The sequence below is a fragment of the Tamandua tetradactyla genome, chromosome 2 (assembly GCF_023851605.1).
Source record: "Tamandua tetradactyla isolate mTamTet1 chromosome 2, mTamTet1.pri, whole genome shotgun sequence".
NCBI lineage: Eukaryota > Metazoa > Chordata > Mammalia > Pilosa > Myrmecophagidae > Tamandua > Tamandua tetradactyla.
This window is the reverse complement of record NC_135328.1, coordinates 104,298,007-104,370,095: the sequence shown is the minus strand read 5'-3', so window position 1 is coordinate 104,370,095 and position 72,089 is coordinate 104,298,007.

Below are 72,089 nucleotides of genomic sequence, written 5' to 3'. Positions count from 1 at the left end.
GTTTTATCCTGAAGACACAGACACTTAATGTAGATAAACAATAAGTTCCAAAATCTCAAAGGCTATGTAGAACATAAAATATGACTATTGTATTTTGGATTTTATCTATCTAAACTAATATGCAGCCTCAACTAAAATTATGCATATAATAACCTAAAATCACTTTTGATCTCTTGAAGTTTGGAAGGAAATTTTGTTCAAAGCGCATAGAGTAAAATGGAGAATTTTTTCCCCTATTAATGTATTTTCTCTAGCAACTAATCACTCAAATATATTTTTCTGATACAAGAAATGCATGAAGTATCGTGGAGGTGCTCCCTCTTGATGGTGTTTTCTCTGTAGAAAATTATAAAAGCAAAATCATTGAGTAATATGTTTCCTCTTCATCCTCTCTGACTCACAGGTGCAATGTCTTAAAATCAGAACAAATAAGCACATCAGGAAGTAATATATGTTATTAATGCACTCTCCCAATAGTCTCTGCTTCAAACTTACTTAACACTTGAAATTATCAGAACGTCTTATATTTCTCTGGAAAGCCGTAAAAATATAGGACCAACAGTGTGGACATTTAAAATGAATTTTAAATTCAAAATCAGAATTTTTCTCACAAAGCACCAAAGCATTTTTGTAAACAGGTAAGGTCTAAGGTTATTCTTTGCCCATAGAGTTCATTTAATCGTAAGTTACTGATGAGTTAGGACACTAAATAAAGCATGCCTAGGGAAGTGAAAAAGTACAGTTCAGGGCAGTTAAAGGAGATGACCAGTGTAAAGGGAAAATATCTTCCAGTTTTGTACAGTTGTTTCTTGCTGAATTAGCAGACTCATGAGTGACTATTATCTCCTGTGACTTCTTGATTGGTCTCTCGGTATGTCAACTCTTGGAAAGGCTGTTGGTCTTGCCATCTTAGAGCTAAAGTGGGTCTTGTACGTAACTGAAACATTTAAGGATGTCTTAAATGGCTGTCTTTGAGCCTATAGGCAAAGTATCCCAAATAAAGGGATGATGTGGGATAGCCCCGGTGCTCTGGTTAATAAAACAAAGGCCATTGCAGAAAGTTGGTTATCAGAGAACTCAAAAGTTTTGTACAACATCGTGTTACATACAACAGCCATTTTAGGTTTAAAATCGCAGGATTAAGCAACCCTGCAAGGTTTAAGAAATTGAAAAAAAAGCCGCAAGATAACAAGCAGAAATTCACAAGGGCCTCTTTGGGTGCCCTGTTGATTCTGCTAATTCAACAAGGGATAATGACAGAAAGTTACTGAAGACATTTGAAATTCCTTAAAGCACCAGGTTTCTATCAAATGCTGGCCTGCGGGCAAACAGTCTACAAAAGGCTGTTTAAGCTTGCCCGACAAAATGGATATATGGATTTTAACCCTCAAAGTGCTGATATGCAGCACATTTGATTCCTTGAAGGGGAAAAAAAATTGTACTTCTAAAAGAAGTAGGGTTTGGTCATAACTAATCTACAAATTAGCGATCGTTTTGACTGTTCCAATTCAAAAGAGACAATTCTGCCACTCAGTGATTCTTTGAAACAGAAGCAACTATAATTTTATCAATAAAAATCAAATTGAGGTGTTCTCTTTTTTAAAAATTATAGGGCCAGCAGTTAGGACATAGCTCTACTTATATAAAAATACATTTTTTTCCTCTTTTCTGAATTAGTAAGTACTTTTTGTCAATGGTGATTATTAAAAATATTTCTTCTTATTGATTGTTAGGAATTGGTGAGGTGCTAATCTTTATTTCCACTCCTGTCCTATGAATTTGTGTGGAGTACTGTTCATTTTGAGAAGAATTATACCTATTCAGCCACAGGAGAAACAGTGGTCTTTCATATACTCGGTAACACAGAAAGCCAGGGCAGAGAGAGATTTGGCCTTATTCTAATGAATGTGAGTATCATGCATTAGAGAAAAAACACATCATTGATGAAGTTAGAAGATAGGTTTAGATAGAGACAGAGAGATGAGAGAGGGGAATGATAGAGAAAGAGAGAGACAGAGACAGAGAGACAGAGAGGGCAAACTGGAACCTGGAATGTGGGTCACATAATATGAAAATTTGCCCAAGTCTACAATTAGAATAATCACTCTTCTTCCTATGAAGAGGAGAGAGTGAGGAGAATGGAAAAAATGGGGGAAACTTCCTTTCCAGTACTTCCCTGACAGGATGGAAATGTTGGCAACAGTTTTTATTTTACAGATAAAGGAAGGAAAGTGGGAAAAGAAAAAGGTTCACCCAGTTCCTGAAGTCTAGTTTTTCCTACAATGAATAAGCTACTTGAAATCATGCAGGGCTGAAGAACATACATTTGGTTTAACATGAAATTTGCATCCAGTGCCCAACTCACATATACTTTAAATAATACAATAATTAAAAAGGAAAATTTGGGAAAAATAAGTCCTAAACTTTGCATACATGCCAGTTTAAAGTATGGGGTACTGTTGACCATTATTGCCATAAGAAAAATTTTTGTTCCATTTTGGCATAATACATCACTCAAGAAAATTTTTATGGGAGGAAGCAGCTTAACCATAGGTATGACTTTTTTTTTTAACAGTTTTTATTGTGAAATATAACATATACGAAAAGCAAAAAATAGTTTTAAAAAAGCAACAATATTCAGAGTACATTTTAATAAATACATTTTAATAAGTACTTACATAATAGGTTTCAAAGTTGGGTATGGATTACCATGCCACAATTTCAGGTTTTGCCATCTAGCTGCTCCAAAACACTGGAGGCCAAAAAAAAAAAAAATCTATATTCAGCAGTCCTACTCATTTGCTAAATCTTATCTTCTCTATTACAACTTGTCCTTCTCCTTTGATCGTACTCCTAATTGATAGGGGTCTTTGGGCTACGCTCTTTCTAACTTTTTTATGTTGAAGAGGGGTATCAGCAATATAGGATAGGGATGGAATTAGTTGGTATTCTTGGAGATGCTGGCCCCTCTGTGTTTCAAACTTATCTGTCCTAGGAACTCTCTGAAGAGTTTATAAGTTATAAGTTTCAGGAAAATAAATGTAGTGCATGAAATTTATGTAGCATTTCCATTAGAGCCCTAGGTGCTCTTTAGGATTAACAGGGGTGAGGTTGGTTGTGGTTTGGCAAACAACCCGCCCCCATGGCAATTAACAATATCTAGTGACGTTTGCATAAGAGTAGCCTTCAGTATAGCCTCTCAGATACCTTTGAACTCTCTTAGCCACTAATATCTTCTTTTGTTAGATTTCTTTTCTCACTTTTGGTCCAGAAGGCATTGTTGATCCCACAGTGCCAGAACCAGGCTCATCTCTGGGAATCATGCCCCACACTTTCACGGAGGCTTTCACCTCTGGCTGTCCTTTCCCATGTAGGGCGGAGGCTAACAATTTTGCTTGCAGAGTTGGCCTTAGAGAGAGAGAAGCCGCAGCTGAGCAATGAAAGATGTTTCCTGGAAGCAACTCTTAGGCATAATTGTAAGTAGTCTTAGCTTCTCTGCTACAGAAATCAAGGGCTTCACCTATTTTCTTGAGAGTCCCTAATGTTTGAAAGAGTACCAGTGGTTTCCCAGGTGGGGAAATTTAATAGTTCTATATTTTTTCTCCAGTACCACAAGAGACTCTACCAATGCTTTTTAATCATCAGCCCACCAAAGTCTGGGATGTATCTGAGAATGACATTAAGCCATTCCAAATTATAAGGCTTCATTCCCGTTCTAGGTTCCATGCGTTTAGGTTGTTAAAATTGAGCTGTCCAGACAGGTTGATGTAGATTGTGTGTTACATTAAATTAGATTCTAGACACAATAAACCCCTCTGCCTTTTGTCTCATACAATAGGAGACACTCTAGAATACATACACTAACATCCTTTGCCCTATATTCTGATTTACCTTAGGCCCTACCAGATTTTTCTCTAACTGAACCCTGATTTCTTTTTCAGTTACATTAATAGTTCCTGTATGTAGTGATGCTGACTTTCAGAGCTGCAGAATTCCAGCTCTGAGTATTAGGCGTCACAGAGTTATCTGACATTCCAGGGAAAGGCCAGCTTATACACATATAGCACAGCATCTCAGAATCAAGAAATACACTTACAACTCCAGACTAAGTGTGACTACTATAAGATCTTACAATCTAGGCTCAATTTTCTTATGTATCTTCGAAAAGACACAATACTATATTTGTTGATTAGTTTCTGACTTGTTTTGCACAGCACAATGTCCTTAAGGCTCATTAACTTCGTTGCATACCTCACAACATCATTCCTTCTTGTAGTCACACAATATTCAATCATATGTATGCATCACAGTTCGCCATTCTGCTTCTCAGTCATTGTGTCCTTCGGCCCCCATCATCTATTGGGCATCATGGATAAAGTCCAAAATAAACCCTTGAATTGCAGTATCCTTATTCAGTTGTAAATCACCAACAATCTCAATTCTAGACAGTTTTCATTGGGCCAAAGAGACAAAGAACTGATAAACATGGTCTCATCAATATATCAGATACAAACCTTACCCTATCTCTTGTCCTTCCTCTCCAATTATTAACCCCCGATATTGCTGTGGTACTGTTGATATCTTCCTGTTAACTATAGTCCATAGCATGTAATATTAGTTTTCCCCCATACCCCTTTATTATTGTCTCTTTGTACAAGATCAAACCTTTGAAGTGGTTCACGTAAGAACTTATTTAACATTGTAGAGTTAATTGATGGGATACATGACTCTATACAACCCCTTTCAATAATAGTCACCTTCAATATGGCAATGTTACTTATTACCCCATTAATGAAATGTCTTCTCTTCTATCAGTTCCACTATATTTAAGTTCAACCTCATTGGGTAATTTTTCTCCCATCTCTAGCTTCTGTGCATCTCTAAGTCTCCTATAATATACTTGGTAAGCCTGGGAGTTTACTTATATAGAAATCATAACAGCAAGAACATGCATTTAGCTATTTCACTCAGCATTTCATCCTCAAGTTCATCCACGTTGTCTTATGTTTCAGGACCTCATTTTGTCTTACTGCTGCATAATATTCCATCATAGGTATATACCACATTTTGTTTATTCACTTGTCTGTTGATGGACACTTGGATTGTTTTCATCTTTTAGCAATTGTAAATAGTGCCACTGTGAACACTGGTATGCAAATGTCTGTTTGTGTTACTGCTTTCAGCCTTTCTTGGCATATACCAAATATTGGAATTGCCAGGTCATAAGGCAACTTGATATTTAGTTTTCTGAGTAATCGTCAAATTGTCTTCCAAGGCAACTATACCATTATGCATTCCCATCAACAGTTGATGAGTGTTCCAATTTCTCCACATTCTCTCCAACATTTTTAGTTTTCTGCTTATTTAATAGCAGCCATTCTTATAGGTGTGAGGTGACAACTCATTGTCATCTTGATTTGCATTCCCCTTATAGCTAATGAAGATGAGCTTCATGTGCTTTTTAGCTGTTTGTATTTGCTCTTCAGAAAAATGTCTATTCATGACCTTCATGTAAACAGGATATCAAATGTTCATCTAATATGTGGTTCCCAAATATTTCCCCCCATTGAGTTGGGTGCCTCTTCACCTTTTGACAAAGTCCTTTGAAATGCAGAAGTTTTAATTTTGAAGAATTCCCATTTTTCTATTTTTCTTTCATTGCTTGTCCTTTGTGTTTAAGTTTAAGAAGGTACTTCCTATTACTAGATCTTGGAGATGTTCCCTTGTATTTTCTTCCAGAAGTTTTATGGCATTGACTTCTAAATTTATGCTCTTATATTATAATCCACTTTGCATTATTTTGGTATAGGGTATAAGGTAGGGGTCCTCTTTTATTCTTTTGGCTCTTGATGTTCAGCTCTCTCATGCCCATTTATTGAAAAGACTTATTTTATCCAGCTCAATGGATTTGGGGGTTTTGTCAAAGATTAATTGCCCATAGATTTGGTGGTCTATCTCTGTAGTCTCGATTTGAATCCATTGAGCAATTCTTTTATCTTTGTGCCAATGCCATGCTGTTTTTGGTGGTCTATCTCTGTATTCTCGATTTGAATCCATTGAGCAATTTTTTTTTTATCTTTGTGCCAATGCCATGCTGTTTTGACCACTTCCTTCATGCTAAGTTTTAAAATCAAGAAGTGTTAATCTTCCCACTTTCCTCTTCTTCTTTTTTTTTTTTTTTAGTATATTATTAGCTATTCGAGGCCTCTTTCTCTTACCAATAAATTTGATAACCAGCTTTTCCAAGTTTACAAAGTAGGTTGTTGGAGTTTTGAGTGGTATTGCATTGAATCTGTAGATCAATTTGGGTAGAATTTACAACTTAATGACATTCAACCTTCCTGTCCATGAACACAGAATGTCTTTCATCTATTTAAATCTACTTTGATTTCTTTTTTCAATGTTTTGTAGTTTTAAGCGTATAAGTCCCTAGCATCTCTGGTTAAGCTTATCCTAGATATTTGATTCTTTTAATTGTTATTTTGAATGGAATTATTTTCTTAATTGTCTCCTCACTAAGGTCATTACTTGTGTATAGAAGCATTACTAATTTTTGTACATTATTCTTGTATCCCCCGTATTAGCTAGGGTTCTCCATTGGTCAATACTTCTTTCTTTGTGCCAATACCATGCTGTTCTGACCACTGTGGCTTTATAAGTTTTATAGTCAGGAAGTGTTAACTCTCCCACTTCATTCTTCTTTTTTAGGATGTTTTTAGCTATTTGGGGTTTCTTTCCCGTCCAGATGAATTTGGCAACTAGCTTTTCCAGGCCTTTAAAATAGATTGTTGGAATTTTGATTGGTACTGTGTTGAATCTGTAGGTCAATTTGGGTAGAATTGACATCTTAACTATATTTAACCTTCCTATCCATGAGCAGGAAATTTTTTTCCACCTATTTAGATCTTCTTTGATTTCTTTTAGCAATGTTATAGAGTATTCTGTGTACAAGTCATTTACATCCCTTGTTAAGTTCATTCCTTGTTATTTGATTCTTTCAGTTGCTATTTTGAAGGGAATTCTTTCATAAATTTATTCCTCAGTTAGGTCATTGCTTGTGTATAGAAATGCTACTGATTTTTGCAGATTAATTTTATATTTTGCCACCTTGCTGAATTTATTTATTAGCTCAAGAAACTTTGTTGTAGATTTCTAAGGATTTTCCAAGTGTAGTATCATGCGATCTGCAAATAATGAAAATTTAACTTCTTTCTTTCCAATTTGGATGCCTTTTATTCCTTTTTCCTGCTTGATCAATCTGGCTAAAATCTAGCTAAAACTTCTAGTACAATGTTAAAAAATAGTGATGGCAATGGGCATCCTTGTCTCATTCCCGATTGAATGCTTTCAATCTCTCACCAATGAGTAAGATGCTGGCTATGGGTATTTTATGTATGCCCTTTATAATATTGAGGAGGTTCCAATGATTCCTACCTTTTGAAGTGTATTTTTTTTTAAACATGGGCAGGCACCAGGAACTGAACTTGGGTCTCCAGCATGTCAGGAGAGAACTCTGCCACAGCATCACCATACCTGCCCTAAAGTGCTTTTAAAAGAAAAGAATGATGAATTTTTCAAATGCTTTTTCAGCATCAATTGACATGATCATGTGATTTTTCCCTTTTGATTTGTTGATGTGTGTATTACATTGATTGATTTTTTTTATGTTGAGCCATCCTTGCATTCCTGGTATAAATCCCTCATAGTCATGATGCATAGTTCTTTTAATGTGTCATTATATTAGATTTGCTAGTATTTTCCTAATAATTTTTGAATCTATGCTCATTAAGGATGTTGGTCTGCAGTTTTCTTTTCTTGTAGCATTTCAATCCGGTTTGATATTAGAGTGATGTTAGCTTCATAAAATGAGTTATGTAGTGCTCCTTTTTAACTCAAGTTTTGGATTGTTTGACAAATTCCTCCTTTGATTTTCCTGGGATTTTCTCTGTAGGAAGATTTTTGATGACTGACTGAATCTCTTTACTTGTGATTGGTTTAGTTAGATCTTTTCTTTCTTCTTGATCAATATAGTAGTTCATGTATTTCTAGGAATTTGTCCATTTCATCCAAGCTGTTGATTTTCTTGGTATAGAGTTTTTCATAGTACCCTCTTATGGTATTTTTTATTTCTTTAGGATTGGTGGTATTGACCTCCCTTTCATTTCTTATTTTGTTTATTTGTATCCTCTCTCCTTTTTTCTTTGCCAGCCTAGCTAGGTTTCCATCAACTTTAACTGATTTTCTGAAAGAACTAAGTTTTGGTTTTATTGATTCTTTCTATTGTATTTTCTTCTCCAGATAATTTATTTCTGCTCTAATCTTTGTTATTTCTCTTCTACATGCTATGGGGTGGGGTGAGTTTGATGTTCTTTCTCTTATTCCCCCAAGTGAACTGTTAAGTTCTCAATTTTTGCTCTTCCTTTTTTTTTTTTTTTCACATGGGCAGGCACCAGGAATCGAACCTGGGTCCTCGGGCTTGGCAGGCAAGCGTTCTTACCTGCTGAGCCACCGTGGCCTGCCCGCTCTTCCTTTTTTTAATAGGAATTTATGACAATAAATTTCCTTCTCAGCATTATCTTTGCTGCATCTGATAAATTCTGATATGTTGTATCTCATTTTCATTTATCTTCAGATATTTACCTGTTTCTCTAGAAATTTTTTCTTTGACCTATTGGTTGTTTAAGAGTGTGTCATTTAATCTCCACATATTGGAGAGAGTTATGGTTCTTTGGTGGTTATTGATTTCCAGCTTTGTACTGTTGTGGTCAGAGAAAGTGCTTTGAATAATTTCAATCTTTTTAAATTTGTAAAGACCTGTTTTTGCTCCAACATATGATCTATCCTGGAAAACACTCCGTAGGCATTAGAGAAGAATCCATATCTTGGTGTTTTGGGTGTAAAAATCTATTTGTATCTGTCAGGTCCAATTCATTTATCACACTGTTTAATTTCACAATTCCCTTGTCGATCCTTTGTCTGATTTTTCTATCTATAGTGGAGAGTGGTGTATTGAAGTCATCCATTGTTATTGTTAAAATGTCTATTGTTCCCTTCAGTTTTGCCAATGTTTGCCTCATATACTTTGGAGCTCCTAAACTGGGAGCATACAGAATTATGACAATTATTTCCTCTTAGTGAATTGTCCTCTTTTATGAGGTCTTTAAATTTAAGGTCCATTTCATCTGATATTAGTATAGCCACTCCTGATTTATTTTGGTTACCACTTGTATAGAAAATCATTTTCAATTCTTTCACTTTTAATCAACTTATATTTGGGGGTCAATGATCACTCTGTTGTAAGCAGCATATAGATGACTCATAGTTTTTAATCCAATCTGCCAATATCTTTTAATTGGTGATTTTAGTCCATTAACAGTCAAAGTTATTATTGTAAAGACATTTCTTGAATCTACCATCTTATCTTTTTAGTTTTTATTTGTCAGATCTATGTATTATTTTCCATTTCTCTCTGTTTTTATCCTTTAAATTACTCTTACTTATACTCTTCAATTCTGTCCTCCCCTTCAGACCTCCCTCTCCTGTCTTTTTTTTTTTCTAACTAGCAGAACATCATTTAGAATTTTTTGTAGTGCAGATCTGTTGATAAATTCTCTCAGTGTTTGTTTGAGAATATTTTAATCTCTCCTTCAATTTTTAAAAACAATCTGTCTGGATAAAGAATTTTTGACTTGAAGTCTTTCTCATTCAGGATCTTAAGTATATCATACAAGTGCCTTCTTGCCTCCATGGTTCCTGTTGAGTAGTCTGAATTCAGTTTTAGGTGGTTTCCCTTGTATAGAGTGGATTACTATTCTCTTGCTGCATTCAGAATTTTCTGTTTCTCTTCAACATTTGACAATCTGATTAGTATATGTCTTGGAGTATGTCTATATGGATTTATTCTATTTGGGGTTGATTGGGGTTCTTTCATTTGCATATTTATGTCTTTGATAAGATTTGGAAGTTTTTCCAAATTATATCTTCAACTAACCTTCCCAGTCCTTTATTCTCCTCTTCTCCTGAGACACCATTAATTTTTTTATTTGTATTCTTTGTGTTGTGCATCATTTCCCTGAAATCTTCCTCCATTGTCTCCATCTTTCTTGCTATTTATACTTTTGCGTGTTCAAGTTCAATCGTCTGATCTTCTAGCTCACTTATTCTTTCTTCTGCCTCTTGAAATCTGCTGTTGTGTATCTCTAGTATATTTTTAATTTGGTCTACAGTATCTTTCATCTCTGTGAGTTCCACTTTGTTTATATTTATACTTTCACATTCTTCTTTATGCTCCTTCAGTGTTTTCTTGATATCCTTTATGCTATTATGAACATCCTTGATTAGTTGTTCCCAATTCCATGTCCCCTCCAGTGTTTTAATTTGGTCATTTGGTTGGGCCATATCTGCCAAAACCTTCACATGCTTTGTGATTTTCTGTTGTGTTCATGGTATTTGCTTATATTGATGGGGTTATTTTGCAAATTGACTCCTTTGACTTGCATAAGATTTTGTATTTGCTTGGGTTTGCCTTGAAGGTTCCCTTTTGCTCTTGGTTTGTTGGTAATTAGTTGCCAAACCCAAACCCAGATCTTATGGAGGGGATGCGATTCTTGAGATTTACCAACAGACAGCGCTCTTGAGCCACCTCTTCCCTTCAGCCTGTCTTCTCCCAGAGTGTGGTGGCCAGCTAAGCAAGACGGCAAGGAGCTGGGTAGCTGTTCTCATTGCCTCATATGGCAGCTATTCTCAGTGCCTTGTGGGGGGCCATTCTCTGTCTATTCTAGCACCCCTCATGGCAGCTAGTCTCAGCATCCAGTCTCACAGCTATTCTCCATGCCTGGTAGGGTGATTATTCATATTGCCTGGTGGAGTGGTTCTGGCCAGCACAACAGGGCTTTTCATTTCGTCAAGGAATCAACCTGCTGTGCCCATGGGGGAGATGATCCAACCTGCACAGCTTCAGTAGCTTGCATTTCTATGTGGGATCTCAGCCATTCCACTATCCAGACTGATATATCATGTGTGTCCAGTTACTGAGGTTCCCCAAATAGTTTCATACAGTTCCTAGCTATTTACCAGCTACTCTAGAAGACAAACTAAATTCCTCTCCTTGCCACATTGCCATTTTCCATAGGTATGACTTTATAAGAACAAAATACATATGAATAGTATCATAGGGCAAGGGATAGAATAACAAATGTGAGCTTAAAAATTACCTCCGCATAAGCACCAGTTAATGTAGATGAAGGCTGATTTTATATAATCCTGGACAAATATACTGTGCCCCTCCTATTTAAAACACCTGGATTGAACCCTTGAAAAAAGCACAGGAGCAGCTCTGAGTCTTACTGTGTGACTTAGGCAAAGCTGCTAGACAAAAGGATTCACTTTTGAACATACCGGTATTTGCTGTGGATCTTCAGTGAGACTTGGTCCACAGAATTATATTGCTTTCAGTTTGTAGTTGAGAAGGTAATGAATGATATTGGCTCTTTATTTCTTGTCTGCTATCAATCAGTATATGAAATAAATTTCTCTGACTCATTAAAGGCAAGACAACCAGTGTGTTTTATTTTGTAAACATACTGTTGGATTGTAATATACCAAAAATGAAACGGCTTTTATAAAGGGAGTTTAATAAGTTACAAGTTTACAGTACTAAGCCTATTAAAATGTCCAACTTATAGCATCCAGGGAAAGTTACCTTAATCCCTGGAAATAAAATAAAGTTTCCAGCCTACAGTATTGAATCAGGATTAAAAGAAATAGCTGCCCACACAAGACTGAATCAGGATTAAAATGTGGCTGTTCTGGGGTACGTAATACTTTCAAATCAGCACACAGTGGTAGAGAAAAATTGTTGAAAAGTTCTGTGTAATATCTGCTAGGTCAGCAACAATTCCTGTTGTTCTCCTGGCCAAAATTTCATGTTCACATATTTCTGCAAACTTGTATGTAATAGTTTAAGTTTCTAGACTACTGTAATTTTAATTTTTATTATTATTGTTTTTTTGCATGGGCAGGCTCTGGGAATCGAACCCGGGTCTCCAGTTCAGCAGGTGAGAATTCTTGCCCCTGAGCCACCACTGCATCACCCTAGACTACTTACGTTATAATTTATAATTCTGATTTCAAGTAGTTTTGACATTTTCTGCTAATCAGAAAAAATAAAATATTAGAAACTTTGATATTTCTTGGAATTGAACTTTATTTGCATATGGAATAACATAGACCTTCCACAGTTGTATTTCTCTCTTTCCTTATTATTGAAATTTGCTTAATGTTTGTAGGATTATTCTGGATATTTCTTAAGAAGCCTATGCTTTCCTGCTGTCTCCCTACCTTGATTTATTTTGTTATTGTTTTGATCCCATCTGTTGATTTGTATACTTCCTAGTTTAAAGTGATATGTAAAATATGGATCTGTGCCTTAGAAAGATTGGGAACCCAGTCCACTAGCATAGTCATCCATTTGTTTTAATATCTATTTTAGCCCAATACTACCATTAGTCAAGGAAATTTACCTAATGCTATGACAATTCAAATGATCTGTTATAGATATATGTGTGCCTGTGTGTGTGTGTGTACACATACATGATGGCTAATTTTCTGTGTCAATTTGGTTAGGTTAGTGTGTCGAGTTTGGTCAACACTGGCCTAGTTGTTATTGTAGAGGTATTTTATAGATATTAGCATCTCTATTTAGCTGACTTTAAGTGGATTGCCTTCAATAATGTTGGTACCTCATGCAATCAGTTGGAGGTCTTAAGTTCAAAGAACTGAGGATCCCAGAGAGATGAAGAAATTTTGCTTCAAGACTGCATCTTCTACTTGTCTCTGAGTTTCCAGATTGCTGACCTTTCCTGTAGATTTCCAACACAAGATTTCAAGATCATTCTTTGTGGAATTTCTCTGCCCAAGGAATTAGCCTGCCCTACAGAATTCGGCCTTGCCAGTACCCAAAGTTATAGGCTGTTTATTTAAAATAAATTTCATAAAGAGATCTGGAATCTTGTAAAATGCACGATAACCAGTGATGCACCAAAAATTGTTGAATAGTGCTGTGTAACATCTCCCAGGAAGGCAACATATATCCTGTTTCTGTTTCTCATGTATGTATATATGAATATATCACATAATAGTCACATAATATATTGAGAGCACTTACCCTTTTACAAATTTTACCAATATCCCAATGGCACCACTGTAAAGATTCTTTTTCAGGCAATCCATGTCAGACTTGAAGATTGTAAACAGTGCCAGCAATATATTACTGATCCATTTTAGAGAGTTTGTGAAAGTAAGGAAAAAAACAAACCCAGCAAGACTGTATTAATTGATATATGAGGGCAGAGAAAAACACAGACTAAAAGTCCAGGAGGAGAGCTGCTAGCAGGGGTAGGAGTCATGGGTTCTGAAAATGCACTAAGTTCAGAGTGAGCAGATTCAATGGAATCATAGTGGGGCTGGCTGTGGGGCAACAAATAGCAAAGCTAATGAGAGAGCATCCCATGGCATTCAGTGGATTCTTGGATGGTAAACCCTCTCATCTTCTCTCTGTTATCTTGTTTACAGAGCTCTGGCTGCAGCCTTTTTCCTGATCTGAGTAAGAGACCAGAAAGCAGCTTTTTAAACAAAATGGCAGATAGTGGAGTGGATGTTGGGCTCACAGAGAGAGCAACGCCACTGTTCTTGGAGTGAAATCCCTAGGCTTCAGGAATTACTGATGTCCTGATCTGGCCTTCTTTCAACAACCCACGATACATAAAGGGAAACTCAAGTCCTGGTAGAAATTATTTACTGACCATGTCCCTCTGTTTAACCTCTGATTCAATGGGAAGTTATTTTGGGTAAAAGATTGAAAGAGATAAACCTAAGAAAGTAAACAAAATAATTGACTGTGGTGCAAATACAGATAGTGAAGGAAACTAAGAGAAGCTGTCTAATAAATGATAATTAATATCCTTAAAGAAAGTTAAGAAAATATTGTACTCATAAATGCAGAATTAAGCTACCATGAAAATGGAACAAGTGTAAAACAAGAAGAAAACATTCTAATTAATAGTATGGTTCCTAAAACCAAGTAAAAAAATAAATGGAAGTTCTGATAATATAAAATCATGGAAGTCTATTATAGAAAAAAATGAATACATAGAGAAAATCCATAAGTAGACACATGATTCTGAAATTTCTGAGCACCATCTGAAATGAGAAAATACAACACCGTCCAGAGAAGAAATCTAAAACAAAATTATCACATTGACATAAAATTTATCATGAATGATACAGAATGCTAGAAATTACTGAAGCTTGGCAAATATTCAAACTTTGCTAAGAACTATATGTAGAATATGAGGGAAAATAAGTATATTTTTAGACATGCAAAAGACTGAGAAAGTTTAGTCCTGTGCAACTTTTTAAAACATTACTTAAGATTGTGGTTCAATAAAACAACAAATTGAAAGAGAAACCCAATAAAAAAGAAAAAAAAATAGATCCAAAATAGAAGTAATTCAGAATTAAGTAACTCAGAATTTTATTTGGGAAGAAATCCCAGAAACATAGCTGCACAACTGACATAGACCTTAATCTGTCCAATTTAGACTAGAATGGAAAAAGGTCATTTTAAGAGTGCCATTTGAACTTGGAGACATAGGGGCTCCAGGGACTTAGAAATCCTTGCTAATAAAATGAAGCTGTAGTTCTCCTCTGTCCAGAAGAAAACAGAAAAGAAAGTGGATGTTCCAGAAAAAGAAAAACAAGAAAGTCATGTTCTGAATATGAAGCAAACTAAAATGTAACATGGAATGACATGTAAAGAAAAGGAATTTATTTGAACTTAATAGGTTAAACAGGCTTGGAAGATTCTGGGTTATGTGGTATAGATTTAGGAGGCTAGAATTATGCCTCACTTTCTTAGACAACTCATTTTAATTGATTCTTTAGTAACCAACTTTATATTGTTAAAATGTAAATGTGTAACGATTTTCAATGTTTTTGAATGGACTGTAGGAAAATTCCAGGAAATTTAATATACCTACGCTGAATTTGAACAGTTCAGAATAAAACAGTTCACAGGAATTGAGAGTGAGAGAAGTAGTAGTAGAAAATTATAGTTACTTCTTCATCTAAAGTAATGGGAAATCAACCTACACTACTTAATTTTATTGAATTTGTTGCCAAACTCTGAGGTATGTTCTACAACTAATTGTGGTGCTGTGTTTTGAAGTTATTTGCTTTTTTGTATATATGTTATTTTTCACAAACCTGAAAAAAAAGTCAATTGTGATGATAAAAAATATTTATTCCTTCTAACCTCCTATATTCTGGAGCAGCTAGAAAGAAAAATCTGAGAAGATCGTATGGTAGCTCATGACAAACTCTGGGATCTGTCCTGTAATTACTTGTTGAAGAGTGCTTTGAAAACTATTGCTTTTTCTTTCTTTGCTTTGTGTATATGTTTTATTTAGCAATAAAAAAGCTTTAAAAATTAGCATTTCTAAGAAATTCTCAGTTGATGCTGATGCTGCTGGTCTGGGACCTGTCTGAGAACTACTGTCCCAGGTGATAGCCTTCCTCAGGGTTCATCTTGTTACCTCTGCTGCTTGGCATAGTGACTGGCAAATAACAGGTATAGAATTGTGTAGGTTTTTTCCAAATAATTTGATAAATGTATTCTATCACTAACATTCAATAAACTGAGTTTTTCTCTGGATAAAGAACTACCTCAGCTAATTATTCTACTGTTCATTCCAACTAAAAATTTATATTACCTAGACCCCCCCATAATGCTCATATATTAGAATATAATTTGATATTCATTAATTCCTTGGTTTGATATCTCTATTCATCTGCCTGCCTGCTTTATGCAAGTATATCTGCAACAATATATCTGATGATTTTTTTTAACATTTTGGAGATCAAGTGCTCAATACTAGTAAAATTCTACACCTGAGTTGCTCTAATGCTATTTTGGTTTGACTAACATATGGCCAAAAACCCATAATTGTGCCTGAGGTTTCATATTATATGGAATTATTTCCTAAGCTTATTTGACTACAGAATGCATTTAAGCATTGGCAGGATATCAAGCAAAGCTCATGAGATGTAATGTCCATTTGGATTAAAATGGACAACATAAATGATCTCACAAAATAAATACCTGCTATAAGAAATAGTTGAACTTTGACTTATAGCCCTTAAAAACACTGTAAGAAAACAAAGAATAATTAAATAATTTTCATTATGACAAAAAGAACAAAATAGATTCAAAGAACAATTCATTTCATATGTTGATATAAAACATAAATTAAAGGACATTTTAATGAAAGCAGTGTTTTTGAGTCATTTTTTCCATTTATACTTCATTTTAAGGGTATTTTTTTTTCATTAAGTCTTCACATTGGGTAGATATTTGAGTCTTTTGGTATATTTTCTCTCCATTATGATATTATATGGCAATCCTGTTTGCAGAGGTCTACTACATCAAAAATAAGTTAAAGACTCTTGAAACACAGTATTCTAAAAACTATTAATTGATTTCTATTAGAATGTTCCTTTTCTGATATATATTTTTAAAAACCTAATGCTTCAATTGTTCATCTTCTGTTTGATTTATTCTGCCATTTTTAGAAAGCTGTTTTAAACATTTTCTTTTAACTTAAAACGCCCTTCTTTTTTTAACCACAGGTCAAAGTGCCTTAGTCTCTAAATAATTTGAATAACAGTAGTTGAATAATACTGTCAAAAGTATAAGCTAAAGAGCATTATAGTCTAGTGATCAAAAAATGAAGACAAATCAAAGAGTTACTTCATTGATGAATCCTGCCTGAAAATTGACCTTCAGATGAGAAATGGCCAATCATCTAATGGTTAACTTCCACTGTCATTTATTTACATTTTGTGTATGTGGCATATTACTTAATAATAGCAAGAACTTTATATATTGATTATTTTTCTTATATGCCTTTAAAATACATTTATGGTAATGTTGTTATTGCACAATTGTGTGTTAGATCCCCAAAAAACATTTGGGACCATGCTGGAATTGAAGAAACAGCATAAAGCCAGGACTCATAAAGCTCAGTGGGGATTCAGTCATCGATAGTGCAGACCTTCTTTCTTCAAAGCAGTCAAATTAAGATTTTTTACCCTCTGCAACATCAAAAGGGGCCTATTGGGTTGCTAATGGCCATTGGATTGCCATTTCCATTAGACAGCTTTCAATTTCAGTTTACCAGACTCTCGGGACCTTTGTCATAGTTGACCACTCTCTCCTCTTTGAAAGCCTTTCTTCTTTTAGACTTCACCACTCATGGTATTCTTGCTACCTTCTGGCCTCTCCTTCTGAGGGTCTTTGTTAGATCCTCATCATTTTCCTGATCTCTGATGTTGGAGTGTCCTGGGCATCAGTACTTGGTCTCTTCTTTTCTCTTTCTGAACTCAAAATCAGTTTATCCAATTATGTACACACAGCCTCATCTTGGATATCTAATAGGTTTCTATGCCTCCAGATATGCTCACTAACTTGCCATAAAAATAAGTAGCAACTCTAGTTTTCTAGTTGCTCAAGACCACAAACCTGGAGCTATCTTTAACCTCAGTCTTTTTCTTACCATCAATTCTTCTGAAAATTCTGTTTCAGAAGAATTTTCTTCCAAAAATTCTGTTTCAGAAGAATTTTCTTCCAAAAATTCTGTTGGGTTTGCATTCAAAATATATCCAGAATATAAATGCTTCATAGCATTTCTACCAGTATCACTCAAGTCTGAAATCTCTTGCCTGTATCATTGAGATAGTCTCCTAAACTGATATTGCTGCTTCTCCCTTGACCATCTATGTAAGTACAGGGGGTACTTCTAAAAAAAAATAACATAGGTCATGTCATTTTTCTTTTCAAAACCCTCCAGGATTGGGGGATGAGGAGAGTTTTAGGGAAGCTGGTGGAGTAGAGAGGTCTGTGATTCAGTCTTTCTATGATAACTATTAAACAGGGAGGAATTGTCTGAAACAACTATTTTGAAACTACAGAGGTCACAAGAATACTGTACACCATTCTGGGGAAAGGAGTAGGAAGAGGCTCATATAGTAATGAACTATAAATTTTTCTCTTCTTTTATTGGCTACTAGCACCCGTTCCCCATACTTGCAGCAGGTTGCCATGGGGTCCACACTACGGTTAGCTACTGGGACAGCAAGGGACATAAACAGCCTCCTCTCCAAGAACAAGGCTATGCATGGCCAATCACGGATCATGACTTTTGATTAGTGAATTTGGATTGCTGGGTCTGTCTCCAAGGGCAGCAATTGGTTTAACTCATTCTGGACAGGGGTGGAGGTGATTGATATTTAAAGACACAGTGCTTCCTTGAGGCTAAAGGAATCAGCTAGCAAAAGGGATGCATTTTCTGGATAGACCAGGAAAGTTCTGCTCTGGGGAGCCATCAGAGAAGATTTTAGCCCCCTTCCTGATACCCTCTATGGGCATTTTGGAGCCTATTTGCACCTATGATGTGGTCCTGTTTTGGTTGGGAAAGGCAGAAATTGGGAAGTCTTATCCTGAGTGACCCTACTCCCAGAACTTGCCTTGCAGGCAAAAGAGATAAGGAAAGGTATGTACAAAACTATAGCAGTAGAAAGTCTGGGACAAAGGCCTGTGGCTACAGATACCCAGGAGAGGGAGGTTTGTCCCTGGGGAAAAAAAAAGGGACAACTAAGTTCCTGTAATAAGGGGAACCACAAAACAATTAACAATCAAAAGCCCAGGACAAGAACACAGAACCACTAATTCAGGGAACACCCTCCACAGCACATTCACCTTAGGCAGACCTTCTTGATAGGAGGACTGAAATTCAGGAAAATCTACATCTTATCACAGACCGGTTATAAAACAAGGAAACAGCCATCCCATGGAGTAAGTCCCAGGGTTAACATTTTAAAATATTAAAATGTACAGTATACCACAATCGAGCACAAGACAAACAAAGAAACAGGAAATGGTAGCCCATGCAAAACTTGAGGATAAAAATATAGAAAAACAGCAAAGAAGAAGTTAAGAATGTAGGCAATGTGAACAAAATCTTTAAGAAATAATCCTAAATATGCTCAAGGAGATCAAGGAAAGTACCGAAAGAAAGAATCTCAGAATAACAAGAAAACAATAAATGTATAGTATCAGAGTCTAAGTGAAGATATATAAATTTTAAAAAAGAACCAAACAGAACTCCTGGAGTTGAAGACCACAATAATTGAAATGCAAAATGCCCAGGAGAGTTTCAAAAGCAGAATAAAGATGATAGAAGAAGGAACCAGTGAACTTGAAGGCAAGACACTTGAAATGAGTCATGCAGAAAGCAGAAAGAAAAAATATTAAAAAATATTAAAAGCAAAAATGGCTTAAGACACCATTTTTGTGAATGGATACCATCAAATGAATAGATATATGTGTTATGGGAGTTCAAAAAGGCAACAAAAGAAAGGGGTACAATAAATAGTCAAAGAATTAATGACAGATAATTTCTGAAACTTAGCTAAAGACATGAATGTATGTACCCAGAAGCTCAGAGAACACTAAACAGGATAAACTTGAAGAAAATCATATATATTGATTACACTATCAAATAAAAAGACATGGAAAGCGCTGTGAAAGCTACAAGAGAAAAATAATATGTTACATATAAGGGTATCCCAGTAAGACTGAGTGTTGCTTTCTTATCAGAAATGGCGGTTGCAAGAAGGCAGTGGGTTGAAATACTTAAAGTGCTGAAGGAGAACAATTGTTAGCCAAGAACTTTATACCCAGCAAACCTATCTTTCAGAAATGAGGAAGCGATTAATACTTTCTCAGATAAACCAAAACTGAAAGAGTACATCATCAGTAGACCAACTCTACAAGCAATGCTAAAGAGAGTTTTGCAGACTGAAATGAAATAACACTAGATAGTGGTTCACAACAGCATAAAGAAATAAAGGCCTACAGTGTAGGTAACCATATGGGAAATTATAAATGCCAGTATTATTGTAGTATATTATTTGGTATGTAACACCACTTCTTACTTCTTACAAGTGCTAAAATGCACATGCATGAAAAGTAATGAGAAACCTGTGTTCTTGGACATGCAATGTCCATAAAAATGGAGGGGGGCAAAAGGGTTTAGGAATACTGTATGTGCATGATATTAAATTTACATTGGTATCAAACCAAACATACTTGTTATATATTTGGGAGGTAAAATTTTAATCCTATGGTAACCACAAAGAAAGCATAAACAGTAAATCTAGATAGAAATCAGAAGGCACTCACAATGATACAATGCAAGAAAGCAAAATATAAAAGTAAGCTTTAATGGAAATGAGGGGCAAAAATATATATGATTTACAAAGGCTAAATAGCAAAATGGCAGAAGAAACACCTCTATTATCAATAGTGCCTTGAAATGTAAATGGATTAAACTCTCCAGTCAAAAGGCAGAGATTGGTAGAATGGATAAAAAAGCATGACTCAATTATATGCTCTCTGCAAGAGACTCACCTTAAAGTGAAAGATACAAATAGGCTGATGGTGAAACAGTTGGAAAAAAATTAACTATGCCAACAGTAACCGAAAGACAGCTGGAGTAGCTATAATAATATTAGATAAAATAGACTGTAAATAAAAAACAGTTTATGAGGAACAAACTTAGTCACTACACTTTGATAAAGGGGATGATTCTATGGAAGATGTAAAAATTATAAATATATATGCACCTAACAACAGAGACCAAAACATATGAAGCAAATATGGAAACATTTGAAGGGATAAATTGATGGTTCTACATTAAGTAGGAGATTTTAGCAAAGCACTCTTAATAATGGATAGAACATCTAGTTAGAAGATCAGTAAGGTTGTACGGGATTTGAATGATACATGAAACCAACTAGATCTAAAAGACATATATAGAATGCTGCACCCAATAAAAGCAGAATACATGCTCTTTGCAAGTGCACATGGATCATTCTCCAGAATAGACCATATATGCTGAGTCAACAAAGAAGTCTCAATAAATTGAAAAATATTGAAATCATATAATGCATATTCTCTCACAACAGTAAAATGAAGCTAGAAATCAATAACAGGAGGAGAAAGGGGAAAGTCACAAATGTGTCGAAATTAAACAACATACTCCTAAACAATGAGTCAAAGAGAAAAACAGAAGTGAAATCAAGAAATATCAGAAATATCTTCAAGCAAATGAAAATGAAAATAAAACTTATGGGATGCAACAAAGGCAGTGCTGAGGGGGAATATAAAGCTTTAAATGCTTACCTTAAAAAAGAAGAAAGATTTCAAATCACAAAGCTAAACTAAAAACTGGAAGAACTGGAAAAGGAAGAACACAATAACAAAGACAGCAGAATGAAAGAGGTAAAATAAAAATTAGAGTGGATATAAATAGAGAATTAAAAAACAATAGAATAAAAACATCCCAAAGTTGGTTCTTTGAAAAGATCAATAACATTGAAAATTCTTTAGCTAGGCTGTTGAATAAAGCAAGAGAAAGTGCACAAAAAAGCTACATTAGGAGTGAAAAAAGGGAAATTATTACTGACCACACTGATATAAAAGGACTTACAGGGAATATTATGAACAGCTGTATGCCAATCAATAAGATAACCTAGATGAAATGAGCACATTCCTAAAAACACACAAACTACCTAGGCTGACTTAAGAAGAAATAGAGGATCTCAACTAATAAAGAGTTAATAAAGAGATTAAATCAACAATAAAAAATCTCTCAACAAAGTAAAACCAGCACCAGATGGCTTCACAGGGGAATTTTACCAAACATTACAGGAAGAATTAACATCAATCCTGTTCAAACTCTTCCAAAAAGTTGAAGAGGATGAGCATTCTCGAATTCACTCTATAAAGCCATTGTCACTCTCATACAAAAGCCAGATAAAGAGACCACAGAAATTAAAATTACAGACCAATATCTCTTATGAATAGAGATCCAAATCCTCAACAAAATACTAGGAAACCAAAATCCAGTAACACATTAAAAGAATTATATACTGTGATCAAGTGAGATTTACCCCAGGTACATGAGGGTGGGTCAACATTTGAAAATCTATTAATGTAATACACCACATTAACAGAATGAAGGTGAGAAAAAATAAACATTATCATCTCAATTCACACAGAAAAGGCATTTGATGCAATCCAGCACCCTTTCTTGATAAGAACACTTAGAATATTAAAAATAGAAAGAAACTTCCTCAATCTGATAAAGAGTATATATTAAAAGTCCACAGCTAACATCCTACTTAATGGTGAAGACTCAAAGCTTTCCCGGTAAGATCAGGAACAATACAGCAGTGCCCACTGTAACCACTCTTATTCGACATTGTACGAGAAGGCCTTGCCAGAGCAATTATTCAAGAAAAAAGAAATCAAAAGCATCCAAATTGGAGAGGAGGAGTAAAAATTTCCTTAATGCAGATGACATGATCCTATATACAGAAAATCCTGAAAAATTAGCTTCTAGAGTTAATAAGTGAATTCAACCAAGTGGCAGGGTATAAAGTCAACACCCAAAAGCTGATACTGTCTATACAAAAGCAATTTTTTGCTTCCATTTTTGAAACTGACGTTAAATAACATTACCTGGAATAATGAGTGTTCTAGTTTGCTAGCTACTGGAATGCAATATACCAGAAACAGAATGACTTTTTAAAAGGGGAATTTATTAAGTTGCAAGTTTACATGTCCTAAGGCCGTGAAAATGTCCAAATTAAAGAAAGGTTGCAGAAATGTCCAATCCAAGGCATCCAGGAAAAAATAACTTGGCGCAAGAAGGCCAATGATATTCAGGGTTTCTCTCTCAGCTGGAAAGGCACATGGCAAACATGACCAGCTTTGTCTACAGGCTTCTTGTTTCATGAAGCTCCCCCAGGGGCCTATTCCTTTTTCATCTCCAAAGGTCTCTGGCTGTGTGGGCTCTCATGGCTCTTGTAACTCTAAAGCTTTTTCCAAAATGGTTCCCTCTTAACGGGCTCCAGTAAGCAACCCCACTTGAATGCGTGGAGACACAATGCCATGGAAACCATCTAATCAAAGGTTACCACCCCCATTTGGGTGGGTCACATCTCCATGGATCATCAAAAAATTTCCACCCAGCAATACTGAATGAAGATTAAAGGACATGGCTTTTCTAGGGTACACAAGAGATTCAAACTGGCTCAATGAGGAAAGCTGTACTGGCTGCCTTGGCTCAGCAATGTGACAATAACATAGAAAAGGCCACAGTACTGTGATCACAGGGTGAATTTAAAAACAAAACAAAGCAAAACGATAAAACACTGATTAAGAATAATGACCAGGTTTTGGAAGATCCAGTGTGATGTCTATTGAAGGTGGATGTTTTAATAAAACAGAACTAAGTTTTGCCAGTCATTTTGGGTTTCAACTTCATGTTGTTTGCTGAGTAAAATTTGCCTGCCCTCATTCTAAGCCGGCTGCTTTATTACTATCACATTATTTGGGATTTTTCTCTTAGAATCTGCACAGAATCCCATGACATGTGAAGGTTGAAAGAGGCTAAGGCAAATTCTGCACCTCAAACCACTTTCTCTAATGGTGGTCATTCAGGAGCTATTGCTGCATCTCTAGAGTCCATCGCCATGGAAGTTTCTCTTAGCCTAGTCCCCTGCAGAACAGTGCATATCACAGGAAGACTGAAACATTTGAACTATGATTTGAGAAACTTAGCTCAGTCCTGGAATCTGGGCCAGTGTATGTAATTAAGATCACATTTAAATATCTTTGATATTTCTTTATAGAAAATTGGAACTCCCCAAGGGGAAAACATATTTCATTCTCATTACATTAACTTGGTTACACAAGCAAATCATCTCTTACCTGTAAGCAAAATAAATAAAAACAATATAAGCTATGGCCTTGTCTTCTTTGTATCCCATATAAACAATGGCTTTTCCATAGAATTATTTTCAAATAGCAATTGGTCATGCTGAATAGATATACTTTTAAAATAGGCCATCAGTAACAGTTGAGCCTTCCTATAAAAGGAATTTACTTCTGTCTGTATGTGACTCTTAAAAATTTTCCTTTTGGTTCTCTTGATTGTCATGGGTCAAGACTACAAGAGTGACTTCCACCATTTCCCTAAGTTTCCCAAGTCAAGAAACTTCATGGCCTGTAATATTTATAACCATCCTAAAGTTCATTAAATGGTTTCAGAGTAAAGAGGACTTGGGAAATTTATGGGTGGATTTGCTGAACCTAATGTTTTCAAGGTGCAGTGATTGAACTTAAATGGTCTTTTCCTTCTGCCTTTGACAAGGGTTTGTTTAGGAACAAGGGCAGATGCACAAGAATTTTTTAGAAAATCTGTCCCTATAATTGTCATAAAATTCATTTTGCTCTGGTTTTCCACTCATTGGTCCCACATTTAGGAAGTTTAAGGTATTGATTCTAATCTCAATTTTATTCAAAATGTCTTAAAAGTTTTAGGAGACTGAATGCATCACTTTTCCCTGTGCTTTTGTTTTAGAGATTAAATATCCGCAGATATATGAGTCATGCTCTTGTTACATAGGTTTTAGACCTTAGACCACTCACCCTACTCAGAATGAATTTTTGTTTGTCAATATCCTTCTTGCAACAGTACACCAAGAACTGGAAGCCAAATTGAAACATCAGGGGACGTAGGGTGTGGCACAGGGGATGACCAGGCCCTGGCTGATTCAGCCTATGTTTGTTCTTGGTGAAAGTATAAATACATAGAAAAGCATGACTCTTCCAGTGAACTCAAGACAGTTTCATGTTCTTGTCTTACATTGATTTCTTTGACATCATTATTTCATAATGTTACCACAAGTATGTCACCACATTATCTTGAAATTTCTTGATAAATGCTTCGTTTGGAAAACGTTCCCCCACGTCCTCTTCCAGCTCATCTCCTACCATCTTCTCTTTCAGATATACTGCTTCCCAGAACCAATTCTATTGAATAAAATGCATAGTGGGTTGATTGACTTTTTTTCTTTGGAGAGTATAGCTGTGTTAGTGATTACCAACGAAGTATCGGCTATTAAAATAGTCACAGTATCGCTGTTGATTAATACACACTTCACCCTACTAAAAGAGTTTGTAGTTATTTACATAAACTATGGTTAAGTTTGGTCTCCATGAAGTTCTTCTGCAATGGATTGGTGAACCAATTACAATTTAGCAATGCACATATAACCCTCTTAGGTTTAGCCTTTAGTTTGATATTTCTGTGTATCAAAATATTTTAAAATCTTGAACTGGGATCTGTTATCTTCAGGTTTGAAACTTTGTTTTCATTCATGTCATTGATTATAATGTTCTGTGAGAGGTTAGAGCATGGCTCAGGGAAAATCCCTCCTAGCTGGCAACAAATGTTTAAACAATTCTCTAACTGTAACAATTCTCTTGAATATAAATCTACTCCATATTATTATTTGGAGTTATTATTATTTTCCATTTGCTCAGATATTTCTACAAGCAGTTGTTCTTGATATAGACTGTCATCTCTATTGTAATGAAAATGAAAATAATTGCACATGACTTCACCACCTGGTATTCAAATGTCAAAATCTATCTCTAAAATTCTGTGCTAGACTTGAGCAAGAGAATAAGTTTCAAACTATTAGGTCTGGAGTCCACACTGTTTCCTCTTTCCAAACTGGTAAATATGATCATCTGCTATATTATGTCATGTTTCCATACTCCATGACTCTTTCAAACATTAGGATATCTTAAACTTATAACAGTGGCAAAGTTTCCTCTCACTATTCTGAATACACTTTCCTGACTCTAGGGATTTGCCTGTTTGAAAAAAGCTGAGCTGCTCTGCCATTATCTGCTCAACTATATTTTGTCCCCTTTCTCTCTGAGCTTTGTGGCTATAATTTTGTCAGTTTGAAAATCATTAACTTTGATGGTGACTTCACTTGCCTAGCAAAATTGCATAAGATGCTCAAGTACAAAAAAAGAAGAGAGAAATAAAAATAAAACTGTGGCATTAGACAGTCATGGACTCGAATCTTAATTCTAACAGTCACTTGATACATAATTGTGTCCATATCAGTCTATATAGATTTCCTTATGTGAAAATAGCAAGAGTAAAGCTTACACAGTGGGATTCTTTTGTTTTGGTTGATGAATAAGGGAGCATATTTAAATTGTCTAGCACATAATAGAACAAAATGAGGTGTATTAGATTTTTTGTAAGTTGCAAAAAATTGGCCCTGCATCTTTTCTCACACATAATTACAAGCTTCAGTTGCAAATGAAATTCTAGATATAAATCTTATCTCCCATTTCTGTGAGGTATCTCATGATAAAGTAACATTTTATTAACTCTACATTAAAGATGAATTCCAGGATAATGAAACTTAAAACAAGTTGTCCAGTTTGTCACAGTTCGTTAGCAATAACAGAAAAGCAATAACAATTTGGATATGCAGTGGAAGTGAAAAATCTTCAGTAGTGAGAGGAGGAAATATAAAATAGAGGAAAAATAATAGCTTGATTAAACAAACCCAAGTATGATCTTTTACCTGGAAACTGAAGATAGGTGACGCTGCTACATCTATTCTTAAGTAACAAGCATCTATGCTTTCTTGCTTTTTCCCACCAGGCTGGTGCATTTGCAATTAAGTTACATTAAATTTTTATTCTCTTAAGAGATGCCTTGCATTGACTAAGACTGTGCTTATTACTTTAACGTGCAAGAATAAAGTAAAATTTTATCTTTAATATGCAATCAATGTCACTTTTATTTAGGAAAAGAAACATAGGCTTAAGCAAAGTATGTTATGCACTGAACTAATACATGGCATGGGAGGAGTTCAGAGACGTTTGGTAGAAAGAAATGAAAGTTTAGTCATCCAGATCTCCTTGATTTTTCTATGACTGAAGGAGCCCTCTTTTTAATGGCTTAAAATTAAGTTATTTTAGCTTTTTGATTTATTCTTTGGACATACATACCTTCAAAAATGTAGAATAAACATTTAAAATTTCTGAGCAACTTATGGCAAAAATATTGTTGCAAATAATTTCTGTGCTTGAAGATTTTGACCCAGCTACCTGAAAGAGGGTAAGTAACTTCTTCAGATGCTTAATTTACTTTGAGGAAATAAGATGATTGCTAAGGAACTTTAGCTTAGAATATTTTAGCTGAAAATTTATTTCTTATCCTGCCCAGTTGAAGACATTTAGAGATACTTCACAAGACCCACTACTTAAGTGAGATTGCAGTTGTGAAATGATAACATATGAGATTTACTAAAAGTTTAATATACTGATCTTTGCATAAATTTTTGCATTATAGCACATTCTCTGAAGGCTCAGAGTTGCACAATGAATTTTTTTTGTCGAGAAAAATAAAGCATTTTTCACGAATTCATATAAAGTCTTAAAGTATGCATATATTATAATTACAGCTGGTAATAAGAAATGCTTTTGTAAACAGACAATGCTTTTGTAAACAACTTGATGCATTTTAAAAGAAACAATTTGAAGACCAAAACCACACAGAGATGCAATATAATAACTAATGTCATGGCTTTAAAATTTCTGAGTTTTTCTCCTACTAAAGGATGTGTTTTGACTGAAAGTTCTATAGAAGAAAATGGAAAATGGAAAGACAGCTAAACATAGATACATTTTAGGCATTTTGAGTTTATACATCTTAGCTGGCAGCATGCATGATACTGATTTTGCAAGAATAAATTGATATAATGAACTCTTTTCTAAAGTGAGATTTTAATTCAAGTTATCATCTTAAGTAGCTTCCATAGAACTGGCAAGTTAGTCAAAAATAATATATATTTATATATATAAATATAAATAATATATATATTGATTTTGTCTGTAGTGGTAAGGTTTTAGCTTGTTTTTTTTTTATATATGCAATGTGGCATTTGTCTATTGCTTTAACATTTTACCTGGTATTTTTTAAAATAAAACACTCTAAAATTCATACCTCTGAGCCATCACGGTCTTAGGCTGACAATCTTTCTTGTTTTTTCAGAAAGAAGAATGACATGCAAGTAAATACAAATTTAGGTTTCAGTAAACCTAAGTTTTATTTTTAAGGAAAACAATCCTTGAACAGCTGCACTTCACTCATTTGGCCCTGAACATCACTACTAATTATTCTAAGGCACATGGTCTCCCTTAGCTTTCCTCATCCATTAGCTTCTGCCCTGGAAACATGGCTACTCAAACCACAGAGTGGATGCATGGAAGTCTAAGGTCTCAGGTGGCTTTTAGTATCCCACCGCCTCAACACACATGCGAAGTGGCACATAGGTCCTTTCCCATTGCCAAATTCTCTTTTCCCTTTTCCCTCTGATGACCAGAGAAGGGACTTGGCAACCCTTGTCCTCTCTTGCCCTTTTGGATTGTTCTTCAGCAAGAAACATCTGCGACTGTGTCTGGCTTATGCTGACTGTGCTGCAGGCTATTCCATAGCCAGAGCTGTGCTGAAGTCATCTGACAGGGCTGACTCTAACTCACCCAAGGAGAGGACATGTGAGTTAACACTTAAAATTTGACCTTATTTTAGTCTTGCTAACTTCAGTTAAAACATCCTTCAAAATGCACTTCTGTTTTCCTTGTTCTTCAAAGTTATTTTCTTCATTCTTTCTCATTCCAATTCATATGACAATTGTCTAGGCACTGCACTGGGCACTTATGAATATTATTTATGACCCTTGCAGCAAACATTCAATTCAGGCATTCTTTTTCTTAACCTCTTCACTTAGCTGAAAGCTGTTAAGTACACACTCAGTGACCTAACCATAGCAATAGACAGAGCTGGGTCTCAAACACCACAGGCCTCTCTGACTGTATCAGCCCCTGCTACTTCCAACATATGTGCAGAGGCCATATTGCTGTGACAGCAGGGCTCTATCTGTCAGTTCACAGCCAGAGAGGCACATGATATTCTCTGTGGCAAGAACACATCAAAAACTACCGCTAGCTCCATCTTCGCATTTTAATAAGTTTGATTCTCTGATTCTTTCCATCAGATTGGTTCTGCTGCCACATTCAGGAATCCTTCATCCATTTTCCATTTATTTATTTCATTTGTTTATTCAATTTACTGCCCTCCTAACCTTTTTCTGTGATTTCTACATTTTTGATAAGCTCCACAAAGGATTACATTTTGAGGAATTGTATACTTATTACTTGGAGCAGGAAGCTCCAAGAATCAGTTGCTCCATCATAACAATTTAAAACAGGCAGGAACTGTCTGAATCAACTATTTTGAAGCTCTGGAGTCCAATAGAGCACTACATGCTATTCAGGGAAGAACAGAAGGAATAGGCTGGTAAATTATGATAAATACCAATATATTGCTCTCTGTGCATGGCTACAGTGGGGTCCGGCCGATGGCACAGTTTGCTGGTGCTAGAGAGGGACATAAAAACCAATTTCAGCAAGATTCAGGATAGGAGTGGGATGATGGCAGATCACTGCTTTTAATTAACTTCTTTGGATCTCTGGAAGCCTGGTTTCGGAGGGTGGACATTGTTCCAACTTACCTTGGACACAGGCAGTGGGGGAGAATTAAAGGATGGTATGCTCCCTTGGAGCTGCAGAGGACAGTAGAAGGGCTGCATTTGCTGGCAGGAGCAGTCAATAAAGTGCAGATTGGGAGCTGTAGAAGAATCTCCTGGTGCCCATCCAGGACCCTCTCTCTTTCCTTTCCCAGAGCAGCTTGGAGCTGGCCAGCACTCCCTTAGTGAGTCTTTGGCATTGTTTAGCTGGAAAAGAGAGACTTAGGAAATTCTTCTCCAATATGCCCCTCTCCCAGAATTTTCCCTTCATATAGATGCTTGACATAAAAAAGCAATGTAAGAAACAGTTGAGGTGGAGGGCCTGAGGCAGTCTTACCTGCTTTATGTATAGAAGTGGAACACCCAAGAAAGGGAGTACATCTGTTTCCTTGAACATAGATGGGGCATGCAAAATTCTATAAACAGGGGCTCTCCAAAGGCCACTAGTTGGCACAAGCCCAGAAAAGATACACGCTTAGAAAGTACAGTGAGAATTCTGCATGTTACATTTGCCTTGGGCTGACGTTCATGATAGGAGGGCTTCTGAAAAGAGAAACAGTAAACAGAGTTCAGAGTGGCATAACGAAATAAAGAACTCCGGTAAAGATAGTCATTTGGGTAAATATAAATATCAATATTATTGCATTGTAATTTTTTATATATACCACTTCTTATTTCCTATAGGTATTTAAATGCAAATATTTTAACAGTAATGATGATTCCCTTGCTCCATTGAACAAGATAGAGGACAGGGACGAAAATGACCAGGGCTGCAGTCCTGGCTGCGGTCTTGGGGGATGACTGATAGAAGTGTCTTTAATATATCAAATGAAGGAGAGAGGCAGGGAGATCAAGACTGGGAAGGCAGGGTGGGTCTTTTCAACTGTGACCCCTACTAGGGGCAGGTGGTGGCATGTGGGGAAGTATGGATATGAGGGAATGGATCATCACTCTGTTCCAGCCTGCTAGCTGGGGAAACCTCCCTGCCTGGCTTCACAGCTGGGGGCACCCATGGGGAGCCTAGAGGCATGTATACCCATCCACCACGAATAACTACACACCTGGATGCTGGGATCAGTCACTCCATCAATGCCATAAATGGCCTTCCCAAAGAGTTCAGTGAATGACATATGTGCCAGGAATCAGGTTCTGCAATCAGCCACTCCAACAGGCACTGTGACTGGTCCCCCATCCCACTCCTGCTTCCATGCACTTAGAGGAGCCCCACCATGCACACCAACTTCTCAGATGGTTGATGCAGTTCGAAAGGGGTGGGCCTGAGGGGAGGAAGTGCCTCAGGCGCACCAACTGCTGGGAAGAAATGGTCAGTACAGTCTGAACAATCGGTAGTGCCTAGATTTTTAAAAATATTTCTATATGTTTTATTATTAAATTATCATTTTTATTTATATGTATTTTATTTACTTTTTTACTTATTTTTTTAATTTTTTCTCTCTCATTTGTGCACCAGACTGAGTTGATTCCTAATATATCTTGTGGTGTTGCCTTTTGGGTCTACTATTGTTAAGATGTGTTTTTTAATATTAATATTTAAATTAATTTTTGGGGGGTGCATGGGCTGGGAGTTGAGCCTGGGTCTTTCACATGGTGGGCAAGCATTCTGCTACTGAACTACCCATCAACCCTGCCTAGCTTTGAATAGACCCTCAAGTAGAATTGCACCCACTACATGAGATTGGGCCTTGGTTTGGTGGGGAATTACTGACAAACCAAGTGCAAAAGGAAACCTTCAAAATAAAACCAAGTAAAACAAAACTTAAGGCAATTGAAGGAAACCAACTTGCAAAATAACATTGTTTAAATAACCAAATATCCTGGACATAACAGAAAATCACAAAGCATGTGAAGATTCAGGCAGAGATGGCCCAGTCAATGACCTGAATCATACACTAGAGGGGACACAGGATATGGAACAACTACTCAAGGATATTTATAAAGAAATAAAGAATATCAGGAAGACACTAGAAGAGAATATGGCAGAATTTGAAAGATTAAATAGAAAAATAGCAGATCTCACAGAGATGAAAGCTACAGTAGACCAAATTAGATATATATTAGAAACACACAATAACAGATTTGAAGAAGCAGAAGGAAGAATAAGTGTGTTAGCAGACAGAAAAATTGAACTAGAGCAGCAGAACCAAATGGCAAGAAAGATGGAAAAAGTAGAACTGGCTCTTAGAAAAATGAAGGACACTAAAAGGCATGCAAACATAAGAATCATCAGTGTTGCAGAAGGAGAAGAGAAGAGTAAAGGGCTGAGAGGTTTCATTGGAGATGGAAATACTATAGGGGGAATCTTTCCAACCCTTACAAAAGACATAAACATGTAAATCAAAGAAGCCCAATGAACTTCAAAGAGAATAAATCCAAATAGGCCTACCCCGAGACATATTAAACAAACTGTCAAATACTGAAGAGAAGCAGAAAGTCCTGAAAGCAGCATGAGAAAAGTGACCAATGACACAAAAGGAAAACACATAAGCTGAGTTCAAACTACTCAACAGGCACTACGGAAACAAGAAGGTAGTGTTATAATATTTATAGATCCTGAATAATAAAATCTTTCAGCCAAGAATTTCTTTATCCAGCCAATTTGTCCTTCAAAATTGTGGGAGAGAATAACATCTTCAAAGACAAATAAAGACTGAGGGAACTAGTATCACCAAGAGACCTTCACTACAACAAAATGCTAAAGAGATTTAGTCAGGTGAAAAAAAAAGACAAGAGAGGAGGGCACAAAATTGAAGAGTATCATAAGGGTAATTTAAAGGAGAAAAAGAGGCAGGGGAAAAGGAATATGTAGTGCTGACAAAAACTAAAGGAAAAGATGGTAGATTCAGGAAATGCTTCTATAGTAATAACTTTGAATGTTAACAGATGAAACTCACTAGTTAAAAATACAGATTGGCATAGTGGATTAAAAAATATAATCCATCTGCATGCTGTTTGCCAGACATGCCTTTTAGACCCAAAGATATAAATAGCAAAAGGATGGATAAAGGTGTTCTATGCAAGTGGTGACCAAAAGAAAGCAGGATTGGCTATACTAATATCAGATAAAATATACTTTAAATGTAAAGACTCCTAAAAGACAAAGAAGGACAGCACATATTAATAAAGGGGACAATTCACCAAAAGGAAATAGCAATCATAAATGTTTATACTCCTAATCAATAAACTTTGAGGCAAGCATTGGCAAAATTGAAGGGAGCTATAAACATTTCAACAAGGATAGTGGGAGCCTTCAGTACACCACTCTGCACTTTAGATAACCAACCAGACAGAGGATCAGCAAGGAAATACAGAATAATGTGATAAATGAATTAGACCAAATAGACATGTAAAAATTTTACAACCCAAAACACCAGGATATACATTGTTCTCTAATGCACTTGGAACATTCTCTGGGTTAAATCTTATGCTGGGACACAACATAAGGCTTCATAAATCTAATTAGATTGAAATTATCCAAAGCACTTTTTTCTGACTACAATGGAATGAAGTTGGAAATTAATAATCACCAAAGGACCAGAGCTTTTATAATTTTATGGAGAGTAAATGACACATTTTTTTTCCTCTTTAAATCTTTTATTTATTCATATTTCTATATTTTGTGTGATAAAACAAAAGAAACTGTATTTTGTTTTCTGCTAGTTGAGTAACATGATCTCGTAACTCTCTACACTTTCTATTTACCTTCAGTTTTCTTAACAATTATTAGCATGGGTAATTTTTTCTTTTTTATTAATTAAAAAAATTAACAAATCATTTAGAAATCATTCCATTCTACATGTACAATCAGTAATTCTTAATATTATCACATAGTTGCATATTCATCATTTCTTAGTAAATTTGCATCGATTTAGAAAAAGAAATAAAAAGACAACAGAATAAGAAATAAACGATAATAGAGAGAAAAAAAAACCTATACCTCACATGCAGCTTCATTCAATGTTTTAATAAATTGCATTACAATTAGGTAGTATTGTGCTGTCCATTTCTGAGTTTTTATATCCAGTCCTGTTGCACAATCTGTATCCCTTCAGCTCCAAATACCCCTTCTCTTTTTTTTTTTAATTAACGGAAAAAAAGAAATTAACCCAACATTTAGAAATCACACCATTCTACATATGCAATCAGTAATTCTTAACATCATCACATAGATGCATGATCATCGTTTCTTAGTACATTTGCATCGGTTTAGAAGAACTAACACAACTGAAAAACATATAGATTGTTAATATAGAGAAAAAAATAAAAGTAATAATAGTAAAAACAAAACAAAACAAAACAAAACAAAACAAAAACCTATAGCTCATATGCAGCTTCATTCAGTGTTTTAACATGATTACTTTACAATTAGGTATTATTGTGCTGTCCATTTTTGAGTTTTTGTATCTAGTCCTGTTGCACAGTCTGTATCCCTTCAGCTCCAATTGCCCATTATCTTACCCTGTTTCTACCTCTTGCTGGACTCTGTTACCAATGACATATTTCAAATTTATTCTCGAATGTCCGTTCACATCAGTGGGACCATACAGTATTTGTCCTTTAGTTTTTGGCTAGACTCACTCAGCATAATGTTCTCTAAGTCCATCCATGTTATTACATGCTTCATAAGTTTATCCTGTCTTAAAGCTGCATAATATTCCATCGTATGTATATACCACAGTTTGTTTAGCCATTCGTCTGTTGATGGACATTTTGGCTGTTTCCATCTCTTTGCAATTGTAAATAACGCTGCTATAAACATTGGTGTGCAAATGTCCGTTTGTGTCTTTGCTCTTAAGTCCTTTGAGTAGATTCCCAGCAATGGTATTGCTGGGTCGTATGGCAATTCTATATTCAGCTTTTTGAGGAACCGCCAAACTGCCTTCCACAGTGGTTGCACCATTTGACATTCCCACCAACAGTGGATAAGTGTGCCTCTTTCTCCGCATCCTCTCCAGCACTTGTCATTTTCTGTTTTGTTGATAATGGCCATTCTGGTGGTTGTGAGATGATATCTCATTGTGGTTTTGATTTGCATTTCTCTAATGGCCAGGGACATTGAGCATCTCTTCATGTGCCTTTTGGCCATTTGTATTTCCTCTTCTGAGAGGTGTCTGTTCAAGTCTTTTTCCCATTTTGTAATTGGGTTGGCTGTCTTTTTGTTGTTGAGTTGAACAATCTCTTTATAAATTCTGGATACTAGACCTTTATCTGATATGTCATTTCCAAATATTGTCTCCCATTGTGTAGGCTGTCTTTCTACTTTCTTGATGAAGTTCTTTGATGCACAAAAGTGTTTAATTTTGAGGAGGTCCCATTTATTCATTTCCTTTTTCAGTGTTCTTGCTTTAGGTTTAAGGTCCATAAAACCGCCTCCAGTTGTAAGATTCATAAGATAACTCCCAACATTTTCCTCTAACTGTTTTATGGTCTGAGACCTAATGTTTAGATCTTTGATCCATTTTGAGTTAACTTTTGTATAGGGTGTGAGACATGGGTCTTCTTTCATTCTTTTGCATATGGATATCCAGTTCTCTAGGCACCATTTATTGAAAAGACTGCTCTGTCCCAGGTGAGCTGGCTTGACTGCCTTATCAAAGATCAAATGTCCATAGATGAGAGGGTCTATATCTGAGCACTCTATTCGATTCCATTGGTCGATATATCTATCTTTATGCCAATACCATGCTGTTTTGACCACTGTGGCTTCATAATATGCCTTAAAGTCAAGCAGCGTGAGACCTCCAGCTTCATTTTTTTTCCTCAAGATGTTTTTAGCAATTCAGGGCACCCTGCCCTTCCAGATAAATTTGCTTATTGGTTTTTCTATTTCTGAAAAATAAGTTGTTGGGATTTTGATTGGTATTGCATTGAATCTGTAAATCAATTTAGGTAGGATTGACATCTTAACTATATTTAGTCTTCCAATCCATGAACACAGTATGCCCTTCCATCTATTTAGGTCTTCTGTGATTTCTTTTAACAGTTTTTTGTAGTTTTCTTTATATAGGATTTTTGTCTCTTTAGTTAAATTTATTCCTAGGTATTTTATTCTTTTAGTTGCAATTGTAAATGGGATTTGTTTCTTGATTTCTCCCTCAGCTTGTTCATTACTAGTGTATAGAAATGCTACAGATTTTTGAATGTTGATCTTGTAACCTGCAACTTTTCTGTACTCAGTTATTAGCTCTAGTAGTTTTGTTGTGGATTTTTCCGGGTTTTTGATGTATAGTATCATATCGTCTGCAAACAGTGATAGTTTTACTTCTTCCTTTCCAATTTTGATGCTTGTATTTCTTTTTCTTGTCTAATTGCTCTGGCTAGAACCTCCAACACAATGTTGAATAATAGTGGTGACAGTGGACATCCTTGTCTTGTTCCTGATCTTAGGGGGAAAGTTTTCAATTTTTCCCCATTGAGGATGATATTAGCTGTGGGTTTTTCATATATTCCCACTATCATTTTAAGGAAGTTCCCTTGTATTCCTATCCTTTGAAGTGTTTTCAACAGGAAAGGATGTTGAATCTTGTCAAATGCCTTCTCTGCATCAATTGAGATGATCATGTGATTTTTCTGCTTTGATTTGTTGATATGGTGTATTACATTAATTGATTTTCTTATGTTGATACATCCTTGCATACCTGGGATGAATCCTACTTGGTCATGATGTATAATTCTTTTAATGTGTTGTTGGATACGATTTGCTAGAATTTTTTTGAGGATTTTTGCATCTATATTCATTAGAGAGATTGGTCTGTAGTTTTCTTTTTTTGTAATATCTTTGCCTGGTTTTGGTATGAGGGTGATGTTGGCTTCATAGAATGAATTAGGTAGTTTTCCCTCCACTTTGATTTTTTTGAAGAGTTTGAGGAGAGCTGGTACTAATTCTTTCTGGAATGTTTGGTAGAATTCACATGTGAAGCCATCTGGTCCAGGACTTTTCTTTTTAGGAAGCTTTTGAATGACTAATTCAATTTCTTTACTTGTGATTGGTTTGTTGAGGTCATCTACTTCTTCTTCTTTTTTTTTTTTTTGAGGTAGGGGTTCACCTTTATTTTTTATTTTTTTTTTTAATTTTATTTTTTTTCACATGGGCAGGCACCGGGAACCGACCCAGGTCCTCGGGCTTGGCAGGCAAGCATTCTTACCTGCTGAGCCACCGTGGCCCGCCTCATCTACTTCTTCTTGAGTCAAAGTTGGTTGTTCATGTCTTTCCAGGAACCCATCCATTTCCTCTAAATTGTTGTATTTATTAGTGTAAAGTTGTTCATAGTATCCTGTTATTACCTCCTTTATTTCTGTGAGGTCGGTAGTTATGTCTCCTCTTCCATTTCTGATCTTATTTATTTGCATCCTCTCTCTTCTTCTTTTTGTCAATCTTGATAAGGGCCCATCAATCTTATTGATTTTCTCATAGAACCAACTTCTGGTCTTATTGATTTTCTCTATTGTTTTCATGTTTTCAATTTCATTTATTTCTGCTCTGATCTTTGTTATTTCTTTCCTTTTGCTTGCTTTGGGATTAGTTTGCTGTTCTTTCTCCAGTTCTTCCAAGTGAACAGTTAATTCCTGCATTCTTGCCTTTTCTTCTTTTCTGATATAGGCATTTAGGTCAATAAATTTCCCTCTTAGCACTGCCTTTGCTGCATCCCATAAGTTTTGATATGTTGTGTTTTCATTTTCCTTCACCTCGAGGTATTTACTAATTTCTCTTGCAATTTCTTCTTTGACCCACTCATTGTTTAAGAGTGTGTTGTTGAGCCTCCACGTATTTGTGAATTTTCTGGCACTCCACCTATTGTTGATTTCCAACTTCATTCCTTTATGATACGAGAAAGTGTTGTGTATGATTTCAATGTTTTTAAAATTGTTAAGACTTGCTTTGTGACCCAGCATATGGTCTATGTTTGAGAATGATCCATGAGCACTTGAGAAAAAGGTGTATCCTGTTGTTGTGGGATGTAATGTCCTATAAATGTCTGTTAAGTCTAGCTCATTTATAGTAATATTCAAATTCTCTATTGCTTTATTGATCCTCTGTCTAGATGTTCTGTCCATTGATGAGAGTGGGGAATTGAAGTCTCCAACTATTATGGTATTTGTGTCTATTTCCCTTTTCAGTGTTTGCAGTGTATTCCTCACGTATTTTGGGGCATTCTGATTCGGTGCGTAAATATTTATGATTGTTATGTCTTCTTGTTTAATTGTTCCTTCTATTAGTATATAGTGTCCTTCTTTGTCTCTTTTAACTGTTTTACATTTGAAGTCTAACTTGTTGGATATTAGTATAGCCACTCCTGCTATTTTCTGGTTGTTATTTGCATGAAATATCTTTTCCCAACCTTTCACTTTCAACCTATTTTTATCTTTGGTTCTAAGATGTGTTTCCTGTAGACAGCATATAGAAGGATCCTGTTTTTTAATCCATTCTGCCAGTCTATGTCTTTTGATTAGGGAATTCAATCCATTAACATTTAGTGTTATTACTGTTTGGATAATATTTTCCTCTACCATTTTGCCTTTTGTATTATATATATCATATCTGATTTTCCTTCTTTCTACACTCTTCTCCATACCTCTCTCTTCTGTCTTTTTGTATCTGACTCTAGTGCTCCCTTTAGTATTTCTTGCAGAGCTGGTCTCTTGGTCACAAATTCTCTCAGTGACTTTTTGTCTGAGAATGTTTTAATTTCTCCCTCATTTTTGAAGGATAATTTTGCTGGATATAGGAGTCTTGGTTGGCAGTTTTTCTCTTTTAGTAATTTAAATATATCACCCCACTGTCTTCTAGCCTCCATGGTTTCTGCTGAGAAATCTACACATAGTCTTATTGGGTTTCCCTTTATGTGATGTATTGTTTTTCTCTTGCTGCTTTCAAGATCCTCTCTTTCTCTTTGACCTCTGACATTCTAACTAGTAAGTGTCTTGGAGTATGCCTATTTGGGTCTAATCTCTTTGGGGTGCGCTGCACTTCTTGGATCTGTAATTTTAGGTCTTTCATAAGAGTTGGGAAATTTTCAGTGATAATTTCTTCCATTAGTTTTTCTCCTCCTTTTCCCTTCTCTTCTCCTTCTGGGACACCCACAACACGTATATTTGTGCGGTTCATATTGTCCCTGAGTTCCCTGTTACCCTGTTCAAATTTTTCCATTCTTTTCCTGATAGTTTCTGTTTCTTTTTGGAATTCAGATGTTCCATCCTCCAACTCACTAATTCTATCTTCTGTCTCTTTACATCTATCATTGTAGGTATCCATTGTTTTTTCCATCTTTTCTACTTTATCCTTCACTTCCATAAGTTCTGTGATTTGTTTTTTCAGTTTTTCTATTTCTCCTTTATGTTCAGCCCATGTCTTCTTCATGTCCTCCCTCAGTTTATCAATTTCGTTTTTGAAGAGGTTTTCCATTTCTGTTCGTATATTCAGCATTAGTTGTCTCAGCTCCTGTATCTCATTTAAACTATTGGTTTGTTCCTTTGACTGGGCCATATTTTCAATTTTTTGAGCATGATCCGTTATCTTCTGCTGGCATCTGCACATTTAGACAGATTTCCCTGGGTGTTGGATCCAAAAGTTTGGAAGATTTTTCTGTGAAATCTCTGGGTTCTGTTTTTCTTTTCCTGCCCAGTAGGTGGCGCTCATGGAACACGTTTGTCTGCGGGTCCCACCAGTAAAAGGTGCTGTGGGTCCTTTAACTTTGGAAATCTCTCGCCGTCTGGGAGGTTCGGTAGCCGAAGCGGCTTGGAAGAGTGCCAGCCGGCCCAGGGTCCAAACGCGGGGAGGGTCGCTGGCCGCCGCAGCCCGGGAAAGCACCCGTCCGAATTTCCTAGTCGGCCCGGGGTGCCAAGCGTGGCAGGAGGGCGCCAGCCGCAGCGGCCCGCCCAGGAGAGTGCACCATTCCCGGGGAGTCACGGGTTTGGAAGGGCCCCCCCATCACCATTCTCCGCGGCCTGGGGATTTCCGATCCAATTCTCTCAGTTGGTCCAGGGGGCCGCGCGTGGTGTGGGCGGCAGGGCCGCCGCGGTTTGAGGGGACCGCCTGTCCAATTCTCCCAGCCGGCCCGGGAATGGGGAAGGGAGTGACTCCGGCCGCTTCCCGCCCCACCCGGTGAAGTCCGCGCCCCTCGGTGATCTCACCAGAGCGGGTTCTCTCAGCCAGCCAGCCATTCCTAGATGGGGTATGCTGTCTTTTTTATCTCTGTCGTGACTTTGGGAGCTGTTCTGAATCGTTTCTACTCCCCTAGTAGCTGTTCTGGAGGAGAAACTAAGATCCACATGTCTTACTAAGCCGCCATCTTCTCTGGAAGTAAATGACACATTTTTAATTAATCAGTGGGTCAAAGAAAAAATTGCCACAGAAATTAGTATCTGAAGATGGATGATAATGGGAAGAAAACATATCAGAACTTATTGGATGTGGCAAACACAGTGCTGAAAGGGAAAATTATTGCCCTAAATGACTATGTTAAAAAAGAAGAAAGAAGAAAAATCAAGGACATAATTGCTCACATGGAGAAATTAGAGAAAGAACAGTTAACTAACTGCAAAGCAAAAAATAAAGAAGGAGAGAAATAACAAAGATTAAAGCAGAAATAAATGAAGTAGAGAACGAAAAGACAATAGAAAAAATCAATAGAACCAAAAGTTGGTTCTCTGAAAAAATCAATAAAATTAATGGATCCATAGCTAGGCTTACAAAGAATAAAAGAGACTGGAAGATGGCGGCTTAGTAAGATGCGCGGATCTTAGTTTCTTCTCCAGGACACCTACTAGGGGAGTAGAAACGATACAGAAAGCGCCCAAAGCCACAAGAGAGATAAAAAAGACAGCGTACCCCATCCTGGAATGGCTGGCTGGCTGAGAGAAGCAGCTCGAGTGAGATCGCCGAGGCGCGCGGGCCTTACCGGGCGGGGTGGCAAGCGGCCGGAGTTACTCCCTTCCCCCTTCCCGGGCCAGCTGGGAGAATTGGAGAGGTGGTCCCCTGAAACCAAGGCGACTGGCGCCCACACCACGCGCAGCCCCCGGACCAACTGAGAGAATTGGATCGGAAACCCCCAGGCCGCGGAGAACGGTGACGTGTGGGGGAGGCCCCTTCCAAACCCGTGACTCCCGGGGAACGTGCACTCTCTCAGGCGGGCCGCTGCCGCTGGCGCCCTCCCGCCACGCTTGTTGCCCAGGGCCGACTAGGAAATTCGGACGGGCTCTTTCCCTGGCTGCGGCGACCAGCAACCCTCCCTGCGTTCGGACCCCGGGCCGGCTCAAGGCGAGAGTTTTCCAAAGTTTAAGGTCCCACAGCACCTTTTACTGGTGGGACCCGCAGACAAACGTGTGCCACGAGCGCCACCTACTGGGCAGGATAAGAAAAACAGAACCCAGAGATTTCACAGAAAAATATTACAACCTTGCTGGGTCCAACACCAAGAGAAATCTGAATAAATGCCCAGACGCCAGCAGCAGAAGATAACTGTCCACGCTCAAAAGATTGAGAATATGGCTCAGTCAAAGGAACAAACCAATAGCTCAAATGAGACACAAGAGCTGAGACAACTAATGCTGAATATACGAACAGAAATGGAAAACCTCTTCAAAAATGAAATCGATAAATTGAGGGAGGACATGAAGAGGACATGGGCTGAACATAAAGAAGAAATAGAAAAACTGAAAAAACAAATCGCAGAACTTATGGAAGTGAAGGATAAAGTAGCAAACATAGAAAAAATAATGGATAGCTACAATGATAGATTTAAAGAGACAGAAGATAGAATTAGTGATTTGGAGGATGGAACATCTGAATTCCAAAAAGAAACAGAAACTATAGGGAAAAGAATGGAAAAATTTGAACAGGGTATCAGGGAACTCAAGGACAATATGAACCGCACAAATATACGTGTTGTGGGTGTCCCAGAAGGAGAAGAGAAGGGAAAAGGAGGAGAAAAACTAATGGAAGAAATTATCACTGAAAATTTCCCAACTCTTATGAAAGACCTAAAATTACAGATCCAAGAAGTGCAGCGCACCCCAAAGAGATTAGACCCAAATAGGCGTTCTCCAAGACACTTACTAGTTAGAATGTCAGAGGTCAAAGAGAAAGAGAAGATCTTGAAAGCAGCAAGAGAAAAACAATCCATTACATACAAGGGAAACCCAATAAGACTTTGTGTAGATTTCTCAGCAGAAACCATGGAAGCTAGAAGACAGTGGGATGATATATTTAAAATACTAAAAGAGAAAAACTGCCAACCAAGACTCCTATATCCAGCAAAATTATCCTTCAAAAATGAGGGAGAAATTAAAACATTCTCAGACAAAAAGTCACTGAAAGAATTTGTGACCAAGAGACCAGCTCTGCAAGAAATACTAAAGGGAGCACTAGAGTCAGATACAAAAAGACAGAAGAGAGAGGTATGGAGAAGAGTGTAGAAAGAAGGAAAATCAGATATGATATATATAATACAAAAGGCAAAATGGTAGAGGAAAATATTATCCAAACAGTAATAACACTAAATGTCAATGGACTGAATTCCCCAATCAAAAGACATAGATTGGCAGAATGGATTAAAAAACAGGATCCTTCTATATGCTGTCTACAGGAAACACATCTTAGACCCAAAGATAAACATAGGTTGAAAGTGAAAGGTTGGGAAAAGATATTTCATGCAAATAACAACCAGAAAAGAGCAGGAGTGGCTATACTAATATCCAACAAATTAGACTTCAAATGTAAAACAGTTAAAAGAGACAAAGAAGGACACTATATACTAATAAAAGGAACAATTAAACAAGAAGACATAACAATCATAAATATTTACGCACCGAATCAGAATGCCCCAAAATACGTGAGGAATATACTGCAAACACTGAAAAGGGAAATAGACTCATATACCATAATAGTTGGAGACTTCAACTCACCACTCTCATCAAGGGACAGAACATCTAGACAGAGGATCAACAAAGAAATAGAGAATTTGAATATTACTATAAATGAACTAGACTTAACAGACATTTATAGGACATTACATCCCACAACAGCAGGATACACCTTTTTCTCAAGTGCTCATGGATCATTCTCAAAGATAGACCATATGCTGGGTCACAAAGCAAGTCTCAACAAATTTAAAAAGATTGAAATCTTACACAACACTTTCTCGGACCATAAAGGAATGATGTTGGAAATCAATAATAGGCAGAGTGCCAGAAAATTCACAAATACGTGGAGGCTCAACAACACACTCCTAAACAATGACTGGGTCAAAGAAGAAATTGCAAGAGAAATTAGTAAATACCTCGAGGCGAATGAAAATGAAAACACAACATATCAAAACTTATGGGACGCAGCAAAGGCAGTGCTAAGAGGGAAATTTATTGCTCTAAATGCCTATATCAGAAAAGAAGAAAAGGCAAAAATTCAGGAATTAACTATCCATTTGGAAGAACTGGAGAAAGAACAGCAAGCTAACCCCAAAGCAAGCAAAAGGAAAGAAATAACAAAGATTAGAGCACAAATAAATGAAATTGAAAACATGAAAACAATAGAGAAAATCAATAAGGCCAGAAGTTGGTTCTATGAGAAAATCAATAAGATTGATGGGCCCTTAGCAAGATTGACAAAAAGAAGAAGAGAGAGGATGCAAATAAATAAGATCAGAAATGGAAGAGGAGACATAACTACTGACCTCACAGAAATAAAGGAGGTAATAACAGGATACTATGAACAACTTTACGCTAATAAATACAACAATTTAGAGGAAATGGACGGGTTCCTGGAAAGACATGAACAACCAACTTTGACTCAAGAAGACATAGATGACCTCAACAAACCAATCACAAGTAAAGAAATTGAATTAGTCATTCAAAAGCTTCCTAAAAAGAAAAGTCCAGGACCAGATGGCTTCACATGTGAATTCTACCAAACGTTCCAGAAAGAATTAGTACCAATTCTCTTCAAACGCTTCCAAAAAATCGAAGTGGAGGGAAAACTACCTAATTCATTCTATGAAGCCAACATCACCCTCATATCAAAACCAGGCAAAGATATTACAAAAAAAGAAAACTACAGACCAATCTCTCTAATGAATACAGATGCAAAAATCCTCAATAAAATTCTAGCAAATCGTATCCAACAACACATTAAAAGAATTATACATCATGACCAAGTAGGATTCATCCCAGGTATGCAAGGATGGTTCAACATAAGAAAATCAATTAATGTAATACACCATATCAACAAATCAAAGCAGAAAAATCACATGATCATCTCAATTGATGCAGAGAAGGTATTCGACAAGATTCAACATCCTTTCCTGTTGAAAACACTTCAAAAGATAGGAATACAAGGGAACTTCCTTAAAATGATAGAGGGAATATATGAAAAACCCACAGCTAATATCATCCTCAATGGGGAAAAATTGAAAACTTTCCCCCTAAGATCAGGAACAAGACAAGGATGTCCACTATCACCACTATTATTCAACATTGTGTTGGAGGTTCTAGCCAGAGCAATTAGACAAGAAAAAGAAATACAAGGCATCAAAATTGGAAAGGAAGAAGTAAAACTATCACTGTTTGCAGACGATATGATACTATACGTCGAAAACCCGGAAAAATTCACAACAAAACTACTAGAGCTAATAAATGAGTACAGCAAAGTAGCAGGTTACAAGATCAACATTCAAAAATCTGTAGCATTTCTATACACTAGTAATGAACAAGCTGAGGGGGAAATCAAGAAACGAATCCCATTTACAATTGCAACTAAAAGAATAAAATACCTAGGAATAAATTTAACTAAAGAGACAAAAAACCTATATAAAGAAAACTACAAAAAACTGCTAAAAGAAATCACAGAAGACCTAAATAGATGGAAGGGCATACCGTGTTCATGGATTGGAAGACTAAATATAGTTAAGATGTCAATCCTACCTAAATTGATTTACAGATTCAATGCAATACCAATCAAAATCCCAACAACTTATTTTTCAGAAATAGAAAAACCAATAAGCAAATTTATCTGGAAGGGCAGGGTGCCCCGAATTGCTAAAAACATCTTGAGGAAAAAAAACGAAGCTGGAGGTCTCGCGCTGCCTGACTTTAAGGCATATTATGAAGCCACAGTGGTCAAAACAGCATGGTATTGGCATAAAGATAGATATATCGACCAATGGAATCGAATAGAGTGCTCAGATATAGACCCTCTCATCTATGGACATTGAATCTTTGATAAGGCAGTCAAGCCAACTCACCTGGGACAGAGCAGTCTCTTCAATAAATGGTGCCTAGAGAACTGGATATCCATATGCAAAAGAATGAAAGAAGACCCATCTCTCACACCCTATACAAAAGTTAACTCAAAATGGATCAAAGATCTAAACATTAGGTCTAAGACCATAAAACAGTTAGAGGAAAATGTTGGGAGATATCTTATGGATCTTACAACTGGAGGCGGTTTTATGGACCTTAAACCTAAAGCAAGAGCACTGAAGAAGGAAATAAATAAATGGGAACTCCTCAAAATTAAACACTTTTGTGCATCAAAGAACTTCATCAAGAAAGTAGAAAGACAGCCTTCACAATGGGAGACAATATTTGGAAATGATATATCAGATAGAGGTCTAGTATCCAGAATTTATAAAGAGATTGTTCATCTCAACAACAAAAAGACAGCCAACCCAATTACAAAATGGGAAAAAGACTTGAACAGACACCTCTCAGAAGAGGAAATACGGATGGCCAAGAGGCACATGAAGAGATGCTCAATGTCCCTGGCCATTAGAGAAATGCAAATCAAAACCACAATGAGATATCATCTCACACCCACCAGAATGGCCATTATCAACAAAACAGAAAATGACAAGTGCTGGAGAGGATGCGGAGAAAGAGGCACACTTATCCACTGTTGGTGGGAATGTCAAAGGGTGCAACCACTGTGGAAGGCAGTTTGGCGGTTCCTCAAAAAGCTGAATATAGAATTGCCATACGACCCAGCAATACCATTGCTAGGTATCTACTCAAAGGACTTAAGGGCAAAGACACAAACGGACATTTGCACACCAATGTTTATAGCAGCATTATTTACAATTGCAAAGAGATGGAAACAGCCAAAATCTCCATCAACAGAAGAGTGGCTAAACAAACTGTGGTATATACATACGATGGAATATTATGCAGCTTTAAGACAAGATAAACTTATGAACCATGTAATAACATGGATGGACCTAGAGAATATTATGCTGAGTGAATCCAGCCAAAAACTAAAGGACAAATACTGTATGGTCCCACTGATGTGAACGGACATTCGAGAATAAACTTGAAATATGTTATTGGTAACAGAGTTCAGCAGTAGTTAGAAACAGGGTAAGACAATGAGTAATTGAAGCTGAAGGGATACAGACTGTGCAACAGGACTAGATACAAAAACTCAAAAATGGACAGCACAATAATACCTAATTGGAAAGTAATCATGTTAAAACACTGAATGAAGCTGCATCTGAGCTATAGGTTTTTGTTTTGTTTTGTTTTGTTTTGTTTTGATTTTACTATTATTGCTTTTATTTTTTTCTCTATATTAACATTCTATATCTTTTTCGGTTATGTTGCTAGTTCTTCTAAACCAATGCAAATGTACTAAGAAATGATGATCATGCATCTATGTGATGATGTTAAGAATTAATGATTGCATGTGTAGAATGGTATGATCTCTAAATGTTGGGTTAATTTCTTTTTTTCCGTTAATTAAAAAAAAAAAAAAAGAGAAGGGATAATTGGAGATGAAGGGATACAGACTGTACAACGGGACTGGATATAAAAACTCAGAAATGGACAGCACAATACTACCCAATTGTAATGCAATTATGTTAAAACACTGAATGAAGCTGCATGTGAGGTATAGGTTTTTTGTTTTTGTTTTTTTTGTTTTTTTTTTCTTTCTATTATTGTTTTAATTCTTATTCTGTTGTCTTTTTGTTTCTTTTTCTAAATCGATGCAAATGTACTAAGAAATGATGAATATGCAACTATGTGATGTTATTAAGAATTACTGATTGTACATGTAGATTGGAATGATTTCTAATTGTTTTGTTAATTCTTTTTTTAATTAATAAAAAAAAAAAAAAGAATAAAAGAGAGAGGACACAAATAAGCAAAATAAGAAATGGGAGGGGGAATTGTTACCATGGCTCTTAAAGAAATGTTAAAAAAAATCTTAAGAGGGTATACTATGAACAACTGTATGCCAAAAAACTAGACAACTTAGATGAAATGGACGAATTTCTAGAAACACACAAACTACCTATATTGACATAAGAAGAAATAGAAGACCTCAATGAACCAATTACAGGTAAAGTGATTCAGTCATCAAAAATTTTTCTACAAATAAAAAACCAGGGCCAGACACTTCACAGGAGACTTTTATCAAACATTCCAAAAGAACTAGTACACATTCTGCTCAGACTTATCCAGAAAATTGAGGAAGAAGGAGCACTACTAATTCATTTCATGAGGCTAACATCATTCTAATACCAAAAACAAGATAAAGATGCTGCAAGAAAGGGTAACTACAGACCAATCTCCCTAATGAACATAGATGCAGAAATTCTCAATGAAAAACTAACAAATTGAAACCAATGACATATTAAAAGAATTATACATCATGACTAATTGGAATTTATACCAGGAATGCAAGGATGGTTGAACACAAGAAAATCAATCAATATAAAAGAGTACATTAACAAATTGAAAGGGAAAAATCACATGATCATGTCAATTCATGTTGAAAACACATTTGACAAAATTCAACATCCTTTCCTGATAAAGGATTTCATAAAGGGAATATAGATGGTGATAATGAAAACCCATAGACATAATCATACTTAACAGAAAGAGATTAAAAGCATCCCCCCACCAAGATTGGAAATAAGACAAGGATGTCCATTGTCACCTCTATTATTCACCATTGTACTGGAAGTCTAACCTGAGTGATTAGATAAGAGAATGAAATAAAAGGCATCCATACAGGAAAGAAAGAAATAAAACTTTCGTTATGTGCAGATGACATGATCCTATACTTGGAAACCTCTGAGAAATCTACTATAAAGCTGCTTGAGCTCATAAACAAATTCCATAAAATGGAGGGATACAAGATTAATATACAAAAATATGTAAAGTTTCTATACACAAGTGATGACATATCTTAACAGACAAAAAAAATCTCTATTCAAAATTGTGACCAAAAGAATCAGGCACGTAGGTTTAAGTTTAACCAAGGCTGTCAAGGACTTGTACATGGAAACCTACAAAACAATGCTAGAATAATGATAATAAAAAAGATCTAAATAGATGGAAAAACATTCCATGTCTATGGATAGGAAGATTGAAGTAGTTAAGGTGTCAGTTTTACCCAAATTGATGTACAGATTCAATACAATACAAATCAAAATCCCAACAACCTAATTTGAAGACTTGGTAAAGCTAGTTATCATATTTATTTGGAAGTGAAAGAGGTCTCAATTAGCTAAAGATATCCTAAAAAGGAAGAGTAAAATGAGATGACTGACACTTTCTCACTTTAAAGCTTACTTTAAAGCCACAGGGCTCAAAACAGCTTGGTACTGACACAAAGAGAAGTACTGACCATTGGAATAGAATCAAGAATGCCAGGGTAGACCACCATATCTATGGATAATGAATCTACGAAAATGCAGCCAAATCCATTGAACAGGGACAGAATATCTTTTCAATAAAGGGTCAAGGCAGAATTGAATATCAATAGCCAAAAGATTGAAAAAGGACCTCTACCCTACAGCCTATATAAAAATTAATTCAAAAATGGATTAAAGCCTTACATACAAGAAGATTGAGTAGCATAAAACTTATAGAAGAAAATGTAAGGAAACACATTCAAGATCTAGTAATAGGAGGCAGCTTCTTAAACTTTACACATAAAGCACAAGCATTGAAAGAAAAAAATAGATAAATGGAAATGCCTTAAAAATCAAAAGACTCAGTGCCACGAAAGACTTTGTCAAGAGATGAAGAGGCAGTCAAATGAATGGGAGTAAACATTTGGAAACCACACATCAGATCCAAAGAAGATTTGATACCCTGTGTACATAAAAAATTATACAGCTCAACAACAATGGAACAAATATCCCAATTATAAAATGGGTAGAGGAAATGAATAGACACTTTTTTGAAGAGCAAATACAGATGGCTCAAAAGCACATGAAGAGATGCTTATTTTCAGTAGCTATATGGGAAATGCAAATCAAGCCCACAATGAGATACCTCATACTTAAAAGAATGGTGGCTATTAAACAAACAGGAAACTATAGATATAGAAAAGGATGTAGAGAAATTGGAGTTCTTATTCACTGTTGGTGGGAATGTATAATGATGCAGCTGCTATGGAAAACAGTTTGGTGATTTCTCAGAAAACTAAATATTGAGTTGCCCTATGACCGAGAAATACCTATTCTTGGTATATACTGAGAAAAGCTGAAAGAAGTGACACAAATAGACATTTGCACACCAATGTTCACAGTGGCACCATTAATAATTGCCAAAAGATGAAAAAAAACCCAAGTGTCTATCAACAGACAAGTGGATAAACAAAATGTGCTATATATATATGATGGAATATTATGCAGCAGTAAGACAAAATGAGGTACTGAAACATATGACAATGTGAATAAACCTTGAGGACATAATGCTGAAAGAAGGCAGACACAAAATAAAGATACTATATGAATTTGCTATTATGACTCTGATAGAGGTAATCTCAGTGTCTACCCTATAGAAGTGAGCAGACCTAGAGGTACATAGAAGCTAAGGATGGGAGAAATGCTACCCAATGTGGTTAAATTTAAATGCAAGGAACAGCATAGAAGTGATGGCAACTAACTAGTGGTGTTATAAGTAACATTGCCATATTTAAATATGAATGTTATTAAAAGGGGATGTATAGTGCCATTTATCCCACTGATTAAACCTACAGTTATGAATAAGTTCTCTCATGAACTATTTCAACAGTTTGATACTGGATAAAGGGTCAATAGTGAAGGGTATTGGGAAAAACTAAAATTGCATGCTATGGCCAATAGTTAAGAGGAAGACATCAACAGTACCAAAACACTACCAGGGGCAACTAATTGTGAGAAGGGAGAGGAGATAAGATGTAGTTTTGATTTGATATTTAGTGAGGCTGTGTTTGTTGGTTCCTTGTCTCTGGACCAACAAAAATTGTCTAAAATTGAGAGTGCTGCTGATTGTACAACCAAATGAGGGTATTGTAAGACATGGTCTGTGTATTATGGATATTATTCATAATGCCCAATAGATGGAGGGAGCCAAAGGCTACAATAACTGAGAAGCAGAATGATGAATGATGATACATTTATATGCTGGAATATGGTGGGACTACAAAAGGAAGGATGCCATGAGGCACTTAACAAACTGGGTAAGCCTTGGGGACACTGTGTTGTACAAAATAAGCAGAGACAAAGAACAAATGTGCTATGGCTTCTTTCAGAAAATACTTATAAGAAAATTGGAGCCTAGAGCATAAGCTCTTATAAGAGCCATACTTAGTCTGAATTTGTGAGTATATTCCTAGATTCTGAGACATTGAGCTATATGTGTATCAGCTGGTAATTCCTTGGAATTTTGAGTAACTCTTGATACCAAAGACCCAGAAATGGAGTATTGCAGCACCTAAAGTTAGCATAATTACATACAATAACAGTTAAAGTAACTGAAAAAGGGGTCAGTCCTCAAGTAGAGATAAAAACAAAGCCAATCTGGTAGGGACTAAGGTAAATCAAATAAAAACAATGATAGTGTGTATACTCTAGACCTTCACCTACTGTATGAGACCAAAGGCAGAGAGGTTTATTGTGCCTAAATTTTCTGTAACACACCATCTACATCAACCTGTCCGGGTAGCTTGTTTAAATAACTCAAACTCTTGGCATCCTGAATGGGGATGAGTCCTTATAATTCTATATAGCTTAATGTAACAACAGGATACATCTCAGACTGATAATTAAAAAGTATAGGCAGATTCCCTTGATGATCTGAAGAAAATAAGTTGAACTGTTAAACTGTCTTACCTGGGAACTGCCAGGTACCACCTCAACCACTGGGAACTCCCAAGAGAATAGGGCAAGCCCTTGAATTTGAGTCTTGCCTTAAGAAACTTATTTCTATATTGGTGAAGCTAGGACTATCTATGACGAAGCCTAGGAGTTGTGGAGTTGCTTCCAGGGAGCTTCTTTTGTTGCTCAGATGTGCGCGCTCTCTCTCTCTCTCTCTCTCTCTCTCTCTCTCTCTCTCTCTCTCTCTCTCTCTCTCTCTCTCTCTCTCTCTCTCTCTCTCTCTCTCTCCCTCTCTCTCTCTCTCTCTCTAAGCCCAATATGCAAGGAAGACCATTGCCCTCCCGCCTTTATGGGACATGACATTCAGGGGTGGGAATATCCCTTGCAGCATCGGACGCGACTCTTGGGGATGAGTCTGGCCCTGTTACTGTGGGATAATGCCTTCCTGATAAGTGGGGGTGCAAGGTGGAGAAGACAATTGTAATAAGGTAAACTATCAATGGCTAGGGAAGATCAAATGGTGTGGAGAGGTTATTCTAGAGGTTACTCTTACACAAGTTTTAGTTAGATAGTGATAATTCCCAAGGTTTGCTAAACCCCAACCAAAACCACTCCTATTAACTCTTAAGAACATACAGGGTTCAAACTGAGACTTTGTAAAAGTTTCATGCGCTGTTTGCTTTCCTGTAACCTATAATTTCCAAATGGTTCCTAGGCCAGATAAATCCTGAAACCCAGGATTTCAGGATGTCACTAATTACATTCCCCTATCCTTTAGGGTTGATGCCCCTTCTCAACATGCACAAGGCAGCACAGGCATTGCCCAAAGATCCCTATAGATTGGGAGAAGGCTCAAAATGGAAGGATGAATTATAGTAGTAAAAAATAGGGTTTAACAAATGAGTATGATTGCTGAATCACTAAACTGACATTTCTTTAGCCTCCAGTGTTTTGGTGAAGCTAGAAGGAAAAATCTGAAATAGTGGAATGATAACCCATAACAAACTCCAAAATCTGTTCAGTAACTACTTGCTGAAATGTAGTTTGAAAATTATTGCTTTTTCTTTCTTTATTTTGTATATATATTTCATTTCACAATAAAAAAAACTTTAAAAAGAAGGGAGGATTCTGTCAGAGTTTGAAATTATTAAAAAAAAAAACAGTATAGTATTAGAACAAGGACAGACATTTAGACAAATGCAATCAAATTGAGAGCTCAGAAATTAACCCTCATATTTATAGCAAAATTATTTTTTGGCAAGAATTTGACCACTCATTTGGAAAAGAGTGTTCTTTCCAACAAATGATTCCAGAAATACTAGATCTCTTTTTGCAAAAGAATAAAAGTGGATCCCTACCTGACACCATTTACAAAAATCAACTCAAAATGAATCAAAGACCTAACTATAAAAGGCAGAGGTATAAAACTCCTAGAAGAAAACACATGGAATCATCTTTAGGACCTTATGAAAGGCAATGATTTCTTAGACCTTACATCAAAAGCATGAGCAACAAAAATAAAAACAAAATAAATAAATGGAATTTCATCAAAGTTAAAAGCTGCTGTGCATTAAACGACTTCATAAAAGCAGAAATATAACTTGCAGAAATGTGAGAGAATATTTGGAAACCAAAAATCCGAAAAGGGTTTAATATGCAGTGTATATCAAGATGTCCTTCAACTCAACAATTAGTACACAAACAACCTGATTAAAAATGGGCAAAAGACTTAAATATATATTTCTCCAAAGACCACATACAAGTGGCCAAAGAGCAAAGAAAATTATGCTCAACATCGTGAACCATTTGGGAAATGGAAATCAAAGACCAAATGAGATACCATTTCATAACCACTAGAATGGCTACTATTAAAAACGAACAAAAACAGAAAAGTGTAAATGTTGGAGGGAACATAGAGAAATAGGAACACTAATTCTTTGTTTCTGGGAATATAAAATGGAACAGCAGCTGTGGAAGACTATTTGGCAGTTTCTCCTAAAGTTAAATATAGAATTACTTATTCTCCTAAAGTTAAATATAGAATCCCACATCTAGGTATATACCCCAAAGAATGGAAAGCAGGGATATTAATAGATATTTGCACACCAACATTTATGGGGCATTCTTCAAAAGTGTCAAAAGATGGAAGCAAATGATTAATGGATAAACAAAATGTGGCATATACATAATGGAATAAAAAAGAGTGAAATGTATCTTGAGGGAATCATGTCAAATGAAATAAGCCGGACATGAAAGGAAAAATATTGTATTATCTCAAGGATAGAAATAATTAGCAGAAGCAGAAGCAAACTGATAGAGTTAGAATCTAAAATTTAGTTTACCAGGGCAGGTTGGGAATAGAGATTAGAGAGTTAAGTTTTAAAATGTATAGAGTTCTATTGGGGATGACCCACACATTTTGTTAATGGATAGTATGATGGTACCTCAACATTGTGAGTATAATTAACAGCACTGAATACTATATTTGAATGTGGTTAAAAACGGAAATATTAAGTTGTTTACAAGTTACTAGAAATTTTAGAAAAAATATATGGTGCTGAGCAACACAAACAGTAAGGCCTAGTATAGCTCAATGAAATTATTTCAAGGACATTAGAAAAAGAAAGAGAAAGAAGATACAAGCAAAGCATGAAAAGGAAGAAAATAAGGAAGATCAAAATGAGGCTGGAGATTTTTTGATGCATTAATAAAAAGTCATCATCCATGTACATAGCTTACAGTCTCATTTCTCCTGGTTCTCAAATTCCTAGCTTTCCTTTGGTTTACTTTGTGGCTTAATTACAGTCTCTTCTTAGAGAAATTTACTACCCCCAAATCCTCTCATCTGGTCCTTTGTTTTAAACTGTGTATCAGTGATCATTAGCTGTTTGTGAAATCAATTTTCATGAATGGAATAGACATAATAGGAAAGAATAGAAAATATAAAAATGTCTTACGTGAAAAATATAACTTGTTCCTTGAAATGTTTCTATTTGATAAGGATGCATGAGTGCGTGTATGCGTATGGGTAATAGATTGCAAGAAAATTTAATTCTATAATGCTGTTGGCATTAAAAAGTTGGAAACACATTGCTGCTGTATTTTTGTACCTTCTGCATTAAATACACTAAGCCCATGGTTGAGAAATGAACTAAAGCTGGGGTCCTGGAGCCAAAGATAAGAGAAGTATTGATGAGAGAAGTATTGGTGAGACATTTTGGCAGTAGACTAGAGAATGAATTTAATTAACCATTTTTTTAAGAAAACAAAAGAGTCAACATTCAATAAATAATATCTTTGTGCAGAAGAGATTTCAGCAACAAAATAAAAATGCTGCATGTATTTTAAGAGCTGCAGACATTTTATTTTACTGATATTTTCAAATTGTGGCCTTTAACAACTGGGGCCCACAAGTATGATTTAATCATAAAAATACTTGTGGCGGGGCGGGCCGCGGTGGCTCAGCGGGCAAAGTGCTTGCCTGCTATGCCGGAGGACCTCGGTTCGATTCCCGGCCCCAGCCCATGTAACAAAAACGGAGAAACAGAATACAATAAAACAAGAAAATGTTTAAAAATGTTTCCCTTTCTTCCTTCCTTCCTTCCTTCTATCCTTCCTTCCTTCTCTCTGTCTTTCCTTTAAAAAAAAAAAAAAAAAAAAAAAAAAAAATACTTGTGGCAGAAAACAAGGAAGGGCTCCAAAAGCTATTGTGATCATGTTTCAAGAACTCAAAAACTGACAGGAAAGGACCCTCACATGGAAAAATAGACATGATTGATTATATCATGCTAAATATTTAAAAATCTGTAAATCCACAATGTCAGAAAGAGAGGGAGAAAAAGAGAGGAAGAAGATTGTGGGGGGTGGGAGGGATGAATGGGAAAGAAAACATTTTAAAGAATAATGTCAGCTACAGACTAGAGTTAATAGTAATATTTTAATATTCTTTCATCAACAGAAACACATGTACCACACCAATACTATGGGTCAACAAAAAGGGGAGATAAGGAGTATGGGAGAATTTGGGTTTTCTTTTTTAAGTTAAATTTCTTTTTCAGAGCAATGAAGATCTTCTAAAATTTATAATGAGGATGTATACACAGCCAAGTGGTGATACAGTTAGCCATTGATTGTATACTTTGGTTGGTTGGTGTGATGCTTATATTTCAATAAAATTGCAAAAAAAAAAAAAAAAGAGAGAGAGAGAGAGAGAATAATTCCAGCTAATATACATGAAAGGAAATTGAAAATAAAGAGAATATTTCATTTTTTCAAGTATTGATATAAAAATCAATTCAGGCAAGGAGAATAAACCACTGTTAAAATCATCAGATGAAAGTTTGGGGGAACAATATATACCCTGTGTCAAAATAATCTACAGATGACTGTGCTGGTTTGAAAGGAAGTATGCCCCCTAGAAAATCCATGTTTTAACCAAAACCCCATTTCATAAAAGTAGAATAATCCCTGTTCAATACTGTATGTTTGAAACTGTGATTGGATCATCTCCCTGGATGATGTGATTTAGTCAAGAGTGGTTGTTAAATTGGATTAAGTGATGACATGTCTCCACCCATTTGGGTGGGTCTTGATTGGTTTACTGGAGTCCTATAAAAGAGGAAACATTTTGGAGAAAGAGGTTCAGGGAGAACAGAGAATGCTGCAGCACCATAAAGCAGAGAGTCCACCAGCCAGTGACCTTTGAAGATGAAGGAGACAACGCCTCCCAGGGAGCTTCATGAAACCAGAAGCCAGGAGAGGAAGCTAGCAGATAACGCCATGTTCACCATGTGCCCTTCCAGCTGAGAGAGAAGCCCTGAGTGTGTTCGCCATGTGCCTTCTCACTTGAGAGAGAAACCCTGAACTTCATCGGCCTTCTTGAACCAAGGTATCTTTCCCTGGCTGCCTTAGATTAGACATTTCTACAGACTTGTTTTAATTGGGACATTTTCTTGGCCTTAGAACTGTAAACTAGAAACTTACTAAATTCCTCTTGTTAAAAGCCATTCCGTTTCTGGTATATTGCATTCCAGCAGCCAGCAAACTAGAACAATGACTTATTCATTATGAAGGTGAGACTGTGCCTTTGCAGTCAGCAGCTTAACCAATTGGGAATGATATCTTCTCTAAAGGTGGGATAAAGCCACCTATGCAAATGGGGGACACAACACCAATGACTGAAGTATTTTACTTCATATTTTGAGATGGATATGACTACATCTTTAGACCTAATGTCCAATTTACAGGATATGCAGGGATAAAGGAACAATTTCAATGATATCAAGAAGCAACAATCAGACATATTCAAAATGTGGGGTATTCCATAAGTTAAGTCAATGTCATCATGAGTGGGTAGGGCTTGGTATTCTAGATTAAAGGGGACGAAATGGACATAATGATCAAGCGCATTACTTGTGTGAATCTTGGTTTGGATTCTGGTTATAAAAAGTAACTTTTATAGGGTGGGCCATGGTGGTTCAGCAGGCAGAATTCTCACCTGCCATGCTGCAGACCCAGGTTCGATTTCTGATGCCTGCCCATGCCAAAAAAAAAAAAAAAAAGAAGTAGCTTTTATAAAAAAAATCATTTGGGGGACAAATTTGAGAAAATGAAACATGGACTAGCTAGATATTATAGAATTATTGATAGATTCTTGGGTGTAACAATGATATTGTGCTTATATAGTCATACCCATGTCAAAGGAAATGCAATTACTTTTGAAATGAAATCTTATATCCAGAACTTATTTCCAAATGTTCAGCTAAATTAAAATCTATTAATTTTTGAATTGAAGTGAATGGTTGTTCATTGTACTGTTCTTCAGACTTTAATGTAGATTTGAATATTGTCTAATTTAAAGTTGTAGAGACAAAGTTTTCAACTCAAAATGAATATTTCAAGGTTGAAGTTCTTATAAAACCTCCTTTCAAACCTTTCTAGCTTTACCCTTTCTGTGGATGCTCTCCAGGTATCGTTTATTTTCTTTTTTTCACAGTTTTATTGATAGATAGTTTATACATCACAAATTTTATTCTTTTAATGTGTACTATCAGTGTTTTTAGTATATTCACAGGGTTGTCCAATCCACTAATAGCTAATTACAGAACACTTTCATTCACCGATAAAGAAGCACCATATTCCTTAGCAGTTACTCACTATGCGCTCCTTCCCTCAGTCTCCAAAAACCACTAATCTACTTACTGTCCCTACAGATTTGCCTGCATTAGACAGTTTATATAAATGGAATGATACAATGTGTAGCATTTTGTGTCTGGCTACTTTTCATTATGTTTTAAAAGTTTATCCATATTATAGCATGTGTAGAATTTTGCTCCTTTTTATGGGTGAGCAATATTATGTTGTATGGATACACCACACTGTCTTTATCCATTCATCACTTAAACATTCGGGTTATTATCACTTTTTGCCTGTTATGAATAATGCTGCTATGAACATTCGTGTACATGTTTTCACGTGAACATATGTTTTCATTTGCTTCGGTGTATACCTAGGAGTGGAATTGTTCATATTGTAACACTGTGTTCAACTTTTTAAGGATCTGTCAATTCTTACATAGTGACTGCACCATTTTACATATTCACTAGCAGCGCTATGAGGATTCTAATTTCTCCACATCCTATTAGCCCTTGTTATTGTCCATTTTTTAAAAATAGCCATCCTTGTGAATATGCATACCATGATTTCTTAAATATCAGAGCATCTTTCTTAAAATTTTGGTAAAACACGTATTTAAGTGATTTTGTTTTCCAGAAATGATACATTAGTGATACTACCTTTCAAGCCTTATTAGTCAGAAAAGATCTTTAGTTTTTTTCTTAGCAAAAATGTGTGCATGTAAAGGACTGTTCTAGTTTGCTAGTTTCTGGAATGCAACACACCAGAGATGGATTGGCTTGTAATAAAAGGAGATTTATTTTGTTAGTTCTTCAGAGGAAAGGCAGCTAACTTTTCACTGAGGTTCTTTCTTACTTGGGAAGGCACAGGATGGTCTCTGCTGGCCTTCTCTCCAGGCCTCTGGGTTCCAACAACTTTCCCCGGGGTGATTCCTTTCTGCATCACCAAAGGCCTGGGCTGAGCTGGGAGTGCTGAGATGAGGTATGCTGAGCTGCTTGGGCTGTGCTACCTTGAGTCTGTCATTTAAGCACCAGCCAATTAAATCAAACGTCATTCATTGCAGCAGGCACGCCTCTTAGCCAACTGCAGATGTAATCAGCAACAGATGAGGTTCCTGTGCCATTGGCTCATGTCCACAGCAACAGAACTAGGTGCCTTCACTTGGCCAAGTTGACAACCTAATCTAACTACCACAAGGACCTTAAGTCAAAATCAGTTTTGTCAAAATATTTAAATTACTCTAGTCCAGGGCAAGGATATAATATTAGCATGAGTCATCACTTTTTCTGTCAACGTGTGTAGGTGTGTGTGTGTATGTGTGTGCACACTTGCATACATAAGTATGTGGAATTTTTTTTTGGAAGCTTTCAGAATATTCTCCTTATACTTGCAGTTTTGAAATAGCAGAAGGGTGTATCTCAGTGTGATCATTATTTATCCATCTTGGCCTTCAATAAGACCTTTAGATTTCAAAGCTTCCCATTTAAAATGCAGAACAAATAAATTGCAAAATATAAACATAATTTTTGTTTATTTTCTCTTCCCCATTTTGACTACTCAGAATAGCTCCTGAAATCCTACTAAGTAGACTTTTAAGTTCAAAGTATAATTTCCACATCTCTCTACTTCTTTCTCATATTTTCTTTATTTTTATTTTTGAATATGATTCGGAAATAGCTGTTCAACTTTTCTTCCACAATATAGGCTAATCTTTAGACCAACCACTTATTCTACATCCTTCAAATGAATGTGTCATTTTGATAATTTCATACATATATTTTATTTTATTTATTTATTAGGTTTTTTTTGCATGGGCAGTACTGGGAATCGAAACCCAGGTCTCCGGAATGTGATAATTATATTTTTAATAGCCAATACTATATGTTCTTCTTCTTCATAGCAATCTGTTTATGTTCTATGTAGATAATGACCTCTTAGTAGAATATATTGTAGAATTCTATTCCATTCACTGAATTATATGCTTTTCCTCAAGGTTCAGTTGTCATGTTGCTCTTCTTAGTACTTCTCCTGTCTGCTTTGAGATTCCTGAAACAGTTAATGGCCTGAGGTTCTTGTTTAATAAATACTAGGTTGATAATTATATATAGCTAATATGTATTTCCTCTGCAGTAGCATGTCCATTTCCTGAAAAGGTAGGATTAGTTGCACGTAATGGTCAATAGCCAGGACATCCACTGACAGCCTTCTTTTTAAAATTGCAGGAACATAAAATTGGCAGGCAAACTGAGGAGCCACAGGATTATAAAGTTAGGACAGTTTTAATGTGACCCCTAGACATAGCTTTCTTTTCTCCTAGTGTTTAAGAAGGAGGTTCTAAAATGAGCTGGGAGCTGGCTGGTCAACCCTCACCTCAGTGGAAATGACTCGTCTCTCCTCCATGTGCTCACTTATCCTACAGCACTATAGCCTGGGATTATTTTCATAGCAGAGGGAGGGTTCTAAGAAAACCCTTGTTGCAGAAGCCCACAAGGTCTCTCGAGATTTAGGTTTGAATCAAGAACACTGCCCTTTTTCATTTATTCTTTTGGTCGAAGTATACCAGAAGACAAGCCAAAATAAAGGTGGTAAGGAAATATTCTCCACATCTTAATAGGAGTCTCATGGGTGCTAGGAAAAATTTTTAAATTGTGGCCATTTTTATAATCAATTCATTACACCTTATTCCAAAAGTTTCTCAAATATCCCAGCCTGTTACTGTCACTGTTCTAGTTATTCACATGTTTTCTTTCCATTGCAAATCTCATCTTTTATAACCCTTTCTTTGATACTGGAACTGAAACTCTGATATTACATTTCCTCTTTTTTATTGTCAGCTACCTTCTGATGAGCTTCTGCAAAAGACGGAGAATAAAAGGCAGAAAGAGAAGAAGAGATATTTGCTTCTTGGTATCATCTCTGGATATTCTTCATCGAACTGGGACAATAGGCATCTTCAGAGTCCAAATTCCAACTTTCTTTTGGCATTTACCAGTCCCAGCCATTTCCAACTCCCTCAGAAATACTGGAATATATAGGCTATGGCCCTCTTAGTGGGTGCAGCTTTAGCTGTACCTCACTTATCTCCAAATATCAATCGTGAAAGGAGAAGGTGTTTCTCCTACAGGCCCTTGATTTGGGTAACTCAGTCACTTTTCCTGCTTATTCTCTTAGCCCCAGAAGATTTAACAGCTTCCTAGAGTTATTCCTAACAGGATTAGCTCATAATCACTTTAGATTTTTCTTCCAACATTTATGTAACAAATTCCCTATTTAATGATCTCACTTCCTTATATGAATAATGGGGACTATAATAAAATAATACAATACTTATCCTTTGGGACTATTTTAGTGATTAAGTGATATAGCATGCTTATTGGCCCTCCAAAGAATGTGCACATTGAAATACTCAACAAAGGCAGCAGCTGCACCTACTATTATTACTAACATCATTACTGTTATTGGAGCTACTTCTACTATTTTTACTATTTGCTATTATCTTTACTACTATTATTATCATTATCATAAATGCCATTAACAGCCTTGCCTCCTCCCCAAAACTTCTTGTTTAAGGAAATTAGTTCTAGGGGAATGTGCTAGACTGAATTATGTACCCACATTCCAGTCCCTGGACCCTGTGAATATTATCTAAAATGGCAAAAGAGAACATACAGATTAAGTTAAGGATCTTGGGATGATCAGATTCTTCTGTATATTCTAAATGCTATCACAAAGGTCCTTGCAAGAGGAGGCAGAGGGAGACTTAATGCAGCATGACCAGGGAAGGAGAGAGTGCAGTGATGCAGCAAAAGCCAAGGACTGTCAGTGACTGCAAGAAGCTGCAAGGAATGGGTTCTCCCCTAGAGCCTCCTTAAGTAACCAGCTCTGCTGTCAACTTGAATTTAGACGAGGTATTTTGGAATTCTGGTATCCATAACTGTAAGAGAATAAATTTGTGTTGTTGCAAGCCAAAAATTTTACAGTTATTCACTACCAAAGTCTTAGGGAGCTAATACAGGGGACAAAATTATAATTTTGGAGATCAAATGCATTTCCCTTCAACTTTAAGAACTCTTGTTACATCATTCAGTGCAGTGGACTTAAATATGTTTCATCTGTGGAAATCTTTCTTAGATGAAATTGCACATGGAAGCTCTATATATGAGAAATATAAATGTGGCACAGCCTCCCCACAGCAGCCCTCTTAGCATATGTAGTGGCAGCCTGAAGCACCTTAGGCAGCATCAAGCTCCAAAGTGCACAATTTTAAAACAATGATTTAAATGAAAAGTGATCACGTTTCCTAATTTCATGTGACATCTCTAAGAGAAACCAATAAAGGATGAGTAATAGGGAATGTTGAATTAAAAATAAGATGGCCCTGTCCTCAGAAAGTTTATAGTCTAAATGAGGAAAGCAGGTAATTATAATAAAGCACAATCAGTACTAAATCTGGGGTAAACACACATTTCTGGGGGCTCATAGCGGAAATAAGACCAGAACAGCTGGCTCTTTATGTAACATTTTATATACAGAAGTCATTTAGAACTGCAAAGAGTCAGCTACAGCTCCAACTTTCCTCTATATTGAAGCTCAAATTAAAATATTTCTCACCTAAATCCAAAATATTTAGAAAGGATCCACTGGCTAAGAAATTTTGGTAAACACAGCTAAGCCATTCTCTGCTTAAACCTGAAAAAGCTCCAGGCTCAGATTAGACACAAATCTACTAGAGCAGAAAGTCCACATTGCCTACTCATTCTCCTCATTCTGACAACTCTGCTAATGCCATCTTAATGACTAATGAAATATGCTGCTAATAACATAAAAACTGATGTTGTCCATGAATACTCTGGATGCCCAATAGATAGTCTCATTTTCAACTGTTTTAGTACAGGAAAGCAGTTTTAAAAGCTATTTTGCCTCACAAAGATTGACGTACATATTTTATATATATATATACACCATGGCACTAACTCACACCATAACTAGTTACCTATATATAGTTAGTGACTTACTGCAAGGAAGGGGAAAGTAGAGCGACCATTCATTATAAACAAAAAAGAAGAGGAGAAAAAGCAAAGACCTAGGCTAAGACCTCCAATGTAAGTGCCTACTGAGTTGTAGTTTGGTGGTGTGGTAATTCCTCCAATGGCTGAAGTAAAAAACCATGAGCAGGAATTAAAGATGCCACTTGAAAACATGCCTATTACTGCTCCCAACCTGCTTTGATACAGCCTTTATTAACACAGCTTTGAAGCAAGAAAAAGGGTGTACTTTGAAGTGCCTGGTTTAAAAAGTGTCAGTGTTCATTAGAGAATAAATTTGGAATATGTCATTGGTAACAGAGACCATCAGGAGATAGAAATAGGGTAAGATAATGGGTAATTGGAGCTGAAGGGATACAGACTGTACAACAAGACTGGATACAAAAACTGAGAAATGGACAGCACAATACTACCTAATTGTAATGTAATTATGTTAAAACACTGAATGAAGCTGCATCTGAGGTAGAGTTTTTTTGTTTGTTTGTTTTGTTTTTTCTTTTCTCTTTTTTATTTATTTTTTATTTTTTTCTCTCTATTATCATTTTATTTCTTTTTCTGGTGTCTTTCTATTTCTTTTTCTAGAGCGATGCAAATGGACTAAGAAACGATGAATATGCATCTATGTGATGATATTAAGAATTACTGATTGTATATGTAGAATGGAATGATTTCTAAAAGTTGTGTTAGTTAATTTTTTTAATTAATAAAAAAAAGTGTCAGTGTTCTAAATTAAAACATTATTTTGTAGTCTGATCTGTTTCAATAAATCTGTCATTATGAAAACTTCTAAGATCAGGTTCTTCCTCTTCTTAAAAAAGGTGCCTTTAAAGAGGTCTCCAAATAAAATACCAAGCATGAAATGATAATTTTATTTAGAGGAATAAGCCATTGTCTACCAACTATAAAACTTATTATTTAATAATGATGGTGATATACACGTAAGAATAACACCGCTTTTGGTAAATAGATATCTGAAGTAACGTACTATTGTAAATCTTATTTAAACAGATATATGTCTCAAGGTACACCTAGCAAAGCATTGGCATCTTCCTATTTTGGCAAACAGGCTAGGTATGTAATTTTTAATAGCCAATAAAACAGCAAAGTTATTCACATGGATTTTTGGTTATAATATTTCCTTTTATTATTAAGGCATAGTTTGCATGCAGTAGAGTGCACAGACTTAATGTGAGTGATTTTATGAATTTTAAAACAGTGCAGATAAATATATACATCTGGGTAACCCATGTTTTAGTTTCTTCATTGCTAAAACAAATACCATGCAATGGGAATTTATTGACTCACAGTTTTGAGGCTAGGAGAAGTCCAAAATCAAGGTGTCATCATGGCAATGATTTCTTCCTGAAAATTGGTGGTATTCTGGATCTGGCTGCTGGTGATCCTTGGTCCTTGGACGTTCTATCACATGGCAGTGCCCATGGTGGTCTCCCAGGGTTCCAATGACCTTCAGCTTCTGTCTGCTTCTTTGGCATTCTCTCTGTCCGCCTGAATTTCATTCTGCTTATAAAGGATTAAGACTATCCTAACTGAGGTGGGCCACACCTTAACTGAAGTAACCTCATTCATGAAAGGGCCTACTTACAATGTGTTCACACCCACAGAATGGAAAAATAGATTAAATTTTAAAATATGTTTTTCTGGGGTACATAGCTCCAAATCACCACACCGCACAATTATCAAAATATTAAACTTTTCCATCAGCCCTCATTCTTACTATGACAATTCCAATACCTTTCCTTTCTCCCCCATGCCACAGGCAGCCCAGTTTCTATGGTCATAGATTTATTTTGCCTGAGTTAGATTTTCATATAATTGAAATAATTTGAACTGGCTTTTTTAGTTCACCATCCTACTTTTGATATTTACCCATGTATTTATCAGTAATTTGTTCATTTTTCTTGCTGAGCAACACCCTAGTGTATAGCCATACCACAATTTGTTTGCCCAATCTGTTATGGACATTTTTCATGTGGCTTATTCACTAAGTATGAAATACCCAAATCTCTAACTCCAGTGAGGAGAACAGTAGGAGTGTGGTTTGAGAGACGGCTTTACTGTTTGACTGCCAAGACAAGGAATTTCTCATCCAAGTTACATATTGCATTAAAACTAAGTAAATGCCAGTGCTGAGATTAAAGTGGAGTATAAATTAAAGAAAAAAGTGACACAAATAGCAAACTGAAAAGAAGGGTTAATAGAATATGAAACAAGCCGGACATCTTCAACCAGAGACCAAAAAGTCAGGAGTAATCATCAGAGAGAAACATGCTTACAGCCAATGCAAGATTAGTCCCAGATAAATGTTGGCAACAGGTAATATTCTCTAGATTCTGAATTTTCCTTGTTCAACATTGTTTCTGAGGGAGATGCAGCTGTTTTTGTGATTCCTTGGATGAGAAAGGCTAGAATATTGAAAGAACTTGTGTTGAGAATATGTAACAAATTGCTCTGATGGAAAAACAAAAAATAAAATAAATATAACAAATTAACACATAAATCAATGAGTTAAAATGGAAATAAGGCTCCACTGTGCACTTGTAAAATTAAGAGAATATTATTTTTGAACCATTGTTACATAATCCAGAACAGATTGATATCACGAGTTTGACTAGTGCCTCTGTGCTAGGTGAAATTTCATACCCCAATTTAGACATGTTCTTAATCTTAATGTGCCTTCCTCAAGATGTGAGCCCATTGTAAATAGAACCTCTTGAAAATGTTATTTTTAGTTAAAATTTGGCTCAACTGAATGAAGTTGGGTCTTAATCTGGATTACTGCAGTCCTTACTATGTAGAGGAAATTCATACAGTTTCAGTGGAAACTGGAAGAGCAAGGATAAAGGGGGTGTGAGAGGATGGACTTTTCTAAGTGATGAAAGGCAGGGATAAAAACCAAGGAATACTAGTCATCCCTGGCAGTCAGCATCAGAATGTCACAGACATTGGGGAGAAATCATTGCTTTGCTGACACCGCAATTTTGGATTTCCTTAGCCTCAAAAACACAAGTTGATAGTTCGCCATTGTTTAAGCCAACCCATTATGTGGTACTTGTCACAGCATCCTGGAAAGTCAAGGCAGTCTCTATTCATGGCAATTACAGCCAGATTTAACATTTTTTCATTCATCTTTATGGTGAGGATTTTAAATATAACATGATCCTCAGGTCAGAAATGTTTTATTTAGGCTAGTGCACTGGCAATTTTTTCATTCATCTTTATGGTGAGGATTTTAAATATAACATGATCCTCAGGTCAGAAATGTTTTATTTAGGCTAGTGTGCTGGCAATGGCAGAAACCAAGTCATGCTAAGTCAATTGAAAGAAGATTTTGGAATAGAATGCATGTAGAATGACAGAGAGTACATTAGTCAGGGTTCTCCAGAGCAACAGAACCAACATGGTATATTTTGTAGGTTGCTGTGAAGGGAAGTGTGGGATTGCAAGTAAATCCAAATAGAGAAAGGTCTCCTAGAAACTAAGGAAGAATTTAAGCTCCCTATATGTCAGCAGAAGGATTTAGTGATCTTTCCCTCTGATGGTCACATTTTCCCACTGATAGTTAATGTGATTTAACTACACTCCATGCCTTTTCTGTGTGTCTATTTCTTCTCACCTATCAAAAAGTAAAGACTCTTAGGTTTTTCAACAAAACCTTTGAGCCAAGCCCCATTATAAACCACTGGCCAGTTTAGTAAAGGTTTCCCTTGGGTCAGGTGCCCATGTGGTTGGGACCATGGGTTACTGATCAGAGGCTCTTGATAGGACAATTTCATTGAGAAGGGGCTAAGCACCAAAAGATACACAAATAAGAGGCAGAAAAACATAATATCTTGAACAACCCTGTTACTTTTGAGTTTTGTGTTTTATACCATGTACATTTTCTAGTTGAATATTTATGAACAATAATTTTATTTACCGTTGTATAATATTCATTAAGTCCTGTTTGCATAGGGTTAGGGGGTTAAATGGATTGGATGAAGAAGATGGTAATGATAGTAGTGGGTCAGAGGTCAGGGAAACAAATAAACAGCAACTCAGAGAGGCAAAAACTAAGGGATTAGAGTCTGCGCAGTCAGTCAACAGTTAGGACATTGGAAGAGGTTGAAGGGACAGAACAAGGTAATCAGTTACAATGCCAGACAGAAACGTCAACAGAGTGCCACAGAAATGGAGGGGCATGGAAAGATCTGTAGAAAAACAAATGCTGTCTCAATGTCTGTGCCAGTTTGAAAGGATTTATGTACCCTAGAAAAACCATGTTTTAATCCTAATTAATCTTGTGAGAGCAACAGTTTCCTCTAATCCCTATTTAGTCCTATAGGTTGGAAGCGTGATTAGGTTATCTCGACGGAGATGTGATTCAATCAATTGTAGGTGGTAAACTTGATTAGATGAAGACATATTTGATTAGATGAAGACATGTCTCCACCCACTCTACGTGGAAAACTTGATGAGTTTACTGGGATCCTTTAAAGAGGAGACATTTCGGAGAGATTTCCTTTAGAGACCAGCCACAGAGCCATGACAGAAGGATGACAGAACCACAGAGTCCACTAGCCAGTGACCCTTGGAGAAGAAGGAAAATGCCTCCCGGGGAGTTTCATGAAGCAAGAGGCCTGGAGAGAAAGCGGCAGATGCCATCAGGCTCTCCATATGCCCTTCCAGATGAGAAAGAAATGCTGAATGTCATCAGCCCTCTTGAACTAATGTATCTTTCCTTGGATGCCTTAGATTGGATATTTCTATAGACTTGTTTTGATTTGGATAATTTCACAGCCTTAGAACTGTAAACTAGCAGCTTATTAAATTCCCCCTTTTAAAAAGCTGTTCTATTTTGGGTATATTACATTCTAGCAACTAGCAAACTAGAACAATGCCAAATAAGCAATAATAGGAGTATTGAAATTTGTTTTGGGGGTTATAATACTATTATACTTCTTTCATTCTTATGAGAAGCTTTCTTAAGTGACCCTGGTGAAGGCTACCTATGTAAAACAGCATTACCTACATTGGCCTCTGTATTAGTTTCCTATTTCTGCTGGAAAAAAAATTACTAAAGATATAGAGGTCTAATGCTTTCTGATTTAATATCATACCATTCTGAAATTCAAAAGTCATGAAATCAAGGTGTAGGCAGTTATATTCTTCTGGAGATACTAGGGAAAAATATATCTGTTTGCTTTTTCTAGCTCAAGAGGCTGTCTACATTCTTTGGCTTGTGGCTCCACCCATCTTTAAATCCAGCAGTGTAACATCTTCCAGTGTCATTCTCTTCACTTCCCTGACTCTGATCTTCCTGCCTCCTTCTTATAAAGACTCTTGTGATTAAATCAGGCCCATGTAGGTAATCAAGGAAAATCTTTCCATCTCAAGTTCCTTAGCTTAACCACACTTGCAACATCCTTTTTTTCCCTGTAAGGCAACATCTTCACAGGTTCAAGGGAGTAGGATGTGGTCTTTGGGGAACATTATTCTGCCTACCACAGGCCCAAGTTGGTTAAAGCAGGGCTAGAGGAAGTCCTTGGCTGGGAGGACGCTGCCTGTCTGAGTGATGTAAATTACTTCCCCAGGGACCTTGGACAAGCCTCAGATAACATTCATGGCTTCCATCCAAAGCCATTCTAAAGGCATAGTTGCAATCTGGATCCTGAATATTACATTCCCAGGCTGGCGTCCTGGGTATCTCAGGATGACTCAGTAACAGCACAATACATGTATAATTCATACTCTCTGGAGTATATGTCTTTTCCCGAGAATTGAAAAATACTCAGAAGGGTAGGCCCAATTGATGTGGCTTACAACTGACATGAATGGATTGAAATAGTGGTTTCAAGTAAGTAGTTTTTTGTTGGAAATTTGCATCATTGAATTTTTTTAGAGCTGACCAATAAAAGGAGTAACTAAAGACATAATATTCTTACTGCTCTTTGCCAAAGATGAAGCTAAAACAGAATTATATCCTATCTTGATTTTTAAACCAGCGATTCATCAATGTGACCATATCCATGAAAATTAGAATTTTGTCTTTGGTGCAATTGTGTGTGTCTAGCAGTTTCGGGTACATTAAAAGTCCCGTTTAATCCTACACCATGGTCATGATCAATTATTCTGCATGGAGCAGTTCTCATGTCAGTGTTTCAACTCTGCTGATTCGGGTATAACTCTATTGCCCCACGCTTGTAAAATTATTCAAAAGATGCTATGAGACATATCCCTACACCAATAAGAATTGCACTGCTAAACCAACTAATATGTTGTTTTATCCATCTCTGTTTTCTGTATTTAAATAACAAAACACAGTCACATTATTTTAAATATGTGTTGAAAGCTTTTTTGCAATTTCCCATTTTAAATACCATACTGTGATGACTGAGCTTCAAAAGACTGATTCTTTCCCAACAATCTTTGTCAGTTGCACTGAGGTAGAGACCAGTATTTTATACCAAAATCTTAAGGCATGGGGTTATTTATTCTTTTGCTTATGTGAAAATGTATTATGTGTGAATAGAAACCATAATTTTATTGAGCATTATTGACAAATTGGATATCACTGGTCTGCATAAAGCATTTGTTTTCTCAAATTTTGTGTACTTGATGAGCATTGGCTATTCTTAATGTGCAAGACAGTCTGGCCTAAGAACTAACTTGAAACACAATTTTCTATATCATCTCTTCATTCTTCTCTAGCACTACCTAAGATCTTTTCCTCCTGGGACTTGTATCTTTGGCCATTAAAAAAATGATTTCATTAAAGACAGAATCTTACTGGCACTTGCTAGTTACTGAAATGAGAATTCTGTGTCTGCCTTGAAGTACACATAAGTTTGTCTGTCTGCAGTCTGTCAGAGAAGCAACTTTCTGAGCTCACCATGCATAATCATTATCAAAATCTGTACTGCTTTCATGAAATTATTTACCTAAATTGTCTACTTTAAGCATTAACATTAATTATTATACCTTGTTATTGTGTTTCAGTATTAACAGAGTATCTGCTATCTGGTATGCAGGTTGCACATTTGTTAAGGTGAGTTGACCTGTTTGCTGTCCTTGGGCATTTTTTTCCCATTTTTTGGTCCCACGGTTGAACTCCATTTGAGTTTTGACTGAGCTCAAAAATCTCCTTCATGTAATGTTCATTGATGACTCTTCTCATAGTCCCTATTAGACCATGAACTCTGTGAAGAAAGAGGGTTTCTCATACCATCCTCTTTTATCTCATCACTAGAGCAGGATAGAGTAGGCACTGATTAAATGCTTTATTCAGTTCGTCACTCAGTATTTGACAAATAGCTATTGTGTATAACCTATAGTCTGTGCACTGCTCTAAGAACTGTGGGTTCAGTGGTGAGTAATATATATGAATTAATTGTTCCTATGGACATTACATTCCTGTGCAGGTGTAGATTATAACCAAATAAATAGACAATGTAATACCAGGGGGTAACAAGAAGAAAATAAATAGATATAAGAAAGTGGAGGTATTCAGGTGGGGGGTCATTGAAAGTCTCTCTAATCAGGTGACAATTAGTGATCTGGGTGTAATGAGCAATGAAACTCTAAGAACATTTGTGAATATAGTTTTCCAGTTTGAAGAAACAGTGAGCAGAAGGCTAGAGAAAGAAGGGCATTTTTTTGTGGTTTTGAAGAGGGCCAGTATATTTAGAATAGAGAAGCCAGAGAAGGAAACAGAGGACAGATCTTGTAGAACGTGGCAAGGAATTAGGATTTTAAAATGTTCAGAGTAAATGAAGAAAAGAACAGGCAGTATATGCACATGAGTTCATGACTATTACATAATGTGATTATTTTTCAAATGTTTCAGATTTAGGATTTTCTAATAAACCTTGACCTTATTAAAGCAGTTATTTTGAAATGTGGTAAAGAAATATTTCAAAAGCATTCTCCCTGCTCAAGATATTTTAGAAAAGATCTCTTACGTAATGCCTTCAATATCCCATGGCACATTCTTTGAATATCTCAGAAAAAATCATGATTTGAACTTGGATTTGGTTGGTGTAGTCAGACACTCATCATTAAGAGTCAGGCTTATTGAATAAAGTATGTAAGAATAAGTAACATGGCTTGACTCTATGAAGTAATGAACCTAAATGTGAGTGTTTTTCAAATGGACTCAAAAACAACTTCCCAGCAAAATGTCTATATATATGTATGTATGTATATATATATATATATATATTCAGCCAGTATTGTAACTTTGAAAGTATTAGCACTCACTGTGTAAAATCTCTTATGCATTTGGTAAAGCAAAATTTGATGTTAAATTATTTTAAAAATCACACCTCTTGTTGCCAGTACCTCCTTTATTCAGACTGGTGTGTATTACAGGATGAGAAGGCATATTGTTATGCCATACTTTGTAATAGAGAAACATATAAACTGTTTTAAAGCAATCATTAACACAAAGGAGAAGGGCGTAGGCACAAAAATAATTTGCTTCTCTCCTCCACCCCCCACCCCCACCATCTTTGACCTAACCTAAATGTGGAAAACTGTGAATTTTTACCTTGGACTTAATCTATAGTGATTTTAGGACTTAAATTCTTAGTCAAATTTTGCTATGCATGTTTCTGAAATATATATACATAAGATCAGAGAAAAATTGGACTGGATGATAGGAAGCAATTAAACAATCAAAATGCCTGTAAGAGTTTTTGCTCTTTGAAGAGAAGTGATAGCTCCCATTTTGGGACCAAAAGCAGATTTTTCCTTCTCTCTAACTAAGCCACTTGTCTCTTCCTAAACTTGATACAAAAGACAGGAATAAGGTTCAAAATCCAGCATTAACTTAGCTGACAACATGAACTGCCGGAAACAGCTAAGGGAAGAATACTAAAATAACTCCCATTGTGTGAAAACAGATTCTTCATTATCACTCTGAATGGCAATTCCTGTGTTGAGGATACTTTTATATAATGAACGAATCATTTTTAAAATTGTTTCTTGCTGCTTAATATAAGTCACTCGAGAGAGAAAGAAGTTTTTCATTTCATTTTAGAACACAGAAAAAAGAAAGAAAAATATACGTTTTCTCAGATAAGTCAAGTTGACCTTCAGTCTCCAGATCATCAGCAAGTTCTTGATCATCAGGGATATTGATATACTACATTATCTAACCAAGGGGTCATAAACTGAGACTCTATTCTGTGGGACAAGTGGAGACATTTTTTCATAAGTGGAATGAGCATATTGTGCTAACATCTCTGTGAGCTTTCCTGTAGAAGCTACTAAGCATACTTGTTCTTAGGTTTATTAAAATGGATATCTTCTTACTATATAGACACTGATCACTTTTGTTGAATTGGATGCTTTTGCAATCCCTAACTGGTTTTTGAGTTTTCTGTTTGTTATACTTATTGATACAGTAAAAGTCAGTACTCTCAATTTTTCAAAGATGTGAGATATGAGATATTAGCTAGGGTGTATTTTGAAGTAATTAACATTGCCTTTATTCCATTTTCTTTCTGGATGTATGCATGAAATCTAACTTTGCATTGCCATTTTTGTTAGCTCTAGAAGAATGGATGTCATAAAAATTCATAAACGTTCCTATAGGGCATGTTATTAAGTGTGATCTTGGCAATCACTGGATAGTTTGACATATTTGGAGGTAGAAGCTAATTGCACACATGAAACTAAGCCAATTCAATCATATTCATATTTTAAAAACATTTCAAATATAACCTGCCATATTGAGAAGTCTGCATTCTGTATGAAAACCCTGCCTTAGAAAATCAATATTAATTTTCAGTTCTAGATTAGAAGAACAAATACTACTTACAGTCCCTTAAGCTCTAAAATATACAATAGTAATAATATTATTTATCTCTTTCTCTACCTATTGACCTACCTATTATCTCTTCCTCTCTCTCACTCTATCTATGTACTTATTCACCTCTTCATTTAGTAGACATTTATTGTGGCATACACTGTATTTGGTGTTGGGAATATGAGTAAATTACATTCCATTCATGCCTGGAGAAGCTCATAGCCTGGTCAGAGAGACATAAATAAAGCAAAAAATGTACTAAAATAACATCTTGCATCCAGTTCTATTGTAGCAAAAGAAGGAATCATCAATTTGTTTAGGGGAATGAGGAAAAACTTCATAAAAGGCATGGCATTTGGATTGGCTTCTTAAGCCAGCGTAGGGGTTTCTCAGGTAACCTAGACATACAGA